We start from the raw sequence: 71,762 nt of genomic DNA, 5'->3' as shown, positions 1-71,762 counted from the left end.
TGTATGGCTTTTCTCCAGTGTGGACTCGCTGATGGATCAAAAGATATGAGGACCGTCTGAAGCTCTTCCCACATTCTTTACAATTATATGGTTTCTCTCCTGTGTGGATCGTCTGATGCTTACACAAATCCAGCCTACCGATGAAGCCTTTTCCATATTCCCCAGTGTTGTTTGGTTTCTTTCCTGTGTGGACCACACAATGCCTATTAAGACTTGACCTAAGACGGAAGCTCATACTACATATCTCACATTTGAATGGCTTCTCCCCTGTGTGAATTCTCTGATGTTTCTGAAGCTGGAAATCATGAATGAAAGCCCTCCCACATGCCTCACAATTATAATGTTTCTCTCCCATGTGTAATTTGCAATGAACTGTAAGTGCTGATCTACTTCTGAAGCCTCTCTCACATTGTTCACATTTGAAAGGTTTCTCCCCAGTGTGGACTCTCTGATGTGTTTGCAGATGTAAACTCTGACTGAATTCCTTACCACACACGTCACACTTAAAGAGTTTCTCTCCCAGGTCGACTCTCTGATGAATATGAAGTGCTGAGATGTAACAGAAGCTTTTTCCACACTCATCACGGGAATGAGACTTCTCTGTTGAGTGTATTTGCTGAGGAAGATCAAAGATGGAAACATCACTAAAGGATTGTTTACACTTCCCACGATCAGAAGGTTTCTGTCCTGTATGCATTATAGATAATCCTTCCTCAACCTGGGAGTGGGCATCACCCTGTTCAAAGAACTGAGAGCTATTTATGGTAGAGTCTTGAGGCCTGGTTAAATCACTTGCAATTTCTTTCCAGATCTGCTGGCAGGACAACCCTTCATGTGGTCCTGCTTCTTGAACAGTCTTCATCTCAGGTTGGATCCTGCCTCCTATCAGAATACAAAATTAAGAGATCAGGACAAGCTATGCCCTGTTCAGTGTTTTTAAGAGTTCACACTTAGGACATGGTAGGAAACTTCAATGAATATTCAGTTTTTGTTTTCCAAGTGCACCCTGGTTTCTGGTTTGCATGAGAGCAATCTAAAACCGTACCATGTCGCTGGGCACGGTGGCTCACACCCATAATCCCAGCACTTTGGGAGGCTGAAGCACTTTGGGAGGTTGAGGCCTGTGGATCACTTGAGGTCAGGAGTTCAGGACCAGCCTGACCAACATAGTGAAACCCTGTCTCTACTAAAAATATAAAAATCAGCCAGGTATAGTGGCACACACCTATAATCCCAGATACTTGGGAGACTGAGGCAGGAGAATTGATTGAACCCAGGAGGCACAGGTTGCAGTGAACCAAGATTGTGCCACTGCACTCCAGCCTGGGCGACAGAGTGAGACTCTGTCTCAAAAAAAGAAGGAAAGGAAAGGAAAGGAAAAGAAAAGGAAAAGGAAAAGGAAAAGGAAAAGGAGAAAGAAAGAACCATACCACATCTCAAATATAAAATCCTTGATAGAAATAAAAAATTAATATGACACATACATTTAACCTGTTACTATTTTTAAAATTTCCAACTCAGTCTGAAATCTTACATGATAAATTACTAAACTATTATGTACATAATGAAATATGAATCAAAAGGAACTCTAAGGGAAAGCAGTAACATAATAAATACTTTGTATATTTGCCTGTATATTGTATTTCCTTATAAAGAAGTTAACCTTCCTTTCTGTACGAGGTGGCTTAAAAAACATTTTTTTTTTTTTTTTTTTTTTGAGACGGAGTCTCGCTCTGCCGCCCAGGCTGGAGTGCAGTGGCTGGATCTCAGCTCACTGCAAGCTCCGCCTCTCAGGTTCACGCCATTCTCCTGCCTCAGCCTCCCGAGTAGCTGGGACTACAGGCGCCCGCCACATCGCCTGGCTAGTTTTTTGTATTTTTAGTAGAGACGGGGTTTCACCATGTTAGCCAGGATGGTCTTGATCTCCTGACCTCGTGATCCGCCCGTCTCGGCCTCCCAAAGTGCTGGGATTACAGGCTTGAGCCACCGCGCCCGGCCAAAAAACATTTTTAAAAATAAGAAAAGAAGTTAACCTAACTAAAAAGAGCTCGGGACTTTGTCCTCAGTATCTGAGAGGTAATCTGTAGGATCTTGAAGGGGCACGCCTGAGGAATGTCTCTCTGTTTGCTTGGGGCAAATCTTGGGTAACTCTTGATAGTGAAATAATATAATTTAGGGTTGTGACTAGCCACAGCTTTGGGGGATGGGAAATGGCAGGTGGCATTCTCCATGTCAGAAAAAATAACAGTGTGATTTAATGTGGGACTTTAGGTCACAGGGAACCAGTGGACCAAAAGACTAACCACACAAGAATCAACTAACCAATTATGGCTGTGTAATGGAGCCCCAATAATTACTCTGATCCCAGCACTCAGTTGACTTTCCCTGACTGGTAGTTCCCTGTGTCTAAGTCACATGATAATTTTGGGTATGTAACATGCCCCACTCTACTGTGAGAATACAATAGGAGATCCACATTTGGTGCTTCACTGGACTCTGCCTTATTTGGTTTTTCCCCCGGCTAACTATAATATGCATCTTTTCCCTGTAAATGTCAGTAACTATGAGAAGAAATGCATCCAGTGAGTTCTGAGAGTCTTTCTAGGAAATTATTGAAAGTGAAGGTAGTTTTGAAAAACTCCTGAATTTGCACTTGGAGTGAAGTGAGAGCAGTTCTCTGTAAAATGTCCCATTAAACTTTTTAGTTTAACTCTCCATGATACTAAACATCAAACACCTTAGAGTGTTTATATCTACAAATCGAAAGTATTCCTGTACAAGAATTTTGCATGACACATATAAAATACTTAATCTTATTTTTCTGTTTTGATATGGATAGTAACTTGGTTATCTGAAAGAGTACAGGGACAGACAACTGCAGTTCTGAGGGGAATCTGAAAGGCTGTCCTTCCAGGGGTCCACAAAGGAGGATGCTCCTGATCAGACAATCAATGATGTGAAGAATCACTTGGAATGAAAAGAAAGCCTATAATGTAGGTAAACTGGCCTTTATAACTGTTTTCATATTCAAGACTACACATCAGTGAGCTGAAATAAAGTTAAAACCTGCAATAGACATTCATAGAAAGGAATCAGAATGAAAATTATCACAACGTGGAGACAAGCAGGAAAGCTATTGTTACATGAAATGTCAGCTACATCTGACATTTCACTCACATACATCTACACGCATGAAAAATGTCCAGGTTATACTGAAAGAGGTGTTTCTTACTATGGTTCATGCTCACAAAATGTTCAAAACTTTGTCAGGATATTACCAAGTCCTGAAACAGGTAAATTTTTCTGATGGAGAGTTAAGTTCCAAAAGTTGAATCTTGGAAAATATTAACAGGTAAGTGGATACCTATTAGTGAACAGTGGTGACAAAGAAGGGCTGGGCTCCTGGCCAAACTCCACCCTTAAGCCTAGAACCTCCGCCCTAAATGGAAACAGATGACCCCATTTTTCTGCCCAAATGTTGCTTTTTTGGCCTGCCTGCCACTATCCTGTGCCCATAAAAGATTTCAGCTGGCAGAGCAACACAAGCAGCTGAGTGGCAAGGATACAAGTTGCTGAGCAGTAAGCAGAGCAGCAACTGAGTGTCAGAAACTATGGATAGATGTGGCTAACTTCAGAAGGTGTGGCTTTGGAAAGTGGTCCAGCCACAAATGGCCTGGCTTCAGAAACAGATCACCTTCCCATCCCCTTTCCAGCCTCCTTTTCTGCTGAGAGCCACCTACTGCTCAATAAGTCTTCTGCATTCATCACCTTTCACACAGTTCGTGTGACCTGGTTCTTCCTGGATGCTGGACAAGAACCCAGCTGCCAAGAGGGCAGGGGCAGCTACCCTGAAGCTCCACTGAGCTGGCTGGCACTTGGCCATCCCCAGATGGCAGAGATGAAACAGCAGGTGTTGTAACATGCTTGGACACTGCTGTGGGGCATGCACAGAGCCTGCTCCCGCCAGAGAGGAGTGATCAGCCAATTCCAGCATTCATTTGCTCCAGTTCCGGCACTCGCTCGCTTGCACGCTCTCTCCCGCAAGGAGTGGACAGCGGAGGGCTGCGTGAAACAAACCCTGCAGTTTCCACCCACAAAGACGGTCAAGGGAACAATCCTCTCACCAGTACAGGGATATATTTAATACACTGTGACTTATAAATAAGAGGTCTTTAAGGAGAAGGGAAGGTCTCTCAGGATCTTTCTATTTTGAGAAGGTAATTCCCCAATTCCTTCCAGGTCATACCATTTACCAGTTCAAAATATAGCACTAAATCTATAAAAATAAACAAAAAGCCTGTAAAATCTGTATCTTTTTAACTTTTTGACAATTAAATTTGCATAATATAAAGATGAGGGAAATATACACATTTTTGAAGAAAGATGACCAGAAACAGAGTCAACATTCAGCTACATAATTTGCATCCTCTCATCCTCATTCTTCCCCCTCTAAGGGAAGGAAGGAGGAACCTGGGGGCAGTGAAGTGCAGGCCGACTTTGGAAAAGGCAAATGGGCTGCAAATGGGTAAATCTTTCAAAGGAAATGTAGCTGGAAATCCTCATTCAAAAAGACTTTCTTCCCAGATATAAATGTGCTCCCTATGGAAAGCTCCAGGGTGGGTCCCAGGGAAGGCATATTACTCAGCGTGGTCATGAAAAAAAATGCTATGCTTAGAAGTTTCCACAGGACATGGGTCAACTGCACACACATAAAACCAGTCATGTCAAGGAAACCTAAGAAAGTTGAAAATGGATAAGCAGTCATCCACAGAGGAAAAAAAAAAAACTGTTCTGCAATATATAATCAGCCCTCCATATCCATGGGTTTGGCACCCATGGATTCAACCAACATTGCTTAAAAATTATTTAGGGAAAAAAATTTCAGTTCCAAAGAGCAAAACTGGAATTTCTCACAAACTGAGTCCTATGTTGAATCCTTGTGAATGAAGTGACAGGTAGGCATTGCATTTGGTATTATAACTGGTCTAGACATGATTTAAAGTATATGGGAGGATGTACATAGGTTATAGGCAAATACTGCACATATATCAGGAACTTGAACATCTCTGGCTTTCGGTATCCATGTGGGGTCCTGAAATCAAATCCCTATGGCTTCCAAGGGACTAATACATTTCATTCACTCTGGTTCATGTATTACTTATCAGGTAGCTCCATGATTCCTACAGGCAGTGAAGTCCCCCCATCCATTAATTCATTCATCAGGATACTAAATATTTATAGATCCCTCCATGTACTAGAACTATTCTAGGCGCTGAAAATACAGTCATAAACAAACAGATAAACACCTTGTAGAGATTATATTTGAAAGGGAATAAGTGATCTACCAGTAAACAAAAGCATATGACACATAATACTTGCAGGCCAAGTAAAGATAGGATGGTATTTTCAATAGGGTGCTTGAAGATGACCTCTCCCATGATATTAAAACGCAGCAGAGACCTGCATAAACTAAGGGAGGGGGTCAGTAAGTTTTGTGGGGACAGAGGATTCCAGTCAGAGACAAAAGCAAGTGAGGGCTCTGAGGCAGAAGCTTCTGTGGTAGGGAACATAATTGTTCCTGAAAGATGTCTACATCCAACCTTCAGGACCTATGAATCTGAAACATTACACAGCAAGGCAGATTAAGGCTGCAGATGTCATTGAGGTCACTAATCAGCTAAGCAGAAAGTAGGAAAGTCAACTTGGATCATGCAGGAGTGATGAATACAATCACAAGGGACCTGAAAGGTGGAAGACATAGGCATAAGAAGAGTGGCGCTTTTCCCGCGCGACCGGCGAGGGAGGAAGAAGCGCGAAGAACCGTCTGTCATGCTGGTGTGGTGGCGGCAGCGGAGCCTGCGGGCCCGTAGCTGTGCTCTGCGAGGTGCAAGAAAGCCTTTGCGGTGAAGGTGTATGAAGGTCATCATGACAAATGTTTTCCAAAAACTTGTAGAAGGCTGTGAAAAAACGACTAGGATCACACTTCATGTATTGAGCATATAGGTTGCTGTAGATGAATGTTCTTAGCTGTCATGTTTAAAAATACTTCTGGTTCGTTGCCTCAAGTGTGGCATGCAACATTTTGGAAGGAAAATTGACGACTTGTTCAAGAAAACATGAACAGAAGCAAATGATGAAAATGAGCATTTTACTTGATGTTGATAACATCACAATAAATTATGAAGAAAAATAAAAAAAAAAAAAAAAAAAAAGAAGAGTGGCAGAGGGAGAGTGACTCTGGAAGAATGGTCAAGGATGCAATGTAGCTGCCTTCAAAGATGGAAGAATGGAAACTAGAGCCAAGGAGTGTGGACGGTGTCTAGGGACTGGTAAAACAAATGAAGGCTTCTCTCCATGAACATCCAGAAAGGAACAAAGCCCTAAGACAGCTTGATTTTTGTCCAGTGAGATGTGTTACACTTCAGGCCTAAATCACAGAGAAATAATAAATGCCTCTTATTTAATCATCTAAGTTTGTGGTCATTGGGTACCAGCAACAGGTGATACAGTGTACTTGGCAGGACGGAGAAACAAGAGGGATGACAAGGTGGCCAGAAAAGATAGAGAAAGAGGGAGAGTATGGGAGATGTAGTGAAGAGGCAGTGAAGAATGAAGAGTAGACCACAGGGGTTTCTAGAAGCCACTTAAAGAGGTTTTCATAAAAATAAGCCAGAATGGCTCTTAAGCTGAGGAATGACAATCTGACCTCCATGTCCTAAGGATCACTTTAGCCACCATGAGGAGAACAGATGTCAGGGTGGGAAGGCACGGAGCAGGGCCACCAGCTGGAAGGAGGTTATAATAATCCAGGAAAGATGTTTGGCCATTTAGAACAAGGTAATGCAGTTGAACATGCACAGAAGTAAAACAGATGAAAGTCACAAACAAGGACACACAGTTGCTTGCTTCTTACCTGAATTCCCTTCTCTTTGGGTTGCTATATCTATCATCCAAAACTTTTCCTCCCTTAGAAAGTGGAAGGTATCTCGGTGGAATGGTTGATGCCCCGTAAACAGGCAAAGTCACATGCCTAATCCCAACATATTCTAGATAATATCAGGGTAACACTTACTGGAAATTTAGGTTCCCACTGCACACTTAAACTTGAACACCCTAGGATACAAAACCACTCCTGGGACCTGACATTCCCTTATAGAAGATGCCTGTCCTCACCCACTGACAGCAGGTTCCTGAAGTTCTCCAGCATCACATCTCGATACAGCTTCCTCTGGGCAGAGTCCAGCAGCCTCAGCTCCTCCTCAGTGAAGAACACTACCACGTCCTTGAAGGTCACTGCCTCCTACAGCATCAAACATATGCAACCTCAATCTCACAACCAATGGTTACTGGGAGAGAAGCAACACTGAGGAGGTCAAGGGGAAAAATGGAAAGTTTTTCTGGATCTTCAGAGATGTAGGTCAACTTATAGAATTCCCATTCATTCTAGTCTGTGTCCTGACAATGACACACCTTAATTGTCCCAAGCGTCATCAGAAGTCCAATGATGGAGAAGTGCTGTAGTCTTATTTAGTGAACTCATTGAGTTTACTTGTATGTAGCCCCCTAGGAGTCTAAATGCTGCATCCTGGGCTACAGGTATATAGCTTTCAATGAACCTTGCTAATAGTCCCAGCAACAGTGAGCAATTCAGTCAGTATCTGCCCAACCTGGCAGCCGGTTGGTGAGGCTGTGGCTGTGAAACCCCAATCTCAGTATTCCCAATAATTATTTTTCCTTTTCACCTTTATAGTGCACAAGCTGTTGGTAGTTTGTGGTTCAGATCATCACAGTAACCGACAAAGGTCCTCCTGACCTCCACGGGATCCCACAGTGGTGAAGAATGAGACCACAGAATACTGTAGGGGGTACCAGGGTCCTTCTGATGGTACTGGGGACACCTGATCCTTCCATTTGGGTGGCTGGCACTATCAGGCATATCTTTTTATACAGGACATGACCTCCCTTCCTGACTGAACAACTCAGGCAGGAAGGTCTGGGCCAAACAACCAGGGGAATGGATGTCTACAGTGGTAGTAGCCTCAGGACAGGGACAGACAGACTGGGTCGCTACACCACCTCAGCCCACCCCCTATCCAACAGCTATTAATCTGCTGTTTCCCCCAAGGGTGTGGCAGCAGAGGCCTGGAAGCACAGCACATTCCTTAAGTTATGTCAAGCTGCAGTCACTTCATGTCAACCTGGCTAAGTGTTCCATCTGCTCCTCTGGATTTATTCTATCACCAACCACAGTGACCCTCTCATCTTGACCATGATAAACCACACCAGCATCCCTCATGCCACAGTGCACACCAACAGCTCCATAACCCTGGCTTGTCAAGTCAGGACCTGGCACCTGCCACATGAGAGAGAGCTGGAGGGCCCAGTGGTAACTGGTGTAAGCTAACATAATCATACAACTTCAACAAAGCTACAGTGGACTGTGCTTGCTCGCACCATGTTCCTTTGATTACCTGGATGAGAAATGTTCCATATAATGAAAACCAGGACTGGATGAGTGGCATTCCTGTCTGTAAGGGCCGCATGAATGTCATACGGGGGGAACTGACCTTATGCAACTGTGCCAAAAATGAGATCTGGATGGCAAAAGATAATATACCCATTCCCACAAATGGGTCACAGAACAGCCAAACAAGGGAATGGGTGCTGTGTGCACTTGAGCCTTATGGCTTTCTCTGTGGGTAGTTTGGAGTGTGACCCAGATACAGGGTTGGCAATGTCATGCCTGGAAAGCTGGCAGACTGTTAGATCCTAAACATTAGGCATGCCGGGGGTGCCCTTAGATGTCACCCTGGGAGCAAGATGTACCACTGGGCAAGAAGGCTAAAGCTGTGCCCCAGGCTGACTGGGGACCTGCCTGGAGTTGTAGCTGGCTTCCAGAATTATGTTCTACACCTACAAGTCAATTCCCATGAAAAATGGTGAGACAATGGTCGATAGATACTGCTTCTTCCACGGCCACTGCCTCGGGAGCCCAGCAACATCCCTTCACTCCCTCAGGAAGGTTCAAAAGACTCAAGTGCTCTGTGCTTTCAGCCCTACTGGGAGGAGTGAGTCTGCGACTGCCAACACCTCTGGCCTTCTCTGGATACACAGCTATTGTAAAAACTCAATGAGAGGCAACCCAGAAGCAGGCCCACTGGCTTCAGACACTGGGGCCACCTGAATGATTCTTCTTTGGTATCTTCAGCAGCTTCTTATTTTGATAACTGGGACCCAGGCAGGATTGCTACTTCAGGAAGGTCTGGCCGTGCTGCTTGTAGTCATGCTCCTCTGGGGTCCACAGAATGTATTCCAGCTATAATTCCATGAAGTTGGCAGAGATTGTGTCAGTCAAGGTATTACACTGATCTAACAAGATCAACCAACACCTCCAGGCCTAGGGAGGTCGATGGGCACATGAAATGGACCAGTTGGCTAAGGGGGATATCTAGGTCAGGGGAGGGACTGCAGGACAGTTGTAGGCAAACATGTCCGAGGTCACATGGTTAGAAATGGGCAGACTCAGTTCTCTCCCCTTTCTTGCTTGCAGTTCTCAAGAATAACTGTAGATTATTCTAGGAATGCAGTATTATGGGGAGTAACTAACTGCCTTTGACAGTCTGGGCTTTGTTCCTCTTTCACCTGGAAGCAGGATGTCCTTCAAGTTTTTCTCCATGAGTCATGGCACCCTGAAGTATATAAACAGGGGCAGGTTACCTTCTGGGGTGCCTCAGCTCTGGTGCAAATGGGGCACATGCAGTCAAGATTCCATCTGCTCAAGGTAGTTTTCTTGAGCCCTGGATGGCCAGCTCACAGTGGACCCCAGGCTTCTGGGCTCCCCTGTTGCCAATCTATAGTCATAAATCTGCTTCATGTAATCTGTTACATGTGAGTGTGTTCTGTCCCACAGGACTCACACAAGTTGGTAAACAGTGCACAGTGAACCTGCTCCATGGTACTCGGTGTGTCTTCTGCACTTGCAAGGCACAAACCACATATGCTTATTGCAGCATTTAGTGTCCTGATCAAAAGCCAGTATGCCTCAGTGCACATCCTAAGAGTCTGCCCATTTCTAACCATGTTTGCCTACAAGCTTTGTTCCCTCTGTGAATAACAGTTCTTATATGACAGAGTTTTTCCAAGAATTAAGCAAGGAAATATACAGTATTTTGAAAAGTCTATGGCACAGACTAAGTGTTTAATGAACATTAGCTGGTATTACTTATTACTGTTATTACCATTATCTATTTCAGGGTTCCACAGGATTCCAGGGAACTGATGATCTAGTTTTAGCTACACTAAAGAATAAATATTTATTTTTACATGTTTTCCATTATCAATCCTGCAAAGATGATATAGTAAGTAGTAAGATGTAAGAACGACTCTCCTCTCTCATATAAAATAATTTCATATGAAAATTAAAATGTGGGCCGGGCACGGTGGCTCAAGCCTGTAATCCCAGCACTTTGGGAGGCCGAGGTGGGCGGATCACAAGGTCAGGAGATCGAGACCATCCTGGCTAACATGGTGAAACCCTGTCTCTACTAAAAAATACAAAAAACTAGCCGGGTGAGGTGGCGGGCGCCTGTAGTCCCAGCTACTCGGGAAGCTGAGGCAGGAGAATGGCGTGAACCCGGGAGGCAGAGCCTGCAGTGAGCTGAGATCTGGCCAGTGCACTCCAGCTTGGGTAACAGAGCGAGACTCCGTCTCAAAAAAAAAAAAAAAAAAAAAAAAAGAAAATTAAAATGTGAAAAATAACCACATTTAATATTATCATCATATAACTGCATACTTTCATCTCACTTTTTTCCCTAGCCCTCTAATCATTCAACAGAATACAAGTACCCTAATTCTCCTTATCATGGCCAAGAGTAGTTTATAAATATTCCCATGGTTTTGGTAATCTGATTAGGAAGAATAATTCATCCTATTATTCTCACTTATTATTATAAATGAATATCATCACTTTTGCCATCTCTATTTCTTCTTTTACAATTGCCTTTTAGTGTTCTTTGTTCCACTGTTTGAACTATTTTCTTTATCCTTTTAGAAGATTCTTATTGTGGATTTATTCTTCCTTAACTATCCAAGGGGTAAATATCTTTGCCCCAGGTTGTCATTTTTTTCTGGTAACAATGTGTGAGGCGGGCTGGGCACAGTGGCTCATGCCTGTAATCCCAACACTTTGGGAGGCCGAGGCGGGTAGATCACAAGGTCAGGAGATCAAGACCATCCTGGCTAACATGGTGAAACCCTGTCTCTACTAAAAATACAAAAAAAAAAATTTAGCTGGGCGTGGTCGTGGGCACCTGTCGTCCCAGCTACTCGGGAGGCTGAGGCAGGAGAATGGCGTGAACCCGGGAGGCAGAGCTTGCAGTGAGCTGAGATCATGCCACTGAACTCCAGCCTGGGCAACAGAGCGAGACTCTGTCTCAAAAAAAAAAAAAAACATTGTGTGAGCCATCTTGTGTCATAAGGAGGAATTTAGAGATTTTTTTAAAGAACAGCTGTGGTAATCACTGTCCTTAGGTACTTGGAATAATGAGTACACCTGAGTAGGTGCCAGGTCTGGAAAAGAAGAGGTCACACCAACGCAGGACAAAGAGAAGAAGCACTGCCTGTGGATGTCATCACTCAAGGGAGCGCTCCAGACACTCATACCACAGGGCACCAGACTCTCAGTGGAGAATTTTTCTTTCTTCTCGTCTCTCTTTCACTTGAGCAGAATGGCTAAGATTCCTGATCCTTGACTGCCTCTGTGATTCCGAGCAGGTTTCTCATATTTCTGAGTTTAGGAGAAGAAGAGACCAGGAACCTCCTCATTCTGCTGCTCTGAGAAGTAAATGAGTGACAATACACAAGTGACTGGCCCATCTTCAGTATTACTAGACATTTTTTTTTTTTTTTGAGACAGAGTTTCGCTCTTGTTGCCCAGGCTGCAGTGCAATGGCCTGATCTCAGCTCACTGCAACCTCTACCTCCCGGTTTGAAGTGATTCTCCTGCTTCAGCCTACCGAGTAGCTGGGATTATAGGCATGTTCCACCACGCCCAGCTGATTTTGTATTTTTAGTAGAGATGGGGTTTCTCCATGTTGGTCAGACTGGTCTTGAACTGCCGACCTCAGGTGATCTGCCTGCCTCAGCCTCCCAAAGTGCTGGGATTATAGGTGTGAGCCACTGCACCCGGCCCAGTATTACTAGACATTTTAAATGAAGGCTTTCTGGCTGGGTGCAGTGGCTCACGCCTGTAATCCCAGCACTTTCAGAGGCCGAGGCGGGCAGATCACTTGAAGTCAGAAGTTCAAGACCAGCCTGACCAACATGATAAAACCCCATCTCTACTAATGATACAAAAATTAGCCAGGCGACAAGAGATCCTCAAAGTCCTGTTGTTCTCCTTGAGTCTTCCCAGGACAGAAAAACACAGAAGAATCTGAGTAGTAAGATGGAATTTTAACAGTAAGAGAGGAAAGCCCTACTCACCTTGGACGTGGTCATTTTTCCTCCTACTTTAGGGAATTTGCAGAGTCCTGAATGATGCAGTTCAAGGGAAAGCAGAATTGTGTCTGGAAAGTGCCATGAAGACAGAAAAAGAGACATGAAAGAGTGGTCAGGGATGTCACCCACCAACAAGGACTCATATTTTCAATTAGCACATGAATGCTCACAGCAGCATTATTCATACTAACCCCAAATTGCACACAACCAAGAAGCTCTCCTATGGGTAAATGGATAGAAAAATTGTGGCATATTCACACAATGGAATCTTATTCAGAAATGTAAAGGAATGAAACACTGAGCCATGCAGCAACACCCGTGAACCTTGAAAACATTACAGTAAGTGAAAGAAGCAAGTCACAAAAACCCACAGACCCTACGATTCCATTTACATGAAATGTCTGGAATAGATAAATATATATAGAAAGTAGGTTAGTAGTTGTTCTAAAGTTGAGGTGAGAATGAGGTTTAAAGTAAATGGGCATGAGGAGTTCAACTGGGGGATGAAAGTGATCTCGGCTGAATTATGATGATGATTACTCCACATCAAAGTTCCTAAAGATCACTGACTTGTACACCTGAAATGGGTGAATGCTACAACTAAAATAAACCTAGAGTTAAATAACTGTTAATGCACATATCATTAGAATCAATAAGACTGGATTCTGAGTCCATATTGATAGAATATTTATAGTTGAACACATCAATGAACCAATAGAGGAGAAATGGAAGCTCTTCTTTACAAGAAAATGCCCACTAATAATGTGTTTTCCCATAAGAAACTTCATAATTTAAAAAAAAGTAACACAAGAGTGGACAAATCTGAAAGACATCTTCTTGGCCAGTGACAAAGCTGAGATCACCAATGAAGGGACAAACGAGCATCACTTGGACCTTGTTATGTTACAATGAAAGGGGCATCTTAATTCACCATTGTACTCCAGCCGGGGTGACAAGAGTGAAACTCTGTCTCAAAAAACAGAAAAAGAAAAAAAAAGAAAAGAAAAGGGCATCTCAGCACTCCTGTGGAATCCCCACTAACAATGTATAATCTGAACCTAAATGTGAAATATATCTGTGGGGGAAGGAAAGAGAGATCAGGCTGTTACTGCGTCTACGTAGAAAAAGGAAGACATAAGAAACTCCATTTTCATCTGTACTAAGAAAAATTCTTCTGCCTTGAGAATTTAATCTGTAACCCTAGCCCCAACCCTGTGCTCCCAGAAACATGTGCTGTATTGACTCAAGGTTTAATGGATTTAGGGTTCTGCAGGGTGTGCTTTGGTAAAAATGTGTTTGCAGGGAGTATGCTTAGTAAAAGTCATTGCCATTCTCCAGTCTCGAGTAACTGGGGACACAATGCACTGTGGAAAGCCACAGGGACCTCTGCCCAAGAAAACCTGGGCATTGTGCAAGGTTTCCCCCCACTGAGACAGCCTGAGATATGGCCTCCTGGGAAGGGAAAGACCTGACCGTCCCCCAGCCCAACACCCATAAAGGGTTTGTGCTGAGGAGGATTAGTGAAAGAGGAAGGCCTCTTTTCAGTTGAGATAAGAGGAGGGCATCTGTCTCCTGCTCGTCCCTGGGAATAGAATGTCTCGGTGTAAAACCCGATCATACATTCTATTTACTGAGATAGGAGAAAACCACCTTATGGCTGGAGGTGAGACATGCTGGCAGCAATACTGCTCTTTAAAGCACTGAGATGTTTGTGTAAAGTCAAACATAAATCAGGCACAGCACATTTCCTTAAACTTATTTATGACACAGAGTCCTTTGCTCACATGTTTTCTTGCTGACCCTCTCCCCACTATTACCCTATAATCCTGCCACATCCCCCTCGCCAAGATCGTAGAGATTGTGATCAATACTGAGGAAACTCAGAGACTAGCACCGGTCCCCCAGGCCCACTTTTCTTCCTCTATACTTTGTCTCTGTGCCTTATTTCTTTTCTCAGTCTCTCGTCTCCACCTTGCAACAAATACCCACAGGTGTGGAGAGGCAGGCCCCCTTCAATATCAAACTCCAAATGAACAACTATGGAAATATGACAGCTAAAGACAATGCATAAGCTGGACTTTGAATAGGTGAAGGGTGGGGCAGAGGACAGTCATAAGGACTTTAAATGACAAATTTAACAAATTCATATATGGAACTGCAGATTAGATAACATGATGCTAGGCAATATGCTATCCAACACTATTTAGTAAGTACACTACAAATACTAGTATTCTTTTAACACATCTATCTGATATGTAATCGGTAATAGTATTATTTAATATAATATCCAATATTATCTACCATGGTATGTGAAACCCTATAACCAGCCCTTCCTAAATGCCTCTTACCAAGACACCCCACAATTACCATGGTATGTGGGCTTCCTTGCTGCAGAAAACTACCAATCAGCAGTCTCTGGTTACAGGTATTTTCCTGGTGGTATCAAAGCAAACAGGAAAAATGTAAACATTTGGCAAATTTGGGTAAACAGTATATGAGAATTTCTCATGCTGTTTTGGCAATTTATCTATAGCTTTGAAATGATATCAAACGTTTTAAAATATCAGGAAACAAGAGACCACCACTCACCAAGTGACAGGGACAACTTTAAGGCTTTCATTTGTATTATCTCTTTCAATTCGCAAAACAATGTTAGGATGATCCTATATGCACCATTTTAAAGAACAGCAATGGGAAGTACAGAGACATTAAGTAACATTTCACATCACACTGCGAGAAAGAGGCCGCATATGTAGGGAGGCGGACTGAGCGAGGTCAAAGTCCTGAAAACCCTCAGAGCAGGGCACACAGGACCCCCCGCCATCCCACCCCCGGGGACGCCAGCACAGCCCCCAGACGCCAGAAGGCTCCACTGAAGGGAACAATAAACACCCTCCCCGCCCTCGCACCTCTAAACCTCTGCTCTTTGCCAAGGCTTCTTTTCCCCTGAGACGATCATCGATCATCGGGTGGTTGCAAGCCTCAGGCAAAAGGGGCTCGTTCACAATATCCTGCAAGACGCCGGTCATTAAAGCAGGAACCTCAGACTCGGAGACCGGAAGTGTCCTCTGCGCCAGAGTGTCTGGACTCCACTTCCCAGAATTCCCCAGACCCCCCCCGCCTGAGCCAAAGGGCCCGCAACTCCGCAGAGTATCTGGACTATCCTTCCCAGAATTCACCGAATCACCTGCCAGAGCCAAAATGCCCGGTGTTCCATGAACCACTGGACTACACGTCCCATAAAACGGACTACAATCCCCAGAAGTCCCCGGAAACGCCTACCTGAGCTAAAGTACCAGGAATCCCGCAAGGTGTCTGGATTGCAGGGCCTCGGATGCAAAAGGAAAATGTCCATCATCTCACCCTTTAGGCGCAAGTGTTTCGACTACATGGTGCTCCTCGATTACACTTCCCGCAACACCCGGGGGAATGAATTTCATAGCCCCAGGCGCCTGGTGGGGAATGTAGGCTGTTACCCTGACAGTTGTCCTTCCCAGAGTTCTCGAACGAAAATATTGAATAAACAAGAATTTATGAAGTCTAAATGTCTCCCATGATTGACAGGAGTGTTCTTGGACAGGGAACAAGCGAGGAGATACAATATTCAAGGAGCTAGCGGGAGTGACTGTTGAGCGATCAGATGGCTGAAAGGAGGCTCAGGGTTTAAAGCAAGGATATCCAACTCCAGGGCCACAGACCTGTACCGTTCCACTGCCTGTTAGGAACCGGGCGGCACAACAGGAAGTGAGCGGCAGGTGAGGGAGCATTATGGCCTGAGCTCCACCTCCTGTGAGATCTGCCCAGCATTACATTCTCATAGGAGCGTGAACCCTATTGTGAACTGTGCGTAGGAAGGATATAGGTTAGGCGCTCCTTATGAAAATCTAATGCCTGAGGTGGAACACTTTATTCCCGAAACCATTCCTGGTGGAAAACTTGTCTTCCACAAAACCGGTCCATGGTGCTAAAACGGTTGGGGACCACTGGTTTAAAGAATGAGCCAGGTAGAATGGGTTGGGAGGGACAATGAGAAGCCAGGAAAGCATCAGCCCTTGTAACTGAAAAGTAGATTAGTGGCTTCCCGTTTGCAAAGTCCAGTTAACAAGAGGGAGATCTGGTATAAAGAAAGTTATTTAATCCAGAGCTAGTGTAGGGTAGGAAGCACAGGTATTGTCTTTAAGTGTACTGCTTGGCTTTTAGAGCAGAAGGCAGGCACTTTTAAAAGGTAGGGGATGAAGAGGGCAGGGGTCTGTGTGCTGGCTTGGTGCCTTATCTATTAGGCAGTTGACTTGGCTTTTTCATGGGCAGAAACAAGCTGTAACCAGAAGGGAGAGAGTAGCAGGCATGCTTTCAACTGTTGTCTCTTCAGGCAACCTCCTGGTGGGTGAGAGTTCCGAGGCCAGCATGCTTTAGTTTATAAATCGACTGTTAATTCTGGAGGAGAGTTCTGGCTTGGAGCACATAGTTAGATGAACTTGCCCTGTAGGAAGTGTCTAGTGAAGGGGAGGTAAAAGTCTATATTTGCATTTTTTAAAGGGTTACGTAGGAAGTGGGAAACTAAGGAAATGAGAAAAGAGAAAGAAATAAATAACCGTCTCTTAGAAAAAATGGTGGTTCTCAGTTACACCCCTAGTCCAGATGCTGTGGTACCACTGGTTTGGCAGGAAAAACAAAATTCCAGCCATCAATGGAGAAGCTGTGTCCTCATGGAAAAGCTATCTCCCACCTTTAACATTCTCATGGTAGTAATGTTTCTACTTTAGATATAGAAACACTACATTTCAGAGAAGTTAGTGAATTGCTAAGTATTTTAAAGCAAGTGTAACTGTTGAAGAGTTTGGCACTGGTATCAAATCTGACACCCAATATCTATGGTTCAATGCCATAAAACTGGAGAAGATTCTGTAGGTGAGGGAGCATGATTTATTATTAAGAGTTTCCTGTTGGGCATGGTGGCTCACTCCTGTAATCCCAGCACTTTGGGAGGCTGAGCCAGGTGGATCACCTGAGGTCAGGAGTTTGAGACCAGCCTGGCCAACATGGTGAAACCCCGTCTCTACTAAAAATACAAAAAACTTAGCCAGGCATGGTGGCAGGTGCCTGTAATCCTAGCTATTAGGGAGGCTGAGGCAGAAAATCGCTTGAACCCAGGAGGGTTCAAAATCACAGCAAGTTGTTTTTTGTTTCTTTGTTTTGTTTTGTTTTGTTTTGTTTTTTGAGACGGAGTTTCACTCTTGTTGCCCAGGCTGGGGTGCAATGACACCATCTTGACTCACTACAACCTCCACCTCCCGGGTTCCAGCGATTCTCCTGCCTCAGCCTCCCGAGTAGCTGGGATTACAGGCATGCGCCACCACGCCTGGCTAATTTTGTATTTTTAGTAGATGCTAGTCTAGAACTCCCGACCTCAGGTGATCCGCCTGCCTTGGCCTCCCAGAGTGCTGGGACTACAGGTGTGAGACACCGTGCCTGGCTGGCAAGTTTTTTTAACTGATGAAAAATTCATATCAAAAGGCAAAGGCACTAGATCACCTAAAACGACTTCGCAAAAGAATAAAGCAGAAGGAATCACTCTAATCATGTCAACAGTTATTATATATCCACATTAACTAAGGAAGAGTAATATTCTCTGAGTACAGTCACACAGATCAGTGGAACACAATAGATAACCCAGAAATGACCCTAACCAACTATAACAAAATTATTTGTGCCAAAATGCTAAAGCAAATAAATAGAAATGGGACAGTGTTTTCATCAAAGACTGCTGGGAATACTGAACATTCATATGCAAAAGAGAAAAAGAATCTGAGACTTTATTTAAAAATTAAGTCCAATTGGATCATAGATTTAAATGTGAAATATCAATGTAAAATTACAAAATTTTAAGAAGACAATGTAGGAAAACTGTAGTAGCTAGAGCTTTGTCAGTATTTGCATACCTATCTGACAAAAAAAACTCATATCTATAATATATAAACAACTCTCACAACTCAACCATAAAATAGTCTAATAAGAAAAGGAACAAAAAGCACAAAGACACGATTCACTCAAGAACATTTATAAATGGTATGTGAACACAGAAACGGATGTTCACAGCATTAGCCATTAGAGAAATACAAATTAAGAGCACAGATACAAATTATGAGCATCGCTACACAAAATTTGAACAGTTGAATTGCATATAATAGTTACAACATTAAATGCAGCTGAAGATGCAGAAAATCTAGCTCTCTCATACTTTGTTAGTGCCTATAAAGAGTGGCACAGCCCTCCAAGAAGGAGCATGGGATGTTCTTTAAAAACATACATTTACATACGACCCAGCATTTGCACTTCTGGGCATTTATGCCAGAATGAGGAGAATTTATACGTGCACAAAAACCTGTGCATAATTGTTCACAGCTTTTTTTTTTTTTTTAAGAGTCCCAAACTGGAAGCAGCCAAAATTAGCCTCTCTATATAGGTGAATGGTTAAATCAAGCTGTGGTATGTGCATGCCATGGAATGCCACTCAAGAATAACAAACAGTACAGTTGAGTTAGATGTAATGCTTTAAAAAAAAAAGAAAAGAAGAACAGTACAGACTTTTGGTAGATACAGCAATTTGCATTGATCTAAAACAGGGGTGTCTAATCTTTTGGCTTCCTTGGTCCACATTGGCAGAATTTTCTTGGGCCACACATAAAATACACTAACACTAATGATAGGTGATGAGGTTAAAAAAAAAATCTCATGATGTTTTAAGAAAGTTTACAAGTTTGTGTTGGGCTACATTCAAAGCCATCCTGGGCTGCATGCGTGCCAGTGGCTGGACAAGTTGAGCTAAAGAATGTTATACTGAGTAAAAAGACAATCTGAAAAGGTACATAATACATAATTCCATCTGTACGACATTCCCAAAATGACAAAATGTAGAGATGGACATCAGATGAGTAGTTGCCAGAGGATGGTGAGGACACAAGTTGGGTTGACTATAAAGGGGTACCTCAAGAGAGATCTTTGTGGTGATGGAATAATTGTTTCTGTATCATCACTGCCTTGGTGGTTCCATTAAATCTACATGAAATACTATGAATAAAAGTAGTATACACACACATTGTGCCAATGTTGAATTCCTGGTTTTAATATTTTACTAAAATTATGTAAAATGTAATTAAGAAAGTAGATGGAAGACCCAGGGGGTTTCCCTGTACTTCCCTTGCAATTAATTTCCTGTGAATTTCAAATTATTTCACTACAAAAAGAGAACACAACTGATTATTATCAATCCCTGCTTTTCTGAGGAATGTCTTTTTTTTTTTTTTTTTTTTTTTTTTTTTTGAGAGGAGTATCACTCTGCCATTCAGGCTGGAGCGCAATGGCGCCATCTCAGCTTACAGCAACCTCCACCTCCTGGGTTTAAGCGATGCTCTTGCTTCAGCCTCCTGAGTAACTGGGCTTACAGGCATGCGCCATCACGCCTAGCTAATTTTTTTGTATTTTTAGTAGAAGTGGGGTTTCACCTTGTTGGTCAGGCTGGTCTCAAACTCCTGACCTCGTGATCCGCTCACCTCGGCCTCCCAAAGTGCTGGGATTACAGACGTGAGCCACCGCGCCCGGCCAGAATGTCTTTTCATTATTAACTTTACTGAACTACAAAGAGTTACAGTAAAAAATAGTCCTCTCTCTATACTATAGGTAGGGTCCAAAAATTTAAATCATAAATGTAATGTTGGGAATTCGAGACCAGCCTGACCAACATGGTGAAACTCCCTCTCTAGTAAAAAAATACAAAATTAGCTGGGCATGGTGGCACACATCTGTAATCCCAGCTATTCTGGAGGCTGAGGCAGGATAATTGCTTGAACCCAGGAGGCAGAGGTTGCTGTGAGCTGAGATCGTGCCATTGCACTCCAGCCTGGGCAACAAAAGTGAAACTCCTCAAAAAAAAAAAACAAAACAAAAACAAAACTGTGTAATGTTACAGAAAGTTTAATTTAAAACTACAATTATTGGTCCAGGCATGGTGCCTCACAACTGTAATCTCAGCATTTTGGGAGGTTGAAGCGGGAGGATCACTTGAGGCCAGGAGATTGAGACCAGCCTGGATAACATTGTGAGACCCCGTTTCTACAAGAAAAAAAGAAAAAAAAAATAGCCAGGTGTGTTGGCATGTACCTGTAGTCCCAGCTACTCAGGAGCCTGAGGCGGTAGAATTGATTGAGCCCAGGAGGTGATGGCAACAGTGAACTGTGATTGTGCCACTGTACTCCAGCCTTGGTGACACAGAGAGACCTATCTTAAAAAAATAAATAAATAAAGGCCAGGCACGGTGGCTCACGCCTGTAATCCTAGCACTTTGGGAGGCCAAGGCGGGTGGATCACCTAAGGTCAGGAGTTCGAGATCAGCCTAGCCAACGTGGCAAAACCCCGTCTCTATTAAAAATACAAAAATTAGCTGGACTTGGTGGCTGACGCCTATAATCCCAGCTATTCGGGAGGCTGAGGCAGGAGAATCACTTGAACCTGGGGGCAGAGGTTGCAGTGAGCCAAGATGGCGCCACTTCACTCCAGCCTGGGCAAAAGAGCAAAACTCTGTCTCAAAATAATAATATTAATAATAGTAATAATAATAATAAGGCAAAAAATAAAAAGAGGAAAATTTTTATTCAGTATGTATTATAACAAAAATACAAAAGAAATGAAAATATTCTGTTCATTTCTGATTGTTCTGATACAGACCCAAATAATAAGAATTTTATTTTACATCTCTCATTGGAAGCTAGACAGAAACTTTTGGCTTATAGCAGTATAACTTATACTTTAGTTTCTGTTATTGTGAATGTAACATTGTGTGGTTTTCTACATAGAATTGATGGTGGTGTTCTTGAATAATACTTGCAAGGTTACACCTTCAGTATTATTTATTTGAGTGCAACTTAGCATTAACTTTTGATAAACTTAATAAAGGTTTTCCATTTACAGGGATCCTCTCAATATCATTGAAGTAATAAAGAGGAGGCCACATTTGACTCTTGTAGATTTTGGGCACCTCCATCTTCTTGGACTCTTTCCTTTAAAAAAATTTTAAAATTATATTTTACAATTGTATTGGTATAAAGATGATTATAATACATGCAGAAGTACTTGAAGCACATGATTTTCTAGAGTGTCTCCCTTATATGGTATCTTAAAATGAAGATTCTTAACTTTGAAGACAACTCTAACTAGACTCATTAGCTGTAAGAGATATATCACTATTATAAACATCTTTGTGAACTTGAAGACTTTAATTTATCTGAAGATAAACCACACTTCTAAGGCTTCTCTCCAGAGTTGACTAGATGATGACTTGAGTTTGGAAAGGCTTATGAATGGGAAGAACTAAGCTATAACTGAAGCCCAATCTATATTACTACATATATGGAGCTTCCCTATCTAATCTAATTACTGATGCCTTTCAAGTTTAGAGCCATCACTACTTTTTTGTCCACATTCATCACATATGGATTTTCTGTGAAATTTGTCTGCAGGGTTAGGTGATGTTTTTCCCAAAGTCATGTGACTATAATAAACTCTCTCTCTATTATGTGCTCTTTCATTATCACAGTGATGTCAAATCCAACTGAAGCTGAAAAAGATACTGATTGCATTTATATGGGACATTTTTCAAGGAAATTTGTTGACCTCTACTCTAATTACTTAGTCACTTTTATAAATTTCTTATAAGAATCTTAGGCTCTGCTTCCTGGAAACTTTTTATTTTAGTTATTATTGGAACTATCTCCTTGAAAATTTATGACATAGTCTTTATCTTCCAAATCCCAAACACACTCTGGCACATATGTGACAGCAGGGACCTCTTGCTTTAAGAACCAGGAGTTAATTTTTTCAAGATTCATTAGAGAGTCTTATTCTTGCTTGATGTACTTGCAACTTGTTCCTAAGTTTGCCAGCAATAAAGGTTCTTATGTTAGGGATATCTGAGCCCTCCATTGTGAAGTTTCTCAATTTTATCATGAATCTCCTTCCCTGTGCCATCATATATTCTAAAGTGCTCTCAACAGTTTGCATTTGCCACAATATCACATGGGACCACTACACTAAAGACACCATGCTGGCCAGGCGCGGTGGCTCACACCTGTAATCCCAGCACTTTGGGAGGCCGAGCTGGGTGGATCATGAGGTCAGGAGATTGAGACCATCCTGGCTAACATGGTGAAACCCCGTCTCTACTAAAAAAAAAAAAAAAATTAGCTGGGCATGGTGGCAGGCACCTATAGTCCCAGCTACTTGGGAGGCTGAGGCAGGAGAATGGCGTGAACCTGGAAGGCGGAGGTTGCAGTGAGCCGAGATGGTGCCACTGCACTCCAGCCTGGGCGACAGAGCAAGACTCCGTCCCAAAAAAAAAAAAAAAAAGAAAAATGAAAAAAAAAAGACACCATGCTGTTAGAATCTGATGTGCAGAAAGTTGCAAATGAGATCCCTTAGAAATCTATAAACCATGGGGTATGATAAACCCCATGAAAATGTAGGGAACCATGACCTAGGTGATGTTTCTTGAAATTCAATTTCTGAAACACAGATATCCCCTCCAAGGTGAAAGACACAATGCTACACCTTATACAACCTACCACTAAAAAGAGGATAATGCTTGGTTAAAGTGTTGTTTTAGTGGCAACATCTGCCGTATCTGAGTATGCTATTATGTTGGGTTACTGAACAGTTGTATGTTTAAATGCATAAGAAATTGCCAAACAGTTCTCCAAGGAATTTTTACTGTTTTATACTCCTCCTAGCAATATATTAAACACTATAGTTCTTCCAACTCTTTGCCAAGACTTAGTATTGCTCGTTGTTTTAATTTTTGTCTTTCTAGTGGTAAGGAATGATGTTTCATATTGATTTTAATTTCTATTTCTCTCATTAATAATGGTGATGCATACCTCCAAATATGGTTGGCAACCATCTGTATATAATTTTTAAAACTGTATAGTTAACCATTTTGGTCTTTTAAAAATTAGTTTTTCATTTTATTGTCACCAAGTAGGAGGTATTTGTATAGTCTGCTTATACCTCTGCTGTCAAATATATGTGTGGTGAGCTTTTCCCAGTGTTTGTTTCCCTTTACATAAGTTTTATTTTTTATGCTTATCAAACTCATTAAACTTTCCTTTATGTTTAGGAATATTTTTCCTCAAGAAATACTAGGCCATTTAAGTTTGTTGAGTCTACTATTTTGTTGAATGAAGCTAAGATGATCTACATAAATAGAACAGCACTCCATCTTCATGGAATATAAGATGAAACATTGATGGAGACACTCCCCAAACAGTTCTACAAATTCAATGGAATACTTCTGAAGACGCCAGCTGACTTCTCTTTAAATATTAACATGCTGAATGCTGGATTCATATGAAATTTCAAGGGACTCAGAATGTCCAAAACGATTCAGAAAAGCAACAAAGCAAGAGGACTCAAGCTTCATGGTTCAAATTTTACTATAATCTTCCCAATCTAATTGTAAAAATGGTATTGACATATAGTTTGTATTTGCTATTTTATTTTTTTAGATAGAGAATCTTGCTCTGTAACCCAGGCTGGAGTGCAGTGGCACAATCATAGCTCACTGCAGCCTTAACCTCCTGGGTTCAAGTGATCCTCCTGCCTCAGCCTCCGTATTTGTCTACTTTATTAGATTTTTTGTAGCAATGGAGTCTCACTATATCGTTAAGGCAGGTCTTGAACTCTTGGTCTCAAGAAATCCTCCTGACTTGACCTCGCAAAATGCTGGGATTACAGGCATGAGCCATCGTGCTAGGCTGAATTTGCTTTCAATTTAAATGGAAATTTGCAATTTAAAATGCAAATAACACCAAACATCTGCTCTAGATTAAAAACAAAACAAAACAGAATGAGGCAAACACAGGTCCAGGTCAGGGCTCAGGGAACTCCACTTGAACAGCACTGCCAGGCATGATTAGTTCCAGATACCAAAGAAGAATGTGAAGGAGGCACTGGAAACTGTGGGCCCATGACACACAGGGCCTAGAGCATGGACATCACTTCCCTGGATCTAAGGGCAGTACTGCTGTCCTCTCTGTCCATTGCCAATTTCACCATGTCACCACACTCATCATCCTATGTGTTGTAACATGTATTGCAGGGAGCATTCTTCATCTGTTTTGCAGCCCTAGACTCAGTTCATTCCCAGAATGAAGACCGCAGAATCTCAGACATCCCAAAGAGGCTGATACTGGCAAAATACACTGACAAAAAGTCTGGGCTTATATGATTTGGCTCTGTGTCCCCACCCAAATCTCATCTCAAATTGTAATTCCCACATGTTGGGAGAGGAGCCTGGTGGGAGGTGATTAAATCATGGGGAAGGACTTCCCCCTTGCTATTCTCATGATAATGAGTGAGTTCTCATGAAATCCAGTTGTTTGAAAGTGTGTGGCATTTACCCTTTGCTCTCTCTCTCTTCTGTTCTAGTGCTTTCTTCTCCTTTGCCTTCCACCATGATTGTAAGTTTCCTGAGGCCTCCCAGTCATACTTCCTGTTAATACTTGGAACTGTGAGTCAATTAAATCTCTTTTCTTTATAAATTACCCAGTCTCATACTTTATATGAGTACTTTATAGCAGTGTGAAAACAGACTAATACAGCTTATTACCCAATTTCACTCCTAAGTATACACCAAGAGAAATGAAAACTAAGAGATGTGATACAGAAGAGAGCTTGGTTGTACGATTTCATTTACATGAAATATTCAGAATGGGCAAATCTGTAGAAACAGAAAGTAGAATACTGATTGCCAGGAGCTGGTGGAGAAAGGATAAGAATTGGGAGTGACTGCCAAAGGATAGGGGATTTCTTTCTGGGCTGATTAAAAAAACCTGAAATTAGAGAGTAGTGACAGTTGCACAACTTTAGGAATATATTAAAAACCACTAAAGGATACATTTTAAAGTGATGCATTTTATATTTGAATCATTACTCAAGTTTAAGCAACATTGGGCTGGTTGGCCTAATAGTATTTTGGAGCCTACGTAACCAAGCACCTTAGCTTCATACTACATTTTAAAAACTGTTTTTTCTTTACCTCTTCTCCCCGGTCTCAAGAAGTAGTTTTGAGACAAACTACACATGTGTTTTCTTTCGTGTTGAAATATAGCCTCCAAATCTGCTTTAAAACTCCACTCCCTTTTTTCCCCACCTTATGCTTCCATGCCCTGTGCACATTTATTTACTTGGGTGCTTGTTAAGCTCACACCATGCTCACTTATCTGCTCATATATTTCCTTAGAAGCTTCATGGGAAGAATACTGATGAGGAGCAGGCAGCTCTGAAATTCTCTCCTCCTGGCAACAGATGAACTGCAAGATTGATTGCCATTCATTTATAACCTGATTGAGCCCATGATGGTGCTGGCGCCTTCACTAGATGGAACAATAATTCAAGATCATCAGAGCGAGACATGCCATCAGGTACCTCCTAACCCCCCTTACCTCTCTGCATTCCAAACCCACTTCTTAAATGGTGGCCCTCTCTCCAGAAATTGAAAAGTGGCAACTTTTGGAAAAGATTCCAGTCACTCTTTCCCTTGCTAGCAACAAATAATAAAATTCACTCTTTTTATCACACATTCCTTTTGTTATTTTGGCTTTTTTCTATAAGTGATGAGCAGCTGGACCTTCTTTCAGTTACAACAATAGCCCACTCACCTATCATGAATTGGTATATTTCTTTCCCTCACAACACATTGAAAATACTTCTACCATTACACTCACCACAATGCCCAGAGTTAATGCTTCACAGATATGTCCACTCACTGTCCTGTATAACCTGACAGCAGTGCTTAGAAACTAAGAACATGATTATACACAAAGTATCTGAAGAATAATTTGTAATGAGAAATTCCTTAATTCCAAAGCGTGAGAATAATTCAAAAATCAAAAACATGGAGATCATCACTATTCTAATAAAACATCACTCTAACTAACTCTGTGACAGGCTTTCCTGAAGTGGAATTGGACAGAGCATCAAAACAAGTGTCCTTTACCCGCTATTTATTCAGGATACACCCTATTGACTGCTCCTTGCAGGGTCTACTCCAAACCCCTATTGCCATTCCTCTCTCTTCCATAAAGCCTAAAAAATCAAATATTATCCTTCTCTGCCTTTGTCTAACTAGAGATTTTCATGGGACATATTCTGGGACCTAAGATAGAAGTGGAAGTGAGCAGTCCTCTCCTGACAAGAGATGCATTTGGCTGGCTGTGAGGACATAAGGGGATAAAAGAACTGCCCGGCGCGGTGGCTCAAGCCTGTAATCCCAGCACTTTGGGAGGCCGAGACGGGCGGATCACGAGGTCAGGAGATCGAGACCATCCTGGCTAACACGGTGAAACCCCGTCTCTACTAAAAAATACAAAAAACTAGCCCGGCGAGATGGCGGCGCCTGTAGTCCCAGCTACTCGGGAGGCTGAGGCAGGAGAATGGCGTATACCCGGGAGGTGGAGCTTGCAGTGAGCTGAGATGCGGCCACTGCACTCCAGCTCGGGCGACAGAGCGAGACTCCGTCTCAAAAAAAAAAAAAAAAAAAGAAAGAAAGAAAGAAAAGGGGATAAAAGAGCAAAAAGGTGATAGCCTCAGTGGATTGTAGGTATTGGCAAGGTACTACTAAGATTATTGATGCAAGAATGCTGATGGGATGCAAGAGGCAATACAGGTGAAAGTTGTTGCAGACTAGTGCTGCAAATTTTACCAAAGAGTATTTTCTAGGAAATGACAAGGTTTAGGATATGACCATGGGAGAGAGCATCCCTTGATATTTCACATGAATCTTGGGTGAATTTTTCCATTTCTGAAAAAAAAAAATCATGGTGATTATGTTAAGGATTGCAGTGAATCTGTAGACCATTTTAGGTGGTATTGACTGCCTTGTAATTTATCTGTCAACTCATTAATAATGGATATATCTCCATTTATTCGTGCCTCCTTTAATTTCCTTCAGTAAGGTGTTGCAGAGCTCAGTGTTCAAGTGCTTCTCTTGTCCTTCGTTATGACAGTTCCTAAGTAATTGTTTCTTTTTGATGCTATTGCCAAGAGAAGTATTTTCCTTTTCAGATTGTTAGAAATACAACTGCTTCTTCTATCTAGGTATTTTTCCTGCAACTTTTCGACTTTGTTAGCTCCAAGAGGTTTTTTTCTTGAGTAGAATTTACATTTGTAAGAACATGTCGTCAGCATATAGACACAGTTTTATCTGTTTCCAATTTTAACAGGTTTATTTCCTTTTTCTACCTGATCGTTCTGCCTAGAACTTCCAATACTATGTTGACTAGATGTGGAAAAGTGGAGCAAACTCATTGTGTTCCTGATATTAGAAGACGAGCTTCAGTCCTTCACCATTGAATATGAAAATAAGCTCTTGAGATTTTCCACATCTAACTTTTATTTTGTTGAGATAGTTTCTTTTCTTTTTAGTTGTTTGAGTTGTATTTTAATCATGAAAAGGTGAATTTTGTTAAATGAATTTTCTGCATTCACTGACATGATCATGTGGATTATATTTTTATATCTTTCAATCTGTTCATGTAGCATAATACATTAATATTTGTATGTTGAGTCAGAAATTATATTTGCATTCCAGAAATAAATGTTTGGTCATTGAGTATAATCCTTTTAATATACTGCTGAATTTTGCTGGTATTTTATGGTAGAGTCTGCATCAGTATTCATACGGGATGTTGGTGTATAATTTTCATGCAATGTCTTTGTCTGGTTTGGTACCATAGTAATCCTGGCCTCAGAGAAGGAACTAGGAAGTGTTCCGTCCTCTTGCATTTTTGGGAAGAGGTTGAGGAGTGATGGTGCTAAATGTTCCTTAAATGTTTGGAATACTTCTAAGTAAAATAAGGGTCATTAAAAATAAAAATAAAAATTTTTTTAAATGGAAGAATTAACCAGTGAAGCCACCTAATTTTGGCCTTTCTTTGTTGGGAGGCTCTGGGTTACTGATTAAATCTCCTTACTAGTTAAGGATCTACTCAGATTTTCTGTCTTCGTGATTCATTTTTGGTAGGGTATATGTTTTAAGGGATTTGTCTATTTCATCTAGGTGGTACAATTTGTTGGCTTACAATTGCAGATAGTGCTCTATTATAATCATTTTTCTCTAAAATTTGCAGTAATGTTCACATTTTTGTGTGTAAATTTTGTTTCTTGAGGCTTCTCTATTTTTTAGTAAATCTAACTATAGGTTTCTCAAGTTTCTTAATCTTCTGGAATAACCAGCTCTCAGTTTGGTTAATTTTCTGTTTTTCTATTCTCCATTTGTCATTGCTTAATCAGTATTATTTCTTTCCTTCTACTAGCTTTCTGGTTCAAATTCTTTGCCCTTTTGTAGTTCATGAATATAAAATTAGGTCATGAATTTAAGATATTTCTTTCTTTAATATAAGCATTTACAGGTACAAATATCCCACCTACTACTGCTTTTATCTCATCTGATAAATTTTGGCACATTGTTTTTATTTTCAAGGGTCTCCATATATTTTCTAATTTCCCTTCTAATTTACTCTGACATATAGGTTATTTAAGAATGTGTTTAGTCTCCACATACTTGTGAATTTTCACTTTTCTTGCTGCTATCATTTCTAGTTTTTGTGATCTAGATTGTAATTGAAAAATGTATTTTATTGTATTAAAATTTATTAACACTTGATTCATGGCCCAATATATAGCTATCCTGGAGAATATTCCATGTGCAAATGAGAAAATATATATTCTGTTGTTGTTGTGTGGGTTATTCCATATATGTGTTTTAGGTCAATTTTGTGTATAATGTTCTTCAAATCCTCTATTTTCTTACTTACCTTTGGTCTGGCTATTTGAAAGTGAGGTATGAAGTGTCCTAGTACAGTTGACCCTTAGTATATGTGGGGGATTGGTTCCAAGAACCCTGGTATTTCACAATGCATACATACTCAAGTCTTGCAATCAGCCCTGTAGAGCCAATGTATATAAAAACTTGGCCCTTCATATATGTGAGTTTCACATCCCATGAATCTTATATTTTCAATCTGAGTTTGGTTGAAAAAAAATCACATGTAAGTGTACCTATGCAGTTAAAATCCATGTGGCTCACAGTCAACTGTATTATTGGGTAGCTACTTCTCTCTTCAATTCTGTATTTGCTTCATATAATTAGAAACTCTGATGTTTGGTGCACATATGTTTATAATTGTTATATCTTCTTGGTGAAATCATTCTTTTAGTAATATACAATGTTCTTCTTGGTCTCTTCTAACAATTTTTCACTTAAAGTCTAATTTAGCCCTTAGTAAAGCCACGCTTGCTCTCTTTTTATTACTATTTATATGGAATAACTTTTTTCATCCTTTCGGTTTCAATCTATGCATATCATTAGATTTAAGCATATCCCTTGTGCAGAGCATACACTTGGATAATGTTTTTTCAATGATTTTGCCAGTCAACATCTTTTGGTTGAGGAATTTCATTCATTTACACTAAACTCATTATATGTAGGACAGGTTTTACCATTTTGTTATTTTTCAAATGTCTTACTGCCTTTTTGCCCCCCAATTTCCTCCATTACTGCCTTCCTTTATGTTGAGTCTTTTTTCTGTAGTGATACATTTTGAATCTCTTCTCATTTCCCTTTGTGTGTCTCACTGATATTTTCATTTGAAGAAACATAACATTCTACATGCTACGTCTAAAGTTATAACCATCTATTTAAAATCGATACCAACTTAACTTCAGTCACAGGTAAAAACGCTACTCCTTCACAACTTCTGCCTCCCTTCACGTTATGTGACTGGTATAATGTATTACAACTATATATATTGTGTACCCATTCACATATTGTGTACCCATTCACAATCATTTTTATGCATTTTCCTATTACATAGGGTACGAAATAAAAAGTGGAGTAAAAATTAAAATTATAAAAATAGTGGTTTTTACATCGTTCATGTAATTTTATTTACTTTAGATGTTTATGTTTTCATGTGGTTTCAAGTTGTTGTATAGCATCCTTTCACTTCAACTTGATGACATCCCTTTATAACTTCTCATATAAATTGTCTTCTGGTAATGGAGTCTCTCGGCTTTTGTTTCTTTACAAAAGTATTAATTTATCTCTCATGTTTGCAGGACAGTTTTGCTGAATATTGAATTCTCAGTAGACAACTGTGTGTTTTTGGGTTTTTTCAGCAGAGAATACATCATCTGTCCTCAGATGTTTGCTGAAAATCTGCTGACATCTTATTGAAGATTCTTTGTACATGACAAGTCGTTTTGGACTTGCTGCTGTCAAAATTTTCGTTTGTCTTTGTCCTCCAATAATTCTTAATAATATGTCTCATTTGGGTCTCTTTGATTTTATCTTATGTGAAATTCATTGAGCTTGGATTTGCAGAATAATGTGTTCTTAATATTTGAGAAGTTTTCAGCCTTTATTTCTGTAAAGCTCTCTTTGACTTTTTCTCTCTCCTCCTAGGACACCTATAATGCATATATGGTGACTTGGGTTTTGTGTATTTTTACTCATCTCTTTTTCTTTTTTCTTTTTTTTTTTTTTTTTTTTTTTGCTTCTGAGACACAATAATTTCCTATGACTTATCTTCATGTTCACTCATTCTGATGGTAACGTAGCAGGAATAGGAACAATGGGCCTTAGGGGCACTTACCTGTGGCTTCAGGACCTGCTCCAACCCAATCTCATATATACCACTTCCAAACATAATACCAATGTGCACATACAATTTAAAGATATAGAGGGGCCAGCACCACCCAATTCATAATGGAAAGCTTGGCTCACATGCTAATTTGGTAGCCCATGGTTAAGTGCTCTGTCTTTACTAAGTGGGAGGACTGCTTGATGCCAGGAGTTCAAGACCAGCCCGGGCAACAAAGCAAGACCCCATCTGTACAACAAACAAACAAAACAAAATCAAAAATAAAACGAGCAAGAGAGTAAAGATATGTAGAGGATTTCAGGGCTTCACTACAAAATTCTATGTGTTTGTGTTTTGATTCATCAGTTGTGGCCAGTCACTTGCTCCAAACATCACTATCTGTTTCGGATATTTCAGTCACTTGTGGCTTTCCTGGATCATAGGATCCTACTGGAAGAGAAGTTTATATGACAGCTGGGACATACTGCACAACCTTGTCTGAACTGAGGCAAAATGATTTCAGGTCATTCATAAAAAGCAGAGTAGTACACTGCAATGAAGAATAAGTAGCCTCCAATAGCTGAGCAGGGCCACTGGGCATTGGGAAACCTTTTTTGGGTTTTAGGAAGCATCATATGCTACTTGCCCTACACCTTAGATTAGAAAGAATATCTTTATTTATTTTTTCGAGACAGTCTCACTCTGTCACCAAGGCTGGAGTGCAGTGGTGCAATCTTGGCTCACTGCAATCTCTGCCTCCTGGGTTCAAGCGATTCTCCTGCCTCAGGCTCCCAAGCAGCTGGGATTATAGGCACCCACCACCATGCCCAGTTAATTTTTGTATTTTTAGTAAAGACGGGGTTTCATCATGTTGGCCAGGCTAGTCTTAAACTTCTTACCTCAAGTGATCCCCCACCTTGGCCTCCCAAAGTTCTGAGATTACAGGCGTGATCACCATGCCTATCCTAGAAGGAATATCTCAATAGTTCTGCATCAGTGAACTCATGGAAATTTCAGAGGTGGAAGTCCTATGAATATTTATAGGACTTATTCTCTCCTTCTGACATGCATGTGTCTTACAAATATATCTAGATTACATTCTACTTTTTCCTTACCAGGTCCAATCATCACATTAATGTGCCATTTGACAATAAAGATTCAGTCATTGTCAAAAAGAGTGATTATTTCTCCTTTTGAGTACATAGACACACAGGTTCATGGCCATAGTTTCCTGTGGAGAACTCTGAAATGTGGTAGGGTCTATTCTCATCCAGTATTGGCCTCCCTTTCATGTAAATGAATGTAGATTTGTAAACTGGACATGTCTTGGATTTGATTTTGGGGCTGTGACTCTGTGTTAGGTGATTTCAGTCACCCTTTTCTTCACTTGCAATAGAATTCTTCTGAGTTCTATTGACAGAGTAGAGACAGGGCTTGGCTTCAGTTCACCCTGACTACAGTGTTCTTTCATGCATCCCCAATGATCACAAAACCCACACCTCTACCTCACAGCTAAGAATTCCAGGAACTGGCCTTGGGTGATAACCAAAGTTGTAGAGTGTCTCATTTTGGGATGAAATGCTAAACAATTGATTTACAGCCTTGTTGCCACCACCCAGACCACCAGGTGGCCCATTACACAAGATAACCATTGCAACCAGGTAATACTGACCTGCATGCCCTACCAGTCATGTGCTTTGCCCAGTCCAGGTTTCAAATCCTATTCCTGATGTTAATTCCCACACTTTGCCAAATAAACAATCCTATGAACTCTTTGAAAGGAGTCAGGAGATTCTCTCTTGTGCTGCCTCCCTTATGTCCTGGCATAAGCTCCAACGAAAGCTTGTCTGGGAAAACCCTTTCAGCCTCATTTCAATTTCTGTTGCAGAGAGCCCAGGAACCTGTGGTTGGTGGCAAATTCTTTGCGGATTTGTCTAGGATCATGGGGCATGGTGGGGGGGGGCTTTCTCTCCCTGAGGGGGAAGACATGTGAGCTGACAGGACTGCTGCACAAGATTTCTTCACAATTGAAAATCACCTGACTGAACTTTTGATTCAGTGTTACCACAACGGGTGGCTTTCTCCAGCCTCACGGACCTCCTTGCCTCTGCCTCTGCTGTAGAGGGCCGAAAGCCAGAGGATCGTGACCAACTCAGCACTCCAGTAAGGCTGTATGATCAAACAGCACACTGTTTATCATGAATGCAGGATGTGAGCAAACTCACATCTGCGCCTGCTGCCAGAAGGTATGCTGGGTTCAAACACTCCCTGGTGCTGTGCTCCTTGAGGTTATCTACTGGAACATCTGCAGACTACTGTTCAGAGAACGCAGTCGTGCAGGCCTGCACCAAGTCAAGCAGCTGACTGCCAACCACCTCCTTCTCCCTATCTCCTTGGCTAAATAAATACAAAGGGATTTAGAAGCTCATGGCTCTTGTTCACTAGAAGCAAGAAGCCTTCTGACCTCTTCTAAATATACTCTTTTGTCTTTATCTTTATTCCCGTGTTTGTCCTCCTTTGTTCAGTCCAACAGGGATTGGGACCACTTCACCCTACCAGCCAATGATTTTCTTTCTTTTTGAGACAGGGTCTCACTGTCACCCAGGCTAGAGTGCAGTGATGTGATCTTAGCTCACTGCAACCTCTGCCTCCCAGGCTCAAGTGATCCTCCCTCCTCAGCCTCCTAAGTAGCTGATACTACAGGCATGTGCCACTATGCCCGGCTAATTTTTGTATTTTTTTAGAGACAGGGTTTCCTCATGTTGCCCAGGTTGGTCTTAAACTCCTAGACTCAAGCAATCTGCCCGCCTTGGCCTCTCATGCTGGGATTGCAGGCATGAGCCACCATGTCCAGTCAATCCCTTCCCTTTTTTCTTTCTCTCTTTTCCTCTTCCTATCTTTTTTTCTCACTCAGGGTGCTTTGCCTGTCCTTTCCTAATCCTTACTGGCTTGTGTTGCCTGAATAGACATCCATGAGGAATGGGTGGAAAGTTTCCCTGTCTTACTGATCCAAGTCACCTGAATAGACATCCATGCAGGATGAATTGAGAAGGTTGACTTTGCAGGTCTGATCAACCTGGCAAGCAGTGGGAGGGACTGCACTCCTCCCCTGGACTAAGTTCATTCGGGTTCCAGTCCCAAGAAAAATCTCTCTCCTTCTCTTTTCCTCTCTCTAGAACCCTGGCCCTTGATCCCGTAACTTTATTCAAAACTCCGCACTACTCAGCACTTTGGGAGGCTGAGGCGGGCGGATCACGAGGTCAGGAGATTGAGACCATCCTGGCCAACATGGTGAAACCCCATCTCTACTAAAAAATACAAAAAATTAGCCGGGCTTGGTGGTGGGTACCTGTAGTCCCTACTACTCGGGTGGCTGATGTAGGAGAATGGCCTGAACCCGGGAGGCGGAGCTTGCAGTGAGCCAAGATCGCACCACTGCACTCCAGCCTGGGCGATAGAGCGAGACTCCGTCTCAAAACAAAACAAAACAAAACAAAACCAAAAACAAAAAAACTCCTCACTACTTCACTTCTAATGTTCTACAGCCCTATAGGTGACTATAATCAACAGTAACTTGTTTTCAAATCCAAAAAATAGATGTTCAATTTTTCCAACACAAATCATAAATGTTTCAGGTGATACACAAATTAAACTGATTTAATCAGCATACATTATATACATGTATCAAATTCACACTCCACAAACATGTATAACTTATATGTCATTTAAAAATAATGATAAAATTATATCCAAATTCAAGCGCCTCTTGTAGCGCTTCCCACAGTCCTCACATTTGGATGGGTTTTCTCCACTGTAGTCTCTTTGTTGATCTTTACGGTATGACCGGTGTACAAGCCTCTTTCCACAGTCTTCACATTTCAATGGTTTTCTTCGGCAGTGGAGTTTCTTATGATTCAAAATACTAGAAGCATGTCTAAAGCTCTTCCCACAGTTATCACAGTTGTAAGATCTCTCTCCCATGTGGGTTCTATGGTGGAAGTCAAGACCTGATTTACTAATGTAGCCCTTCCCACACTCCTCACATTTGTATGGCTTTTCTCCAGTGTGGACTCGCTGATGGACCAAAAGATATGAGGACCATTTGAAGCTCTTCCCACATTCTTTACAATTATATGGTTTCTGTTCCATATGAATCATCTGATGCTTATGCAAATCTAGCCTATCAATGAAACCTCTTCCATACTTTTCAGATTTGTACAGTTTCTCTGCTGTGTGAACCATGCAATGCCTATTAAGACTTGACCTAAGACAGAAGCTCTTACCACATATTTCACATTTGAATGGCTTCTCCCCAGTATGAATTCTCTGATGTTTCTGAAGCTGGAAATTGTGCATGAAGGCCTTCCCACATTTCTCACAATTATAAGGTTTCTCTTTCGTGTGTAATTTGCAATGAACTTTAAGCGCTGATCTACATCTGAAGCCTTTCCAACACTGCTCACATTTGAATGGTTTCTCTCCAGTGTGGACCCTCTGATGAGTTTGCAGACGTGAGCTCTGACTAAATTCCTTACCACACACATCACACTTATAGCATTTCACTCCCATGTGGACTCTCTGATGAATATGAAGGGCTGAGAGGTAACAGAAGCTTTTTCCACACTCATCACAGGTATGAGACTTCTCTCCTGAATATAACTGCTGAGGAAGATTAAAGATGGAAACATCATTGAAGGACTGTTTACACTTTCCACCCTGGGAAGGTTTTTCTCTTGTGTGAACTCCAGACAGTCTTCCCTCAATCTGGGAGGAGCCGTCATCTTGTTCAAATAACTGAGAGTTATTTATGGTGGAATCTTGAGACCTGGTTAAGTCACTTGCAATTTGTTCCCAAATTTGCTTGCAGGAAAATTCTTCATGTGTTCCTGCTTCTGGAACAGTCTCCATTTCAGTTTGGCTTTTGCCTATAAGGACACAGAATTAAGACATGTGGACAAGTAGTCTGGGCACGGTGGCTCACACCTGTAATCCCAGCACTTTGGGAGGCTGAGGCAGGTGGATCATGAGGTCAGGAGTTCGAGACCATCCTGGCCAACATGTTGAAGCCCCATCTCTACTAAAAATACAAAAATTAGCCAGGCGTGGTGGCATGCACCTGTAATCCCAGCTACTCAGGAGGCTGAGGCAGGAGAATTGCTTAAACCTGGGAGGCAGAGGTTGCAGTGAGCCAAGATCAGGCCATTGCACTCCAGCCTGGGCAACAGAGTGAGACTCTGTCTCAAAAAAAAAACAACCAAAAAACAGAAACAAACAAACAAAAAACACCAAACGAGACATGTGGACAAGTAAAGTCTTTGTTCAGTGTTTTCAAGACTTCACACTTAGGATGTGGGATTTAATGAACATTCATTTTCTGTTTTCCAAGTGCACCCTGGTTTCTGGTTTCTGGTTTGCATGAGACCAACTTAGAACCACACCATGTCTCATATGTAAAATTCTGGATAGAAATAAAATACTTGTTTAAAAAAATTAATATATACACTTCACTTGTTGCTATTTCTAGTGAATTTTTTAGTCAGTCTAAAATGTGTGGTATATCATAAAGCTAAAATATTACATACATAGTGAAATATGAATCCAAAGGAACTTTAAGGAGATGCAATAACAGAATACATAGTTTATATATTTGTCTGTCATACATCCTTACAAAGAAGTTAACCTAACTTGAAAGAGGTCAGGACGTTGTCAGCATCTGAGAGGTAATCTCTAGGATCTTGCAGTGTCATGCCTGAGGAGAGTCTCTTTGCTTGAAGGTAAAACCTGGGCAACTCTGGATAGTGAAACAATATTATTTGTGGTTGTGACTGGCCCCTCCTTTGGGGCATGGGGGGTGGCACTGCTCACATCAGAAAGAACATCAGTGTGATTCATGGAGGAGCTTTACCTCACAGGGAATCAGTGAACCAGGAGACTAAATAACCACATGGGAATCAACCAACCAATTATGGCTATGTAATGGAGCCCCAATAATTACTCTGGATCCCAGCACTCAGGTAAGTTTCCCTGATTGGGAGTTATCTGTGTCTAAGTCACATGCTAATCCTGGCAATGTAACAAACCCCACTCCACTGGGAGAATACAATAGAAAATAAGGATTTGGTACTTCCCTGGACTCTATCTTATTTGGTTTCTCTCTTGGTTAATGATAATATGCATGTTTTCCCTGTAAGAATCTGTAACTGTGAGGATAAAAGCATTCAGTGAATTCTAAGAGTCTTTCTAGCAAATTACTAAACATGAAGATAGTTTTGAAAAGCTGCCGAATGTTCACTTGATGTGAAGTGAGAGCAGTCCTCTGTAAAATGTCCCACTAAACTTCATAGTTGGTTGAACTGTTCACAATGCTAAACACCAAACACCTCAGAGTGTTTAATATCTATACATTCAAAGTATTCCCCCACAATAATTTTATACATATATAAAAACACTTAATCTTATTTTTCTGTTTTGATATGGACAGTAACTTGGTTATCTGAAAGAGTACAGGGACAGACAACTGTAGTTCTGAGGGGAATCTGAAAGGCTGTCCTTCCAGGGGTTCACAAAGGGGGATGCTCCTGAGCAGATGATCAAAGTTGTTAAGAATCATATGGAATGAAAAGGAAGCCTATGACGTAAACAGGCATTATAACTTTTTATACTCAAGACTATGCCTCAGTGAGCTGAAATAAAGTTAAAACCCACAATAAACATTTACAAAAAAAGAACTAGAATGAAAATTATTGCAGCATTATGACAAGCAGGAAAAATGTCATTACATGAATTGCTTACTAAAGCCACTCACACACATCTACACACATGAAAAATGTTTGTCTGGGTTACATTGAAAGGTGTGTTTCTTACTACGGCTCATGCTCACAAAATGTTTAGAACTTTGTCAGGATATTACCAAGTCCTGAATTAGGTAAATTTTTCCAATGGAAAGATAACTTCCAAATTTTTCCAATGGAAAGAATCTTGGAAAATATTAATTGGTAAGTATGTACCTGTCAGTACACAGTAGTACATGGATATATTTAATATGCTGTCACTTATAAATAAGCAGTCTTTAAAGAGAAGGGAGAGTATCCTTTGGGAGGTTTCTATTTTGAGAGCAGTTTCCCAATTCCTTTCAGGTCATAAAGTTCACCAGATGAAGATACAACACTATATCTCTGTAAATATAAATAAAAATTTCTGTAAAATCTATATTCCTTCACATTTTGACAATTAAATTTGTACAAAGATGCAGAAATAGACATCACATTTTTTGAAGAAAAACATGCAGAAATATAAGCAACATTCAGCTCACAGATATAAAGGATTTCTCACAGACATAAACATGGTCCTTATGGAAAGTTCCAGGGTAAGCCCCATGGAAGGCATGTTTCTCAGTGTGGTCATGTAAACCATGCTTGAAAGTTTCCACAGGATGTGGGTTAACAGAACACACAGAAAACCAACCATGTCAAGAGAATCTAAGAAAGTCAAAATTGAATAAGCAGCCATACACAGACAAAAAAAAAAAAAAAAAAAAAAAAAAAACTGTCCTGCAACATACAGTCAGCCTCCATATCTGTGGGTTCAGTATACATGGATTCAACCAGCAGTGTATCAGAAGTATTTGGAAAAAAAAAACATTCCACAGAGTTCCACACAGCAAAACTTGAATTTCTCACATTGAGTCCTATACATTGAATCCATGTGAATAAAGCAATGGGTAGGCATTGCATTTGGTGTTATACCTAATCTAGACATGACTTAAAGTATATGAGAGGATGTACGTAGGGTGTACACAAATACTTTACATGTAGAAGGGACTTGAGCATCCTTGGCTTTTGGTATCCACAAGGGGGTCCTGGAATCAAACCCCATGGTTACCAAGGCATGACTATATAACATTCACTCTGGTATATCTGTCACTTATTAGCTATCTCCATGATTCTTACAGACAGTCAAGGCCTCTCATCCATTAATTCATTCACAAGAATACCAAATATTTACAGATACCTGCCATGTACCAGGAGTATTCTAGGTGCTGAAGACGCAGTCATAAAGAAACAGATAAATGCCTTCAGGAGACTACATTGTAAAGGGGAGAGGTGATCTATCAGTAGACGAAAATACATGAGACGCAACACATGCAGGCCAAGAAGAGTCAAGATAGGATAGTATTTTCAATAAGGTGCTTAGAGACGACCTCTCCTATGATATTAAAACTGAGCAGAGAGCTGCATAAACTAAAAGAGGGGTCAGTAAATTTTGTGGGGACAGTGTATTCCAATCCGAGAGAAGAGCAAGTGAGGGTTCGGAGGTAGAATCTTTTGTGGTAGAGAAAATAATCATTCCTGAAAGATGTCTACATCCAATCCTCAGAACCTATGACCATATTACGTTCCACAGCAAGGGAGATTAAGATGCCATTGAGGTCACTAGCCAGCTAAGCAGAAAGTGGAAGGGTCATCCTGAATCATCCAGGATTGATGAATACTATCACAAGGGGCCTGAAAGGTGAAAGAGGAAGGTATAAGAAGAGTGGCAGAGGGAGCGTGACTATAGTGGAATGGTCAGAGATGCAACGTAGTTGCCTTTGAAGATGGAGGAAAGGAAACAAGAGTCAAGGAGTGTAGTCAGTGCCTAGAGACTGGTAAACCAAAATGAAGTCTTCTCCCCATGAATATCCAGAAAGGAACAAAGCCCTAAGACAGCTTGATTTTTGCCCAGTGAGATGTGTCAGACTTCAGGCCTACAGAAGAGAAAGATAAGTGTTTCTTGTTCAATCTGCTGAGTTTTACATCACTGGCCACAACAGGCAATACGATGTCCTTGGCAGGATAGAGAAACAGCAGGGAGGACAATGTGCCTGGAAAAGATGGAGCAAGTGGGAGAGGACAGGAGATGCAGTCAGGCAGTATGGGATGAAGAGCAGATCACAGGGTCTACAAAAGTCACTTAAAGAGGTTGTAACACTAATAAAAACAAGAAGCGAGAAAGGCTTTTGAGCTGAGTAATGGCAATGTGACTTCCACTTCCTAAGGATCACTTTGGCTACCATGAGAACAGATGGCATGGTGGGAAGGGTGGGAGCAGGGGCATCAGCAGGAGGAGGTTGTAATAATCCAGGAAACAGGTTCGGCCATTTACCCCAAAATGCTGGAAATGGGCATGGACAGAAGTAAAACAGACAGGAATCACATGCAGGGACACACAACTGCTTGGTTCTTACCAGAATTCCCTTCTCTTTGGCTTGTTGTTTCCATCACCCAAAACTTTTCTTCCCTTAGGAAGTGGAAAGTATCTCCATGGAATGGTTGATGCCCTGTGAACAGGCAAAGTCACATGCTTAATCCCGACACGTTCAAGGTAATATCATGTTGGTGCAAACGTAATTGTGGTGTACCATTACTTCCAATGACAAAAACCACAATTACTTTTGCACCAACCTAATAGCTAGGCAAAATTTACTGGAAATGTAGGTTCTCACTGCACACTCAAACTTGAAAACCCTAGGATACAAAACCATTCCTGGGGTCTGACATTCCATTACAGAGGGTGCCTGTCCTCACCCACTGAGAGCAGATTCCTGAAATTCTCCAGCATCACATCTTGGTACAGCTTCCTCTGGGCAGGGTCCAGCAGCCCCAGCTCCTCCTCAGTGAACACCACAGCCACGTCCTTGAAGGTCACTGCCTCCTACAACATCAAGCAGATGTCACCTTGATCTTATAGCCAAGGACTATTGGTAAATAGCAGCATTGCACTGGCACAAGGGACAAGTGTAAAGTTGTTTTGGATCTTGAGACACAGGTCAGCTTACAGATTTACTACTTATTCTGTTTGTGTCCTGACAATGACTGATTTTCCTGAGCTCCACCAGAAATGCAATGATGAAAATGAGGCTGAGGCAGGAGAATCACTTGAACCTGGGAGGCAGAGGTTGCAGTGAGCCAAGATTGCACCACTGCACTCCGGCCTGGGCAACAAGAGCGAAACTCCGTCTCAAAAACAAACAAACAAAAAAGAATAGAAAGAAAATGAGGTCCTATATTTTTACTTTGTGCACTCATTGAGTCTACTTGTAAGTAACCCTCTAAAACTCTAAATGCTGCATCCTGGGCTTCATATATATAAGTTTCAATGAATCTTGCCTATTGCTCCTGCAACATTTAGTAATTCAGTCCCAACCTGGTTTGATAACACTCATTGTTCTCTCTCATATTCTTTTTTTTTTTTTGAGACGGAGTCTGGCTCTGTCGCCCAGGCTGGAGCGCAGTGGCCGGATCTCAGCTCATTGCAAACTCCGCCTCCCAGGTTCACGCCATTCTCCTGCCTCAGCCTCCCGAGAAGCTGGGATTACAGGCGCCCGCCACCTCGCCCGGCTAGTTTTTTGTATTTTTTAGTAGAGATGGGGTTTCACCGTGTTAGCCAGCATGGTCTCGATCTCCTGACCTCGTGATCCACCCGTCTTGGCCTCCCAAAGTGCTGGGATTACAGGCTTGAGCCACCACGCCCGGCTGTTCTCTCTCATATTCTAACCCCGGATGCTATCACATTTCTTTACTATTTGCCCAACAAACAAGTTTTAGGTAACTGGGCAATTTTCAGTATTACCTTAGATTGACTCTGCCCACCTTCTTGCTCATAGCTCTCAATAATAACCATAGAATGTGCTACAAATGCAATGTATGTGTCCTTCCTAGGGAAGATAACATCTCAAGTGAGGGAGGAACTTCCCAGTAAGCTATATTGCCCCTGAGGCACATAATCCAGGACACGTTGCCTCTTGGGGTGCCTCGGCTGAGGTGCAAATGGGTCGCTTGCAATTCAGACTCTATCCACTCCAGGCAGCTTTCTTGAGCCTTGGGGGACTGACTCACAGGGAACTGCAGGTTTTTGTTCTTCCTTGCTGCCTACCTGTAAGCAATAAATCTGCTTTATGTAATTAGTTGTGTATTGAGTGTACCCTTCTACTGAACTCATGTACGTTGGTAACCCGTGAACCTGCTCCACAGAATTGGCACAGCAGGGTCCGGTCCGACAGAACCATGCATTAGCAAAGGGGGAGCAGTAATGCCCCCCAGCTTGTGGTCCAGGGCAGTAATGGCAGCTTGGGGGCACAGGAGCTGGAAAGAAGCTGCATGATTTATGGGAAAAAACAGAGTGATAAGTGGTACACAGGTCACCCCTCTATAGATGTGAGCTGGCTGCATGGATTCAGAAAGAGAGGATGGCAAATGAAAACAGGGGAGCATGGCATGTAATATACTGACTGTGGGGTTTTTAAGTAATCACATATTCCTGGGGCCAGAGGGCTCTGGAAGTGGGTGAAGTGGGTTATCAGAAAGTCTCTGAGGCAGCTAAGAAGAAGGGAGCCAATAAGCATGATGTGGGCCTTCGAGAAAGAGAGACTCACGATCTGCAGGACAGGTATAGGCAATATCATGAGGACATGCTATTTTGGCTATCCCGGATTGTTGGTGAAGGAGGACAGATTTTTCTATCCCAAAAAGAACAGCACAATGAGGGATGAAGCCGGTCTCTGGGTCTTCACCATTCCTATCAAGATAAGAGAGAAGGCCGGGTGCCGTGGCTCATGCCTGTAATCCTGGCACGTTGGGAGGCTGAGGCAGGCGGATCACCTGAGTTCGGGAGTTTGAGACGAGCCTGACCAACATGGAGAAACCCCATCTCTACTAAAAATACAAAATTAACCTGTCATGGTTGCACATGCCTGTAATCCCAGCTACTCGGGAGGCTGAGTCAGCAGAATCGCTTGAACTCAGGAGGCGGAGGTTGCAGTGAGCTGAGATTGCCATTGCACTCCAGCCTGGGTAACAAGAGTGAAACTCTGCCTCAAAAAAAAAAAAAAAAGAGGGAAAAAGAGAGGGAGGAATTCAAATATTAATATTTCTTAGGGGAAAAATGAAACTAATGACATCAAAGCTTTTAGGAAGAACTCAGTGACTCATGATGCCTGTCTGCTTGTGGTGCTTATATTTGGGGGTGAATCCTTTGGGCTACTTCAGGTGTCAGTGACTGTGGTCCCCACTGCTGAGTGTATTAGAAGCAGTGGCATTTGGGCTGTTCAGACACAGAACATCGCCGCTGCCTCAGGGGAAATGTGTCCTTGCACGTAATTTTTGAATCATAACAGTGGGGCATATCCATTCCTGCCTACCACCTAAGCCACCTAAGCCCCGGTGGGTTCAGCAAAAGCACTGCTGCATGGTAAGTGGAGAACAAGACATTACTTCGTTAGTTCAGGAATTACTTGCCACAGAGAAAAATGTTACACCAACCAGGTCAAAATGTAACTAACAGCCCAGTTTTTTAGCTGGTCAGACAGACCTCCAGGGCATGGAGAGGAACAGCCGACTATGGAAGGCTGAATGCCAATGTCACATGGATGAGAAGCCAAACAAATATCCCAGATACAGGCAAGCAAAAAGTCTTAAGCCTGTCAGCACCCACTAATGGAACGGAGACTCATCAGCCAATAGGCCTTTGGGTACTGCAGAAAGCACATAGCCCACTTGGTGTTCATTTAGCCCCATAGACACTGAGTGGCAAAGCCGTCAACTTTGAATGGGACCCTTTGTAGTAGCAGGCCTTGGAAGCCATTCAACCAGCCAAGGCCCAGACAGTGCCTTTACACCTTCAGAGCATGCTAGTCCAATGAAGGTACAAGGTCCATAACCTGCATGTGTACTGACTAGAGTCTGTGAAAACAAAACGTTGACAATAAGGTGCACCAGTCTCTGAAATTTTGGATATGTTGCCTAAGGCAGCCACAAGGGATGCTTGTATAAATGGCAATTCTTTGCTTGCTATTGGGCACTGATGGGGATAGTGCATCTTATCGCTGGAGTACACATGTGACATAAACTGCCCATTCTCACCTGGGCCCCTATTCACCCTACGTATAAAGTTGGGCAGGCTCCATTTGATAAGTGGTAAAGCTCTACTATCACAGGCAAATGGTACATTCAGCTGGGTGCGTTGGCTCACTCCTGTAATTCCAGCATTTTGGGAGGCCAAGGTGGACGGATCACCTGAGGTCAGGAGTTCAAGACCAACCTGGCCAACATGATTAGGCTGTGCCTGTGAGACCCCAATCTCAGTGTTCTCATCCATTCTTTTTCCTTTTAGAGTACACATTCTGGTATGGTTCGCAATTCAGGTCACCACAGTACCAGACAAAGCTCTCCCTGACTCTCATTTGGAGGCAATGCTTCCCTGGAAATCCCAGACTTCCGTGGGATCTCAGAGGGTTGAAGGATGAGACCATGGAACACCAGGGTGTTAGGGTCCCTCTAATGGTGCTGAAGATTACTGAGCTTTCCATTTGGGTGGGTATCACTAGCAGGCACGTCTTTTTGTACAGGACATGGGCTCCCTTCCTGACTGAACAACTGAGGCACAAAGGTCTGAGTCAAGCAACCAGGGGAATGGATGTCTGCAGTGGTAGTAGCCTCAGGGCAGGGACAGACTGGGTCGCTGCACCACCTCAGCCCTCCGCCTATTCAACATCTGTCAATCTGTTGTTTCCACAAGGATGTGGTGGCAGAGCACAGCACACTCAGGTTCTCCCAAGCTGTGGCCACTTCAGGTCACCTGATCTGCTTTGGATTTATTCTGTCACCAACCACAGTGACCCTCCTGTCTTGACTATGGTAAACCACACCAGCATCGGTCACATCACAGTGTCCGCCAACAGAACCCGAGCCCTGGCTTACCAAGTGAGGACCTGGTACCTGCCACATGAGAGCGAGTTGAAGGTGCCCTATGGTAACTGGTACATGGCAGCACAATCACACAACCTAAACAAACAAAGCCATAGTGGGCTGGTGCTTTGCTGCACCACACTCATTGGACTACTTGGACGAGAGGTGTCCCACTGATGATAACGAAAGAGAAAAAGGAAGTGGCTGGGCTGGTGGCTCACACCTGTAACCCCAGCACTTTGGGAGGCCGAGGCGGGCAGATCATCTGAGGTCGGGAGTTTGAGACCAGGCTGACCAACATGGAGAAATCCCGTCTCCACTAAAAATACAAAATTAGCCGGGCATGGTGGTGCATGCCTGTAATCCCAGCTACTTGAGGCTTGAACCTGGGAGGCGGAGGTTGCGGTGAGCCGAGATCATGCCATTGCACTCCAGCCTGGGCCACAAGAGCGAAACTCCATCTCAAAAAAAAAAAAAAAAAAAAAGAAAGAAAGAAAAGAGGGAAGCACCTGGCACAGAAGAGATCCTCAAATGCCTGTTTGAGTTCTCCTTGAGTCTTTCCAAGACTGAGAAAAACACACGACAGTATGAGTAGTGAGATGAAATTTGAACAGCAAGAGAGGCACGCCATACTCACGTTGCATATGATCATTTTTCCGCCTACTTCATGGAATTTGCAGAGTCCTCAGTTACGCAGTTCGAGCAAAGACAGAATTGTGCCTGGAACGTGCCATGGAAGGCAGAGAGAGAGACATGAAAGGGTGGCCAGGGATGCTGCCCAACAATATGGACATGAATTAGCACATGAATGCTTACAGCAGCATTATTCATACTAACCCAAAACTGCACACAACAAAGAGGCCCTTGTATGGGTAGAGAAATCTTGGCATATCCATACAATGAAATCTTATTTAGAATGTAAAGGAATGAAATACTGACTCATGTTACAACATACATGAAGCTTGGAAACATTATGTTAAGTGAAAGAAGTCAGTCATGGATTCTATGATTCCATTCAGATGAAATGTCCAGAATAGGCAAATGTATATATGGAGAAAGTAGATTAGTGGTTGAGGCAGATTTGAGGTGAGAATGAAGTTTAAATTAAATGAGCATGAAGAGTCCAACTGGGGGATGTAAAAGATCTAAACTGAACTATGATGATAGTTACTCCACAAAGTTCCTAAAGGTCACTGAATTGTACACCTGAAATGGGTGAATGCTATGATATGTAAAATACACTGGAGTTGGAAAAAATAATTGTAATCTATATATTATTAAAATAAATAAGGTTGGATTCTGAGTTCATATTGATAGAATGTTTATAGTTCAACAAATGAATGAATCAATGAAGGAGAAATGGAAATTCCTATTTACAGCAGACTGTCCACTAATAATATATTTCCCTATGAGAAACTTTATAATAATTTTTAAAAAAGTAACGTTACAGTGGACAAATCTGAAAGACATGATCTTGGCTAAGCGAACACAGTTGAAACAGCCAAAGAAGGGACAAACGAATATCACTTGACCCTGTTATGTTCCATTGAAAAGGATACCTTAACACTTTTGTGGTATCTTCACCAATAATGGAGAATCTAAACTTAAAGGTGAAATATATCAGACAAGCTAAAAATGAATGTCTTTCTCCAAAACAACTTGCCTATACTCTTCGAACAACAATGCACATAAAAGACAAAGGATGTGGAATCCTTCCAGACTAAAGGCAACTATGGAAATGTGACAGCTAAAGACGAAACACAAAATTGAACTTTGGGGATAGAGATGGAGAGTGGGGAAGGGGTAAGTTATAAAAAGTTCAAATGAAAAACTGAACAAATTTAAATATGGAGCAGATTAGATTACATGGTGTTAGATAATATGCTATCCAATACTATGTAAAAAATAACACTATAGTATTAGTAGTCTTTTAACAGATCTGATAAATTACAGATAACAATATTGTTTAATATAATATCTACTATCATCTAGCATGTTATATGAAATGCTACACCAGCCCTTCTTAAATGGCTCTTAACAAGCCATCCCACGATTACCCAAGTATGTGGGCTTCCTTGCTGCAGAAAGTTACAAACAGCTGTCTCTAGTTACAAGCATGTTCCTAGTGGTATTTGGCTGATAGGACATGAACAAAGCAAACAAGAAAAATGTAAACACTTGGCAAATTTGGCTAAAGAGTACATGAGCAAAACTCCATCCCCCCCCCGAAAAAACGAGTACATGAGAATTTCTTATACTGTTTTGCAACTTTTCTATAGCTCTGAAATAATATCAAATGTTTTGAAATATCAGGAAACAATCAAAGGAATAATAACAATGAGATTAATAAGAATGAGCATGACATAACTTGAAAGCTCACTAGTGAATTCTCTCTTGGTGGTGTCTGGAAGTTTCCATAGTTAAACAGATAAGGGGAACACATTTATAATATTAGAATTTTGTCGCCGGGCGCGGTGGCTCACGCCTGTAATCCCAGCACTTTGGGAGGCCGAGACGGGCGGATCACAAGGTCAGGAGATCGAGACCATCCTGGCTAACATGGTGAAACCCTGTCTCTACTAAAAAATACAAAAAAACTAGCCGGGCGAGGTAGCAGGCGCCTGTAGTCCCAGCTACTCGGGAGGCTGAGACAGGAGAATGGCGTAAACCCGGGAGGGGGAGCTTGCAGTGAGCTGAGATCCGGCCACTGCACTCCAGCCTGGGTGATAGAGTGAGACTCTGTCTCAAAAATAAATAAATAAATAAATAAACAAACAAACAAACAAATAAATAAATAGAATTTTGTTAGAACGTTTACAAATAAAATATAAATAATAATTTTGATCAAAAAGAAAGGCTACAAAGAAATGCATTCAAAATATAACATTTACTGTCTTTATATCCTGGATTCAAGGAGACTTAAAAAATTTTTTCCATTCCAATTTCTCTAGTTTCTGAATGCTCCATAATAAAATGGCTCCACAACAATATGAAATATTAGTTAAAAAGTGAATGAAATCCTAGCACTTAGGGAGGCCAAGGCGGGTGGATCACCTGAGGTCAGCAGTTCGAGACCAGCCTGGCCAACATGGTAAAACTCCATCTCTACTAAAAATACAAAAAAATTTAGCTGGGCATGGGGGCGGGCGCCTGTAATCCCAGCTACTTGGGAGGCTAAGGCAGGAGGATCGCTTGAACCTGGGAGACGGAGGTTGCAGTGAGCCGAGATCGCGCCACTGCACTCCAGCCTGGGAGACAGCAAGATTTCCTCTCAAAAAAATAAAAAAAAGAAAAAGAAAGAAAATAGTAGATAAGGTTAAAAAAAAAGCCAAAACAAACAAAAACTCCTACAGAAGTCCAAGCCCCTGAGCCTTGCCTCAAGGTGCCTTCAATCAAGTCCTAACTTACGTTCTCCACCTGCTCCCAGCTAGTTTCTCTGCCTCAGTGAGAATGCATTCAAGAGATAATCAACTCAGGCTCTGACCTGGACTGCCTAGGTTTCAACCCCTGCTCCACCTGTGTCTCACGCCCGTCTTTAAAATAAAAAAAGCTGTACCTCTCCACAGTGCCACTGTGGAGATCATGTATTTTGGGGTATAAAGTACTTGGAATAAAGTTACCAATTAAGGCTTAATTATTATCGACACCCATGCCCGAAGGACAAATCCTACACCCTCTTGGTTGAGGTAAGCATCTCTGCCGAAGAAAAAAGCCAAGCATCACTCACGTAGAGCTTTGCCCTCAGTAGCCAAGAAGTCCCTTCCTGCTGCTCTTTTAGAAAGGTCGGGCTGGGGGGAAAAGAAAGCTGTGAAACACCCTGACCGTTTTGTGGTCCCCCATAAAAGTTAAATGCTCCCCTCGCTTTCCTAAAAAGAGGTCAGAAGGCGTCAGGGATCATCCAGCGTCCTGCAGGGATCAGGGAGAAGGGTCGGGGCCCCGGCAGCTGGAGCTCTGACCCCATCCGGGGACCTGACAGGCTTCGTGGGAAATTAACAAGAGACCATCAGACAACGACGGACAGGGACTGCTTTTTAAGGCTCTCATTTGTGTTACCTCTTTCAGGTCCCAAAACGGTTCTACTAGGAGGGTCCGAAAAGTCCCGTTACAAAACAAACAAACAACAACAAAACAGCAATGGAAGATAAACGGACATTAAGTGACACTCCACGCCACACTGAAAAAGGCCGCATATGTAGGGAGGAGGGAGGCGGACTGAGCGAGGTCAAAGCAGAGGACACAGGGCCGCGCCAATCCCACTCCCTGAGACGCTAGCACAGCCCCGCGAGGCCAGAAGGCTCAGCGGACGGGAGCGGCAATCCCCGCCCTCGCCCCTCCAAACCTCTGCTCTCCGCCCAGGCTTCTTTTCTCCTGAATCGATTATTGGGTGGTTGCGAGCCCCGAGCAAAGGAGACTCGTTCGGAAGGACTCGCAAGATTTGGAAATAACTCAAACTACTATGGTAAGTGAAATAGCGACGTCACAGTTGGGGACCGGAAGTGCTCGAGCCTCCCCAGAGCGTCTGGACTCCACTTCCCAGAATCCCCCGGACTCGCCCGTCTGAGACAAAGGGCCCGCGACTCAAACAGAGCATCTGGACTCTGTCACTCTAACTGACTGAGGTTGGTGGCTCATACCTGTACTCAGCAAGCTTTCCTGAAGTGGAGTTGGAGATAGCATCTCAGTTAATGTCCTTTACCCACTACCTATTGAGGACACACCCTGTTGACTGGTGCGTGCAGTCTCCATTCCAAACCCCTATTGCCATTCCTATCGCTTCCATAAAGCCTAAGAAATCAAATATTTTTTTTCTCTGCCTTCATCTAGCTAAAAATTTTCATGGGACACAATTCTGGGAAGTGAGACATTAGGAGAAGTGAGCTGTCCTCTCCTGACAAGAGATGTGCTTGGCAGGCTGTGAGGAGAGGAGGAGTTACAAGAGTAAAAAGGTAATCATCTCAGTGGACTGTAGGTATTGGCGAGGTTCTAATGTTACTAATGCTAGCATGCTGGTGGGACCGAGGTGGAAATACAAGTCAAAGTTGTTGGAAAGTACTGCTGCAAATTATTATGGAGGAATATTTGCTAGAAAATGACGAGGTCTAAGAGGACCTCCTCTCCATGGGAGAGGAGAGAGTATCCGTTGATACTTCACATGAATTTTAGGTGGATTTTTTAATTTCTGAGAAAAATGTTACTGTGATTAAGGATTGCATTGAATCTATAGATATAGATATTGACATCCTTGCAATATGAAGTCGCCCAATCCATTAATAATGGATGTATCTCAATTTATTTGTGCCTTCTTTAATTTTTTTTTTTTGAGACAGTGTCTCACTCTGTCACCCATGGATACCAGCTTAACTTCAATCATGTGCAAAATACTACTCATTCACAGCTTCTCCCTCTCCCCACTTTGTACAACTGATGTCATATATTATGTCTATACATATTGTCTACCCATTCACTAGATTTATCTCTCAAGTTTGAAGGACAGTTTGGGTGAATGTTGAGTTCTCAATAGACGTATGTGTGTGTATGTGTGTGCATGTGTTTTTAGCAAAGAATATATCATCTTGTCTCAGATGTTTGCTGAGAAATCTGCTGACATCTTCGTTAAGGATGTCTTTGTACATAACAAGTGACTTTGGACTTGCTGCTGTCAAATTTTTCATTTGTCTTTGGTTTCTAACGATTTTTTAATAATATGCCTCAGTTGGGTCTCTTTGTGTTTTATCTTACTTGAAATGCATTGAACTTCTTGGATTTACAGAATAATGTGTTTTTCATATTTGAAAAGTTTTCAGCTTTTATTTCTGTAAATAAGCTCTCTTGGCTTTCTTTCTCTCTATCCGGGACACCTATAATGCACATAAGGTCCTTTAGGCTTTGTTTACTTTTAATCACTTCATTTCCTTTTGCTGCTGTGACACAGTAATTCACAGGACTTGTCTTCATGTTCACTCATTCTGAAGGTAATGTGGTAGGAGTAGGGGTCATGATACACTTATCTATGGCTTCAGAGCCTGCTCAAACCCAATCATATATATACCACTTACAAATGGGATACCAATGTGCGCATAAAATTTAAAGACAAGGAATGACCAACAGCACCCAATTCATGATGGAAAGCTTGGCGCACATGCTAATTTGGTAGGTCATGGTTAAGTGCTCTGTCTCTACTAAGACCACTAGCAAAATCATAAGCAGCTTTTCCAAAGAAGAGTAAGTAGGCTGAGGTTGGTGGCTCATACCTGTACTCATTGCTTTGTGAGGCTGAAGAACGAGGATCTCTTGATGCCAGGAGTTTGAGACCAGCCTGGGCAACAAAGCAAGGCCCTGTCTCTACCAAAAAGAAAAAGAGTAAGTATATGTAGAGAATGACTGGGCTTTGCTACAAAATCCCATCCATTTGTGGTTTGATTCATCAAATGTGACCAGTTGATGGCTCCAAACGTCATTCTGTATCACTGATATTTCAATTACTTTTGGATCTCCTGGTCCATAGTGTCCTAGGGGTAGAGAAACTTACATGGCAGCTAGGACACATTACACAGTCTTATCATATCTTAGTTGAGGCAAAATGTTTTTGGGTCAGACAAAAAAGGCAGAGTAGCATATCCCAATGAGGAATAAGTAGCATCCAGTAGCCAAGGAGGGCCACTAGACATTGTGACACTTTGGTTGTAGGAATACCATATGCTTCTTGCCCTATACATTAGAAGAGAGATCTCAATAGTCCCACATCAGTGAACCTATGGAAATTTTACCACAGTGGAAGGCCCATGAATACTTATAGGATTTATTCTTTCTTTCTGTCATGCATGTGTCTTACTAATATGCCTAGTGTAGTTCCTACTTTCTCCTCACCATGTCTGATCATCGTATCAATGTGCCATTTGACAATGAAGATTCAGTCATTGCCCAAAAGAGTGATCATTTCTCCTTTTATGTAGTCAGTCACAGGTTTATGGCCATGGTTTCCTGTGGAGAACTCTGAAATGTATCAGGGCCCATACTCATCTAACATTGGCCTCCCCTTTATTTAAGTGAATGTAGATTTGTAAACTGGACATGTCTTGGAATTGATTTGAGAGCTGTGACAATGTTAGGTGGTTGCAGTTAGAGTTCTCTCTTCCCCTGCAATAGAACTCTTCTGCCAATACAAACCCAGTGACAATATCATAGATTTCTCATCAATTTATTTACTATGAATACCAACATCAACAAGGCAAAGTTAAGCCCTGCATAGTGATTGACCTCATCTTTTTCTTTCCTTCTTCTTTTTTTTTTCTGAGATGGAGTCTCGCACTGTTGCCCAGGCTGGAGTGCAGTGGCATGATCTCGGCTCACTGCAAGCTCTGCCTTCCAGGTTCATGCCATTCTCCTGCCTCAGCCACCCAAGTAGCTGGGACTACAGGCACGTGCTACCACACCTGGCTAATTTTTTTGTATTTTTAGTAAAGACGGGGTTTCACCAAGTTAGCCAGGAGGTCTCACTCTTGTGATACACCCTACTCGGCCTCCCAAAGTGCTAGGATTACAGGCGTGAGCCACCATGCCTGGCCTTCTTTCCTAATTTCTGAAGCCCAAGTAGGAGCATCCAGGAAATATACTATACTGAAAAGTTTGTCTACTGTGTCCTAAACTAACAAATTCGTGGTAACCAGAATCATTCCAATAGGCATTTTATTAGGATTATTCAATGATATTTGGCATATTATCACATCATGCCTTTGACAACCAGTTCCCTATGTTGCACTGGAAATAAAGTCAGTAGTGCTCTTAAATTTAAAAGAGTAGAAATCCAATTCTAGAAAACACAATCAATTTAGAAAACTCATCCTTAGGGTGCTCTTCCTCTAGAAGTTCTTGTGGGGCAAAATGTCTTTTGGTCAGCATTCAACCAGAGAAACAGAATCAGTATGACATATACAAGCAATTATTGCAAGGAACTCTCCTTTGGCACTGTGGATCTGGCTAAGTCTATTAGTCTGTTCTCACACTGTTATAAAGAACTACCTGGCCAGGTGCAGTGGCTCACACCTGTAATCCCAGCACTTTGGGAGGCCAAGGCAGGTGGATTACCTAAGGTCAGGAGTTTGAGACCAGCCTGGCCAACATAGTGAAACCTCGTCTCTACAAAGAATACAAAAATTAGTTAGGCATGGTGGCACACATCTGTAATCCCAGCTACTTGGGAGTCTGAGGCAGGAGAATCGCTTGAACCTGGGAGGTGGAAGTTGCAGTGAGCTGAGATCATGCCACTGCACTCTAGCCTGGGTGACAGAGCAAGACTCCGTCTCAAAAAAAAAAAAAAAAGAACTACCTGAGACCGGGTAATTTATGAAGAAAAGAGGTTTAATTGACTCACAGTTCTGCAGGCTGTACAGGAAGCGTGGCTACGAGGCCTTAGGAAATTTACAATCATGATGGAAAGTGAAAGGGAAGCCAGCATATCTTACCATGGCAGAGCAGGACAGAATGAGAGCAGAAGGAGGTGCTACACACTTTTAAAACAAGCAGATCTCATGAGAATTCCATCAAAAGACAGCACTAGGGGGATGATGCTAAATCATTAGAAACCACCCCCATGATCCAGTCACCTCCCACCAGGCCCCACCTCCAACACTCAGGATCACAATTCAACATGAGATTTGGGTAAAGACACAGAGTCAAACCATATCACTAAGCAATTCCAAAATGCATATGGCTGGCCACCAGAAAGGTGAAGATGGAACTCTAACCCATAAGAGGAAGATGCCACCAGCAGGTGCAGTATTTTTTCATTCAGAGAAGCTTCAGCTCTATTCTAAAGGATCTTCAAGTGATTGATCAGGCCTACCTGTATTTAGCATAATATCCCTACTCAAAACCAACTGATTATGGGCTGAATATCTACAAAATACCATCACAATGTCGATATTAGTGCTTGATTAAATAACTAGGGACTATAGTCTATGTGTTATAAATCCATTAAAATCAATTATCACACAGATCTTCATCAGCAGGAAACTGCCTTTTGAGTTTTTCAAAAATTTTTTGTATCTTTTCCTCAGAATCTATAGAAAACTGTTTAATGAAAAAAAAAAATTCAGTACACAAGAGTACTACAGATATTAAAGATGAGATTGGAAGTCAATTTATTAACAAAACCTTTAATATTGTCAAATCAGAACAATCTCATTAGAATCTAGCATACTTAGTGTATTCATTTTGTAAAATCTACATTCCTCTTCCTTTTCCAGGTCTCTCTCTAGAAGAGAATTCACTAAAGAGTCTGGCACTGTTTTCGACCTGATAAGAGACATTTACCATCTATTCTCTGAAGCTTGCTACCTGGAGGCTTCATTTGCATAATAAAAACCGTGGTCTCCAGAACCCCTTATCATAATCCAGACACTCCTTTCTATTGATTCCAGGACTTTAGATAACTCTTTCAACCAATCGTCAATGAGAAAATCTTTGAATCCACCTATGACCTGGAAGCACCTCCATGGCCAACTTTGAGTTATCCCGCCTTTCCAGACCAAACCAATGTATACATGTATTGATTGATGTCTGCTTGTAACTTCTGTCCCCCTAAAATGTATAAAACCAAGCTATAACCCAACTACTTTGGGCACATGTTCTCAGGACCTTTTATGGCTATGTCACAGGCCTTGGTCACTCATATTTGGCTCAGAATAAATCTCTTTATATTTTATAGAGTTTGACTCTTTTTGTCAACACCATGGTGTGTAACTCTGAATTGGCATCCAAACCAGGTCTTTGCTCTAACTGGATCCATAGCAAAAGAAGCTCTGCTGCTGTCATGCTATGTTTCCTGCCCATACACCTCTGGTTTTCAAAGGACCTGTTTTTTTTGTTTTGTTTTTTTAAATTTTTTGGGATGGAGTTTTGCTCGTTACCCAGGCTGGAGTGCAATGGCATGATCTTGGCTCACTGCAACCTCTGCCTCCTGGTTTCAAGTGATTCTCCCACCTCAGTCTCCTGAGTAGCTGGGATTACAGGCATGTGCCACCACACTCAGTTAATTTTGTATTTTTAGTAGAGACAGGGTTTCACCATGTTGACCAGGCTGGTTTCGAACTCCTGACCTCAGGTGAGGATCTGTTGCTTTAAAAGACAAAAAACAAACAGCCTTCACAACATATGTATATCTATTTCAATCTCTGAAATCACCTTTGTAAAAATTATAACAGTGAGAAAATTATGACAGTGCAAGAGATCTCATCTAACCAGTTCCATCTTGCTTTTAACCACCAAACTGCCCTTGGTAATTCCTGGGCCTGGGCCAAGCTAACTTTGGGAGGAATTTAGTTTATTGTTTAAATGATAATAGCCCTTCCCCCAAACTAAACTGCCTTTGTAATACGATTGAAAGGCCCCACTAGTTTAGGAGGATGAGAGGGGCCTGAATTCTAAGATAATATATATAAAGGATTACCAGCCATTATTCTGATTTCCAGCTGTTATTCCAGAGGTCTCAAAATTTGCAACTTCCCCAATTACTCCAGTAAATAACATCACTATTGTAGAACTAAGACTGGCCTTTTTAGATGTCTTTTTGGGCTTTTGCATTTCTGACAACCGGATGGCCCCACCTAAAGCCATGACTCTTGACTCAACTGGTCCTGCGGCCCCCACCCAGAAGTGAACTTAGTGCCCAAGGACCATTTTTAACATCCCCAGCCAATCAGCAGCACCCATTCCCTAGCCCCCTGACTGTCAAACTATCTTTGAAAAACCCTAGCCTCCAAATTTTCAAGGAGGCTGATTTGAGTAGTAATAAAACCCTGTCTCCCATTTAGCCAGTTCTGTGTATTAAATTCTTTCTCTATTGTGAATTCTCTGTCTTGATAAATCAGCTGTGCCTGGGCACTGGGCAGGATCTCCAGTATTTGCACACTCCCTGACTTATCCCTAAAGAAGTATCACATGCTTTAATTACCAAGACAGTTAACCAGACTTCATCAATTTATCTGCATATTCGAAGAACCAGAGAATATTTCTTTTCTTTCTTTTTTTTTTTTTTTTTTTGAGATGGAGTCTAGCTCTGTTGCCCAGGCTGAAGTGCAGTGGCATTATCTCAGCTCACTGCAGGCTCCACTTCCTGGGTTCATGCCATTCTTCTGCCTCAGCCTCCCAAGTAGCTGGGACTACAGACTCCCACCACCACACCTGGCTAATTTTTTGTATTTTTAGTAGAGATGGGATTTCACTATGTTAGCCAGAATGGTCTCAATCTCCTGATCTCATGATCCGCCAGCCTCAGCCTCTCAAAGTGCTGGGATTACAGGCGTGAGCCACCGCGCCTGGCCCAACTAGAGAATATTTCATTTTGAAATTACTTCCAGGACCCTAGTCATTGTGAACTTACGTCATATGACAATATAGAGCAACTTTATTCTGAGATTCTGAGTCCTGATAGGTTAAGTGATTAACATTAATAAGTTTGCAAATTTATTGCACAAGATTTACTGCTTTGATAAAACTGATGTTCACTGAGAAATCTAAAAATGCATGAAATTATAAAATGGAAAAATACCAGCAGCAAATATTCATTGCCAGAGGAAAGAATATTTGTTCACAAATTACGTATATACACATTAAAAAGTCTCAGAAACACACAAAGATATTTGATTAAGTTATGAAGGTTACAGTCTGATTTCCCAAAGCTCACATTGTTTTTCTCCTTTTACTGTATATCTGGTGCCACCATTTTATTGGTCTCATGTTATAGGAATAAATGCTTTTCACATAAATTATTGTAGAATATTTATTCCATTTTAAAATGGGGTGATATCATCCACGTGGTTTTCTACTTTTCAGTTTTAACATCATAATCATAATTTCCTATCCCATCATTTCCAGGTAAAACACTTGTACCTTATACATTCTGATATACACTGCTTACAAAAGACTTATTTTTACTGCCAACAATAAAGAAGAACATGTAAATGTCACTCCTACCCCAATCATGGATACATTTGATGAAATTACCGAACTCCCATAGGTTTCTCTTAGTATTTCATAGAGATAGGAAGAGAATATTAGGTTAGGTTTCCAAAAATTGTCAAATTGGCATAGCTTCTACCTGAGTTGTTTGATAAAATAAATGCTACCACAATTAGAAGGCCATCATATCAAAGCCTGCATGAAAATACACAATAAATCATGTGAATTCAGAACTAAGGAAGTTTTTTCCAATGTAACTACATCTGCCACGTAAAATTACTATAAATTTTGCCTTAACACTGTTGAAAAAATGTAATTGTGAAATATGCAGTGGACTGTTATTGCCAAGTTAACAAACCATTTTCAGCCTGTACTGTGAGAAGAATTACAAATGATTGTTGAATTTATATTGTATGCAACCAATGGAACATTAGACAAAGCCACTAGTAGTAAAAATCCAACTTCAGAACAGAGGATGAGGGGAAGCCAGCAGCCAAGTACGATAGGGTAATATTACCCAAAATAATGCTTTGGATTGCAGTACTGAGTATATTCTGCATTTTAACTCAGGTGTCTCTGAATTATGTTTTGTAGATTTCCTCTCCTAGATACAATTTTAAAATATCGTATTTTCTCCTTTTGAGTCATTTAACACATACTAAACACATAAGTGCTAATCAGTGTTAAGGTCCTGAAGATGCAGAAAACATGGTACCTGTAGTTGACATTCTAGTGGTCATCAATTTTGACATGTTCATCATTAGGGTTTTGTAAATGTGTGAACAAACTCTTATTCTAAGGCCTTTCTCCTGAATGACAAGTGTAAATGTCAAAGTTCTGTTTGCAACCCTACTGCACAATTTACAAGAGTTCTCTACTATGATGGTCCCAGGATGATGGGAGTATGCTGAGCTATGGTGAAACACTGAATTTAACTTAAATGTTTTCTCTCCTGCAAGACTGGATGAAATATATCACCAGTATGGCCTGTGATAAATTATGATATAAACATACACTGAAGTGCTTACCATATGCCTCTTTTTAATGTTTTGCCCCTTTGTGAACTCTCAGATGAGATTATAAACAACTGAGCAGAGACTTTATCACACACCTCATTACTAAGGATTCTGTCCAACGTGGACATTCTGGTGCAGTTGAGGACTTGAGGCCTGAGGTGGTGCGAGGCCATACCATCCTAGCCACACTTCCATAGTTTTGCTCTTATGTCAAGCCTCTGAGGCATAAGATTTGAGTGATCTAGCAATCCCACTATTGAGTATATCCAAAGCAAAGGAAATCAGTATGTGGAACACACATGTACACTCCCATGTTCACTGGAGCACTATTCTTCACAACAGTTAAGATATGGAACCCACCTGTGTGTCCATCAATAGATAAATGAAGAAAAGGTGGCATATATACACAATAGAATACACTTTGGGCATAAAAAGAAAACAAAATTGTGTCATTTATGGCAACACAGATGAGCTTTGGAGGACATTATGTTAAACAATATAAGCTAAGCAAAGTAAGATAAATACCAACTGTCCTCACACCCATATGGAAGCTAAAAAAGTTGATTTCATAGAAGTAGTGAGTAAAACAGTAGTTCTAGAAGCAGGGAAGTGTAGGGGTTAGGTGAGATAGCCAAAGATTGGGTAACACGATACATAAGTACAGCTAGATAGGAGAAATACATTCTAGTATTCTAAAGCACCAAAGGTGACTATAATCAACAATAATTTATTGTTTCTTTTCAAATCGCTAGAACAATGGATTTTGAATTTTCCCAAAACAAAGAAACGGTAAATGTTGAAGGTAATACACTAATTACATCAATTTGATCATTACACATTATATACACATATTAAAATTTCTTACCATATCTCATAAATATGTACAACTTACATATCATTTAAAAATAATGATAAAATTATATCCAGATTCAAGCGCCTCTTGTAGCGCTTCCCACAGTCCTCACATTTGGATGGGTTTTCTCCATTGTGGTCTCCTTGTTGGTCTTTACAGTATGACTGGTGTACAAGGCTCTTTCCACAATCCTCACATTTGAAGGGTTTTTTCTGGCAGTGGAGTTTCTTATGATTCAAAATACTTGAAGCCCGGCTAAAGCTCTTCCCACATTCCTTACAATTATAAGGTCTCTCTCCAGTGTGGACCCTCTGGTGCAAGTTAAGACCTGACTTACTAATGTAGCCCTTCCCACACTCCTCACATCTGTATGGTTTTTCTCCACTGTGGATTCGCTGATGAATCAAAAGATATGAGGACCATCTGAAGCTCTTCCCACATTCTTTACAATTGTACGGTTTCTGTCCTCTGTGAATCATCTGATGCTTATGCAAATCTAGCCTATCAATGAAGGCTTTCCCACACTCCTCAGATTTGTACAGTTTCTCTGCTGTGTGGACCATGCAATGCCTATTAAGACTTGACCTAAGACAGAAGCTCTTACCACATATTTCACATTTGAATGGCTTCTCCCCAGTATGAATTCTCTGATGTTTCTGAAGCTGGAAATCGTGAATGAAGGCCCTCCCACATTTCTCACAAATATATTTCTCTCCTGTGTGTAATTTGCAATGAACTTGAAGTATCGCTCTACATCTAAAGCCTTTCCCACACTGCTCACATTTGAATGGTTTCTCTCCAGTGTAGACTGTCTCATGAGTTTGCAGACATGAGCTCTGACTGAATTCCTTACCACGCATGTCACACTTAGAGAGTTTCTCTCTCAAGTGAACTCTCTGGTGAATACGAAGAGCTGAGATGTAACAGAAGCTTTTTCCACACTCCTTGCATGTATGAGACTTCTCTCCTGAGTGTAACTGCTGAGGAAGATCAAAGATGGCAACATCACTGAAGGATTGTTTACACTTCCCATTCTGTGAAGGTTTTTGTCCTGTGTGAATTATAGATAGTCTTGCCTCAACCTGGGAGGGGACATCACCTTGTTCAAAGAAGTGAGAATTATTTACAATGGAGTCTTGAGACTGGGTTAAGTCACTTGCAGTTTGTTCCCAGATTTGCTGGCAAGGGCAATCTTCATGTGGTCCTGCTTCCACAACAGTCTTGCCTCCTATAAGGACACAGAATGAAGAGATGTGGACAAATGAAGCCTTTGTTCAGTGTTTTAAAGATTTTACACTTAGGATATGGCATTCAACTTTAATGAATGTTCAGTTTATGTTTTCCCCAAGCATCTTGTTTTCTAGTTTGTATGTGACCAATTTATAACCCCACCATGTCTCATATGTAAAATCCTTGATGGAAGTAATAGACTCAATTAAAAAATTGATATAATGTATACATTTAATTAGTTACTATTTCTAAGGAATTTTCTGGTCAGTCAAAAATCTTGCATGATAAATTGCATGATAAATTACTAAATGTTCATAGCGAAATATAAAATACAAAGGGAAATATAAAATACAAAGGGAAATTTAAGGAAAAGCAATAACAAAATCAATAGTTTATATGTCTGTATTTATGTTGTATATCCTTATATAGAAGTTACCCTAAGTAAAAAGAAGTCAGGACTTTGTCCTCAGCATCTGAGGGGTAATCTCTAGGATCCTGACATATCATGCTGGAGGACAGTGACTTTGTTTGTTAGGGTGCCAATTCTGGATCATTCTGGATAGTGAAACAATATGATTTAGGGTTGTGGCTGGCCACTCATTTCCAGGGGGAGGGATGGGAGACCGTCCTCCCCATGTCAGAAAGAACAACAATGTTTGTTGTTTAATCTGTGAAGTCTGTTGTTACCAGCAACAGGGAATATAGTGTCCATGACAGGACAGAAAAACAGCAGGGAGGACAACATGGCTGGAAAAGATGGTGCAAGGGGGAGAAGACAGATGTAGTCAAGAGGCAGCAGGGGATGAAGAACAGACCACAGGGTCTTTAAAAGCCAATAAAGAAACCATACAGGCTTTTGGACCAAGGAGTGGAAAACTGACTTGCATTTCCCAAGGATCATTTTGGCTGCTCTGAGGAAAACAGATATTAGGGTGGAAGGGAGGGAACAGGACCACCAGCCAGAAAGGGGTTGTAATAAACCAGGAAAGAGATTGGGCAATTTAGATCAGGGTGATGTAAGTGGGCACAGTCAGAAGTAAAACAAATGGGCAAGTCATGTACAGGGATGCACAGCTGCTTGCTTCTTACCTGAACTTCCCTCTCTTTGGGTTGCTGTCTCCATCATCCAAAACTTTTCTTCCCTTAGGAAGTGGAAAGGGTGGAATGGTTGATGCCCTGTGAATGTGCAAAGTCATGTGCTTAATCCCAATTCATTCTAGGTAATATCAAGGTAAAATTTATTGGAAATGTAGGTTCCCACTGCATACACAAACTTGAATACTCTAGGATACAAAGCCACTCCTGGGGCCTGATGTTCCATTACAGAGGGTGCTCACCCACTGACAGCAGGTTTGTGAAGTTCTCCAGCATCACATCTTGGTACAGCTTCCTCTGGGCAGGGTCCAGCAGCCCCAGCTCCTCCTCAGTGAAGAACACAGCCACGTCCTTGAAGGTCACTGCCTCCTACAACATCAAGATACGTAACCTCAATCCTATGACCATGGACTACTAGGGGAGGAACGGCATTGAGCAGGCGGAGAAGAGAAGTGGAGGTCAACTTATAGATTGCCCACTCATTCTGTCTGTATCCTGACAATGATTTTCCTGAGCTCCACCAGAAGTGCAATCATGAAAAAGACCTCCTGTATTTTCACTTTGTGCACTTACTGAGTCTCCTTGTAAGTAACCCGTTAGGATTTCAAATGGTGCATCCTGGGCTACACCTATATAGGTTTCAATGAATCTTGCCAATTGCCCCAGTTGCCCCAGCAACAATGAGCAACTCAGTCTCAACCTTGTTTGTTGAGGCTTATTGTCCTCCTCTCTCAGACCCAAATCCTGAATGCTATCACTTTTCTTTAGTATTTGCCAAATTAACAGGTTTTAAGTAACTATTTTCAAAGTGGCCTTGGATCCGTTCTCCCCACTTTCTTGTTTACAGGTCTCAAGAATAACCATAAATATGCTAGTTATGCAATGTCCTTCCTAGGTAAGATAACATCTTTTTATTTTTGTTTTTTATTTTTATACCTTCTTTGATCCTAGTCCAATCCATAAAAGATAATATCTTGAGTTAGGGAGGAACTGCTTAGTAAGTAATGTTGCCCCTGAGGCATAACCTGGGACAGGCTGCCTCTTGGGGTGGCTCAGGAATGGTGAAAATGGGGCATGTGCAGTCATGACTGCACCCACTCTAGGCAGCTTTCTTGAGCCTTGGGGGACTGGCTCACAGTGGATCATAGGCTTCTGTTGTCCCTTGCTACTTATATGTAATAAATCTGCTTTATGTAATTTGTCATATATGAGTGTGCTCTCTCATGGTGGGCTTGCCAGGTCTGTAACTAGTGAACCTGTTCCATGGAATTGGTGCAGCCAGCAGGGTCCAATTTGACAGAACTCTGGACCGGCAAAGGGGGAGCACTTATATCCTGGGCAATTGGCCCAGTGCAGTGATGGCAGCCTGGGGACGCAGGCTGGCTGGACAGCAGCTTGATGATTTATAAAGAAGACAGAATGATAAGCGGGACACAGGCCACCCCTCCAGATGTGAGCTGGCTGCATGGATTGAGACAGAGAGGACAGAATATGGAAACACAGGAGCTTGGCACATGATCTGCTGATTGAGACACCTTAAGTAATAGCTCATTCCTAGGGCCAGAGGACTCAGGAAGTGGGTGAAGTAGGTCAGAGGTTCCCCGGAGCATCTAAGAGGGATGGAGCCAACATGTGTGATGTGGGCCTCCACAGAAAGGGGGACTAACTATCTGATGGACAAGTATGAATAAAACCAGAAGGACATGTTATCTTGGTGTATAGTGCACTCTTGACACAAGGAACTCCATCATCAATACAAATACAGTTACAAATGTACAAGGAACAGCACAAGAAGAAAAAACAGGCTAATTTGAGAGCAAGGAGGTAAAGAAGTGGGAGCACTGTTCTTTCCTACTAATTTTTCTACTCCATAATGTAACGGTAAAAAACAAAACAAAAACCAAAAACCAAATGCAAAGCCAACAAAAAAGACAAAGGAAGCAACTGGCACATAACAGGTCCCAAATGCCCTTTTCCTCCTTGAGTCTTCCCAAAACAGAGAAAAATGTATGACAATATGAGCAATAAGATGGAATTTTAATAGCAAGAGAGGTGAGCTCTACTCACCTTGAACATGGTCATTTTTCCTCCTACTTTTTGGAATCTTCAGAGTCCTGAGTAATGGAGCATGAAGGAAGGTGGAATCGTACCTGGAAAATGCCAGAAACAGTAAAAAGAGAGACATGAAAAGGTGGCTGGGGATGCTGTGTAGCAACATGGACATACATTATGAATGATCACAGCAGCATTATTCATACTAACCCAAAAACTGTGCACAACCAAAATGCCTTCCTCTGGGTAAATGGATAGAAAAATCATGGCATATCCATATAATGGAATCTAATTTGGAAATTAAAAGGAATGAAGGACCAACTCATGCTACAACATGCATGAACCTTGGAAACATGCTAAGAGAAAGAAGCTAGTCACAAAAATCCATAGATTATATGATTCCACTTATATGAAATGTCCGAATAGGCAAATGTATACATAGAGGAAAAGTAAGCTAGTGGTTGCTCCAGATTTGGGGTGAGAATGAGGTTTAATTGTAAATGGGCACAGAGTCCAACTGGGGGACTCTGAATTATGATGATGGTTACTCCACTTTACGAAGTTCCTAAAGATCACTGTACTCCTGAAATGAGTGAATGCTTTATGTAAAATATACCTCAACAGAGTTGAAAAAAAAATTGCTAATCCACGTGTCATTTACCTTCATAAGAGTGAATTCTGAGTCCATATTGTTGGCAGATTTATAGTTGAACAAACAAATGAATAAATGAAGAGAACCAGAAGCTCATCTTTAGTAGAATGCTCACTAATAATATATCTTCCAATAAGAAACTTTAGTTTTTTTTAAAAAAAGGTAACTTTATAGCAGACAAATCTGAAAGACATCATCTTGGCCAAGTGAACACAGTTGAGATCACCAGTGAAGGGACAAACCGACATCATGTGAACCCTGTTATGTTGCAATAAAGAGGAAACTTCATCACTTGTGCGATATCCTTACCAACAATACACAATCTGAAACTAAACATGAAATATATCAAACTCCAAATGAACATCTTTCTCCAAAATAACTTTCCTATTAAAAAAAAAATACCATGTTTATAAAAGACAAAGACTGTGGAATCTTTCCAGACTAAAGAAACTATGGGCCGGGCGCGGTGGCTCAAGCCTGTAATCCCAGCACTTTGGGAGGCCGAGACGGGCGAATCACAAGGTCAGGAGATCAAGACCATCCTGGCTAACCTGGTGAAACCCCGTCTCTACTAAAAAATACAAAAAACTAGCTGGGCGAGGTGGCGGGCGCCTGTAGTCCCAGCTACTCGGGAGGCTGAGGCAGGAGAATGGCGTGAACCCGAAAGCCGGAGCTTGCAGTGAGCCGAGATCTGGCCACTGCACTCCAGTTTGGGCGACAGAGCAAGACTCCGTCTCAAAAAAAAAAAAAAGAAACTATGGAATGTGACAACTAAAGACAATGCATAAACTGGACTTTGAATGGCATTGCAGGTGAAGGGTGGGGCATGGGACACTCATAAGGACTTAATTTTTTTATTTTTTGAGATGGAGTCTTGCTCTGTCACCCAGGCTAGAGTGCAGTGTTGCGATCTCAGCTCACTGCAACCTTCGCCTGCTGGGTTCAGGTGATTGTCTTGCCTCAGCCTCCCAAGTAGCAGGGATTACAGGCGTGTGCCACCACACCTGGCTGATTTTTATATTTTTAGTAGAGACAGGGTGTCACCATGTTGGCCAGGCTGGTCTGGAACTCCTCATCTCAGGTGATTCACCCCCTTGGCCTCCCAAAATGCTGGGATTATAGGCATGAGCCACCGTGCCTGGCATAGGACTTTAAATGAAAAATTGAACAAATTTAAATATCTAACTACAAATTAGATAACAGGATGTTAGGTAATATGCTATCCAACCACTATCTAATGAGTAACACTACAACTACTAGTAGTCTTTTAACAGATCTGATATGTAATAGATAACAATATTATTTAATATCTAATATTATCTAGCATGTTATGTGAAACCCTATACCATCCCTTCCTAAATACCTCTTACCAAAACACCCCACATTTACCATGGTATGTGGGCTTCCTTGCTGCAGAAAGCTATAGTCAGCTGTCTCTGGTTAGTTATGGTACTGGTGGTATTTGGCTGATGGTCATCAACAAAGCAACCGGGAAAAATGTAAACAATTGGCAAATTTGGATAGAGTATATGAGAACTCCTTATGCAATTTTTGCAACTTTTCTATAGCTTTTAAATGATATAAAAATGAAAATATTTTAAATGTCAGGAAGTAGTCATAAGGATAATGGGAATGATAAAATTGAGCATGATATAATATGGCAGTTCACTAGTTTATTCTTTTTTTTTTTGAGTCTCACTCTGTTGCCCAGGCTGGAGTGCAATGGCGTGATCTTGGCCCACTGCAACCTCCACCTTCCGGGTTTAAGCAATTCTCCTGCCTCAGCCTCTGGAGTAGCTGGGACTACAGGCATGTGCCACCATGCCCAGCTAATATTTGTATTTTTAGTAGAGATGGGGTTTCACTATGTTGGCCAGGCTGGCCTCAAACTCCTGACCTCAAGTGATCCACCTGCCTTGGCCTCCCAAAATGCTGGGATTATAGGCATGAGCCACCGCAACCAGCCTCACTAGTTTATTCTCTATTAGCAGTATTTAAAATTTTCTATAAAGACATATATTAAAATATAACAATTTTTAAAAATGTTTATAAACAAATAGAGAAATAGACGCAAAGAAAGACTAAAAAGAAATCAATTAGAAGCTTAACAGTTACTATCTTTACATCTTGGATTCATGGGTAATTTAAAAACTTTTTCTACTCCTATTTCTCGCATTTCAGACTGGTCCACAATGATACAGTTCCACAACAATACGAAATACTTGGAAAACGTGAAACAAAATAGTTGAGAAAAATTTTTTAAAATTCCTAGAAGTCCAAGCCCATGAGCCTTGCTCTCAGCGTCCTTTCAATGAAGTCCTAACTTGCTTTCCCCACAAGTCCAGCTAGTTCCTCTGACTCAATGAGTATCCAAGAGATGATCAACTCAGGCTCTGACCTGGACTGCTTAGGTTCCAACCCCAGCTCCACCTCTCACTAGTTGGGTGCTATGCACCCTGTGTCTCACTCTCATCTTTAAAATTGAGAAAAGCAATACTTCACAGAGCCACAGTGTGGCCTAAATTTATTTGTATAAAGCACTTAGAATGAAGCTACCAATTACGCCTTAATGATTATCAACACCCATGCCCGAGGACACACTCTCGGTTGAGGTGAACATCTCTGTAAAAGAAAAAAATCAAGGACCAATCACATAGAGATTTGCCCTCAGTAGTCAAGAAGTCCCCTCCCTGCAGCTCTTTTAGAAAGGTCAGGCTGGGGAAGGCGAAAGTTGTGAAATACCCTGGCTGCATCGCGATCCCCCATAAAAATTAAATGCTCCCCGCCCTTCGCGGAAGGCGGACGCAATTCTCGCTTTCCTAAAAAAGAGGTCAGAAGGCCTCCTGGGATCATCCAGCGTCCTGCAGGGATTAGGGAGAAGGACCAGGGCCCCTGCAGCTGGAGCTATGACCCCACCCGGGGACCTGACCTCTTCGGCAAGTTAAAAAGAGACCACCAGTCACCAAGTGACAGGGGCTCTTTAAGGTTCTCATTTGCCTTACCTCTTTCAGTTCCCAAAAACGATTCTACTAGGATGGTTCTAATGTCCCCATTACAAAAAATAGCAATGGAAAGTATAAGAACATTGAGTAACACTGCGAGAAAGAGGTCGCACACGTAGGGTGGGGAGGGAGGCAAGCTGAGCGAGATCAAAGTTCTGGAAACGCTCAGAGCAGGGCACAGAGGATCCCGCCAATTCCATCCCCCGGGATGCGAGCACAGCACCCCCATCCCAGAAAGCTTCGTGGACGGGAACAAAACCCCATTCCCCGTCCCACCAAACCTCCGCTCTCCGCCAAGGCTTCTTTTTCCTTGCTTGGATCATCGATCATCCGGTCGTTGCGACCCCAAGCAAAGGTGATAAGTTCAGAAGGGCCCGCTAGACGCGGAAATGGCTCAAACTACGCGGTTAAGCGGCAACCTCAGGCTCACAGACCGGAACCGCTCGCGCCTCCACAGAGCGTCTGGACTCCACTTCCCAGAATTCCGCGGTTCAACCGCTGGCGTCAAAGGGTTCGCCACTCCATGAAGTTGATGGACTACAGTTCCCAGAATTCACTCGTCCGCCCGCCTGAGCCAACTTGCCCTCGGCTCAGAATGTGTCTGGACTCCACTTCCTCCAATGCGAATGGAAAATGTCTATAAGCTCACTCTTCAGCGGGAAGCGTTGGACTCCGCGGTGGTCGTTGACTACACACACCGCCATGCCCACCGGGAACGTATCCCATATCTCTGAGCGCCTGGTGGGGAATGTGGACTTGTGACGCTGTGAGTCGTCCTTCTCTCTCCCTGAGTCTTTGAGCGAAAATATTGTATAGACAGGAATTCCTGAAGTCTAAACGCCTCCCACGATGACAGGAGTGTTGTTGGAAAGAGAACAAACGAGGAGATAAAGTCTTCAAGGATTAGGATAACCTGACGATGGGAGGTTAAAACTAAGGGTTTAAAGGATGAGCCAGGTGGAATGGTTTGGCAGGGGCAATGAGGGGCAGGAAAACACCAGCCCCTACTCCAGAAGCTGTGGGACCACTGGTTTGGCAGGAAAAGCCACCCCCATTTGAGATCACAACTACCAGTGGAGAAGCGGTGTCGTCATGGAATAGCTATCTTCCCATAAACTTTTCATGGTATTCGTATTTCTCCTTAGATGTAGAAACATCAAATTTCAGCGAATGTAGTGAATTGCTCAGTACCTCAGAGCAATAATGACTGATGAAGTGCTAGGCATTGGTATCAATCTTACATTGAGATTGTAAATGCAGTAAAACGGGAAGATTCTCTAGGTGAGGGAGCATGTTTTATTAAGAGTTTCTTCCTTGCCGAGTGCAGTGACTCAAACCTGTAATGCCAGCCCTTTGGGAGGCCAGGGCAGGACGTTCCCTTGAGCCCAGGAACTGGAGACCCCCCAGGGCAATAGAGGGAGACTTCATCTCTATATATTTTTTTTTAAATGGGCAGGCGTGGTGGCCTGATCTTGGGACTACAAGTCCCAAGTACTCAGGAGGCTGAGGTGGTGGGAGGATCGCTGAAGCCCAGGAGTTTGAGTGAGGCTGCAGTGAGCTATGAGGCCACCACTGCACTCCAGCCTAGGCAACAGATACCTCAATAATTAAAAAAATTTTTTTCTTAAGTTTCTTCCTATTTCGTGGTGAAACACAATTTATTATAGTTAGCAATTTAAAAACTGGCATTGGTTTAAAAAATAATAGTATAAAGCTAAATTAGGAAACAATTCATCTAAAAACCTGTTCTTTTGAAGGTAACCTGATTTTTTCTCCCTATAAACATACATTGGCCTATAAACCAATATTCTTCTTTTAAAAAAATGGAGTCTACTGTTTTTTATCTATTTTTCTAAACTAAAAACTTTTCATAATTTTGTTTAGACACAAAACTAAGGTGACTGTGCCAACCTTATGATGCCAAACATCCACTCTCTGAAAATTGAGTGATCACTATTCATAAGCCAGTTATAGCTGTATCCTTGATCTACTCTGCCTTCCCGAAAGATAAAATGTATTGACACACTCAATCATAGCATGCAGGGAACTGAGCCTAAGAGGTTAGGGGCACTTGGTATCAAAGATCCCTTCTGCTCCCCAGGTCCTTGCACTCTGGGTCTGTGATGGGAGGAGCAGCCTCTATGATCTCTGAGATGCCTTTGGGGTCATTCTTCCAGTGTTTTGGACAGCAGGTCCTGCCTTCAGTTGACATGACCAATCCAAACTAATCTCATAAATCGATTGCTTATCTCTATCCTTGTTTTATCCAGAACAGGCTTTCTAATTTTTTTCCAAAGTAGATAGGCTGTGAATTTTTAAAATTCTTAGTTCTGTTTCCCTTTTACTTAATAATTCTGACTTTCTGTGGGGTTCCTCCCACAACACATAGGAATTCTGGGAGATGCAATTCAAGCTGAGATTTGGGTGGGGACACATCCAAACCATGTCACTGATGACACTAACAAAAACAACAGGGAAAGGACTCCCTATTCAGTAAGTGCTGCTGGGATAACTGGCTAGCCATATGCAGAAGATTGAAACTGGTCCCCTTCCTTACACCATATACAAACATCCAGCTGGGCACTATGGCTCACCTCTGTAAAAATTGGTAATAATGTCCCCGCTTTTGTTTCTGATTTTAGTTACTTGAGTCTTTATTTTTTAGTCAGTCCTGCTAAAGTTTTCACAATTTTGTTAGTCTTTCAGAATAACCAACTCTTGGTTTGGTTGATTTTCTTTGTATTCTTCTTCTCTATTTTATTTATTAATACTTTAATCTTTATTATTTCCCTCCTAATCACTTTCTGTAAGATTCTCTTTTTTTAGTTCATGAAAATAAAATTAGGCTGTGGATGTCAGATCTTTCTCCTTTTTTAATATAAGCACTTGCAGGTATAAATTTCCCTCCTTCTACTGCTTTTGCCTCATTCCAAAAGTTTTGGCCATTGTTTTCATTTTCAGTTGTCTCCAGGTATTTCCTAATTTCACTCCTGATTTACTCTGACATATTATTTAAGAGTGTGTTGCATGCACACGTATGTTTATTGAGGCACCATTCACAATAGTAAAGACTTGGAACCAACCCAAATGTCCATCAATGATAGACTAGATTAAGAAAATGTGGCACATATACACCATGGAATACTATGCAGCCATGGAAAAGAATGAGTTCATGTCCTTTGTAGGGACATGGATGAAGCTGGAAACCATCATTCTGAGCAAACTATTGCAAGGACAGAAAACCAAACACTGCATGTTCTCACTCATAGGTGGGAATTGAACAATGAGAACTCTTGGACACAGGGTGGGGAACATCACACACCAGAGCCTGTTGTAGGGTATGGGGAGATGGGAGGGATAGCATTAGGAGATATATGTAATGTAAATGACGAGTTAATGGGTACAGCACACCAACATGGCACATATATACATATGCAACAAATCTGCACGTTGTTCACACATACCCTAGAACTTAAATTATGAAAAAAAAAAAGAGTGTGTTGTTTAGTTTCCACATACTTGTGAATTTTCCACTTTTCATGATGTGATTGAATTTCAGTTTTTGTGATCTAGATTATAATTGGAAAAGACTTTTATGGTATTAGACTTTTGAAATTATTAAGATGTTTTGTTGAATTTATTACGTTTTCAGCCTGTGAGAAAAAATGCAAATTATTGTTGAATTTATATTGTATTCAACCAATGGAACACTACACAAAGCCACAAATACTAAGAATACAGCTTCTGAATAGAGGAGGAGGGGAAGACAGGAACCAAATGGGAACAGATATTATCAAAATAATGCTGTGAATGCAGTATTTAGTGTACTCTGCATTTCAACTCAGGTGTCCCTGAATTATTTGTAGATTTCCTCTCTTAGATACAATTTAAAAACATCATGTTTGCTCCTTTTGATTCTTTTAACACACAGTGAACACAAAATGATCAGTGTTAAAAGTTGTGAAGATACAGCAGAAAACTCATGTTGCTGGCATTCTAGTGGTAATCAACTTTGATATGTTCATGATTAGAGTTTTGTAAATGCATGAATGAACTCTTATTCTAAGGCCTGTCTCCTGAATAACTGTAACTGTCAAACTTTTTTTTGAAACCCTGCTGCACAACTTAACAAGCACAACTCCACTATGACAGTCCCAGGACCACTGGGGTATGCTGAGCTATGGCTGAAAAAGGTTTTAACTTAAACAAATGTTTTTTCTCCTACAGGACTGGATGAAATGTATCATCAGCATGGATTCTGTGATAAATTACAAGATACGAACTCAAAGGGAACTGCTTTCTATGTGCCTTATATTTTAATGTTTCTCCCCTTTGTGAATGCTTAGGTGAGATTGTAGTCATGAAAACTAAGTAAAAACTGGCCGGGCGCGGTGGCTCAAGCCTGTAATCCCAGCACTTTGGGAGGCCGAGACGGGCGGATCACGAGGTCAGGAGATCGAGACCATCCTGGCTAACACGGTGAAACCCCGTCTCTACTAAAAATACAAAAACTAGCCGGGCGAGGTGGCGGGCGCCTGTAGTCCCAGCTACTCGGGAGGCTGAGGCAGGAGAATGGCGTAAACCCGGGAGGCGGAGCTTGCAGTGAGCTGAGATCCGGCCACTGCACTCCAGCCCGGGTGACAGAGCGAGACTCCGCCTCAAAAAAAAAAAAAAAAAAAAAAAACTAAGTAAAAACTTTATTACATACATTACTGAGGCTTCTCGCCAATGTGGACACTCTAAAGTTGAAGACTTGAGGCCTAAATGAAGCACATACCACCTCCCCACACTTCTATAGTTTCTCTCCCATGTGGAGCTTCTGAAGCCTAATAAAATTCAAGTGATCCAGCAATTCCACTATTGGTATATCCAAATGAAAGGAAATCAGTATATCGAGGAGATATCTGCACTCCCAGGTTCATTGTAGCACTACTCACAAAAGCCAGGATATGGAATCCACCTAAGTGTCTATCAATACATGAATGAAGAAAAG

The 71,762-nt window shown here is 41.7% G+C and overlaps 3 protein-coding genes and 1 long non-coding RNA gene across 11 annotated transcripts in view; 1 reads left to right on the top strand and 3 right to left on the bottom strand.

Annotated features, from left to right (window-relative positions):
• Positions 1-15,530, bottom strand: part of LOC104669478 (zinc finger protein 223) — a 16,008-nt gene extending 478 nt beyond the window's left edge. Inside the window, exons 1-6 of one of the 5 annotated variants that reach the window (XM_030941582.1) lie at positions 15,408-15,530; positions 15,088-15,161; positions 14,866-14,931; positions 12,484-12,566; positions 7,174-7,300; positions 1-882 (exon numbers count right to left, since the gene is read on the bottom strand). The exon at positions 1-882 is cut by the window's left edge and continues 478 nt beyond it. In XM_030941582.1, coding sequence (XP_030797442.1) covers positions 1-882; positions 7,174-7,300; positions 12,484-12,498 — 1,024 coding nt within the window. In that variant the 5' untranslated portion in view covers positions 12,499-12,566; positions 14,866-14,931; positions 15,088-15,161; positions 15,408-15,530. The remainder of the gene's footprint in view (positions 883-7,173; positions 7,301-12,483; positions 12,567-14,865; positions 14,932-15,087; positions 15,162-15,407) is intronic. The other 4 variants (XM_030941585.1, XM_030941581.1, XM_030941584.1 and 1 more) reach the window with 4 other exon arrangements.
• Positions 15,531-34,816: 19,286 nt separating this feature from the next.
• ZNF222 (zinc finger protein 222) lies at positions 34,817-49,382 on the bottom strand. Its single transcript, XM_010372460.2, has 5 exons — positions 49,251-49,382; positions 45,549-45,631; positions 40,754-40,880; positions 40,414-40,506; positions 34,817-36,112 (listed from the first exon to the last, which is right to left on the bottom strand). The coding sequence occupies exons 2-5, from the start codon at positions 45,561-45,563 to the stop codon at positions 34,902-34,904; spliced, it is 1,446 nt and encodes a 481-aa protein (XP_010370762.2). The 5' UTR covers positions 45,564-45,631; positions 49,251-49,382; the 3' UTR covers positions 34,817-34,901.
• Positions 49,383-49,408: 26 nt separating this feature from the next.
• On the top strand, positions 49,409-54,625 carry LOC115900658. The gene is made up of 3 exons (XR_004060308.1): positions 49,409-49,640; positions 49,736-49,857; positions 54,157-54,625. It is a non-coding gene; the product is annotated as an uncharacterized LOC115900658 (long non-coding RNA).
• Positions 54,626-56,297: 1,672 nt separating this feature from the next.
• Positions 56,298-67,229, bottom strand: ZNF230 (zinc finger protein 230). Of its 4 annotated transcripts, none has more exons than XM_030941578.1 (6): positions 67,051-67,229; positions 63,777-64,025; positions 63,131-63,213; positions 61,306-61,432; positions 61,058-61,144; positions 56,298-59,966 (listed from the first exon to the last, which is right to left on the bottom strand). In XM_030941578.1, exons 3-6 carry the CDS (start codon positions 63,143-63,145, stop codon positions 58,774-58,776), a joined length of 1,422 nt encoding a protein of 473 aa, XP_030797438.1. In that variant the 5' UTR covers positions 63,146-63,213; positions 63,777-64,025; positions 67,051-67,229; the 3' UTR covers positions 56,298-58,773. The 4 variants fall into 4 exon arrangements, with proteins under 4 accessions (XP_030797438.1, XP_030797439.1, XP_030797440.1 ...); XM_030941579.1 differs by lacking the exon at positions 67,051-67,229 and adding an exon at positions 66,770-67,036; XM_030941580.1 differs by lacking the exon at positions 63,777-64,025 and having other exon boundaries at positions 67,046-67,229.
• Positions 67,230-71,762: the final 4,533 nt, after the last annotated feature.

Source organism: Rhinopithecus roxellana, chromosome 12, assembly GCF_007565055.1.
Source record: "Rhinopithecus roxellana isolate Shanxi Qingling chromosome 12, ASM756505v1, whole genome shotgun sequence".
Classification (NCBI taxonomy): domain Eukaryota; kingdom Metazoa; phylum Chordata; class Mammalia; order Primates; family Cercopithecidae; genus Rhinopithecus; species Rhinopithecus roxellana.
Note: the sequence above shows the minus strand (reverse complement) of the source record. Positions and strands in the feature narration are given on the sequence as shown.

What these genes read in the sequence shown, in the direction of transcription:
- ZNF222 (XM_010372460.2), bottom strand. An exon ending in CAGGAATCTGCTCTCAGTGG is followed by an intron (nt 40,507 to 40,753) that starts GTGAGGACAGGC and finishes GCCTGTTCACAG; the next exon opens with GGCATCAACCATTCCATGGA. An exon ending in CCAAAGAGAAGGGAATTCTG is followed by an intron (nt 36,113 to 40,413) that starts GTAAGAACCAAG and finishes GTGTCCTTATAG; the next exon opens with GCAAAAGCCAAACTGAAATG.
- ZNF230 (XM_030941580.1), bottom strand. An exon ending in CACAAACCTGCTGTCAGTGG is followed by an intron (nt 61,145 to 61,305) that starts GTGAGCACCCTC and finishes GCACATTCACAG; the next exon opens with GGCATCAACCATTCCACCCT. An exon ending in CCAAAGAGAGGGAAGTTCAG is followed by an intron (nt 59,967 to 61,057) that starts GTAAGAAGCAAG and finishes GTGTCCTTATAG; the next exon opens with GAGGCAAGACTGTTGTGGAA.